This window comes from Apodemus sylvaticus, chromosome 7 (genome assembly GCF_947179515.1).
Source record: "Apodemus sylvaticus chromosome 7, mApoSyl1.1, whole genome shotgun sequence".
Taxonomy (NCBI): Eukaryota; Metazoa; Chordata; class Mammalia; order Rodentia; family Muridae; genus Apodemus; species Apodemus sylvaticus.
In genome coordinates, this window is record NC_067478.1 from 125,197,566 (window position 1) to 125,269,654 (window position 72,089).

General features: G+C 36.3%; 1 pseudogene; it reads right to left on the reverse strand.

The window, feature by feature from the left end:
• Positions 1-3,975: 3,975 nt before the first annotated feature.
• On the reverse strand, positions 3,976-18,168 carry LOC127690191 (CD2-associated protein-like; annotated as a pseudogene).
• Positions 18,169-72,089: the final 53,921 nt, after the last annotated feature.

Genomic DNA, 72,089 nt, shown 5'->3' on the forward strand with positions numbered 1-72,089 from the left:
GTATTTTAGAAACAATTCCTAGAATCTCTTGTGTCTTCCATCCAGGTCAGTTCAATGAGGTTCATGGCTGTAACTTCTCTACCTTGCCAAGATCTTCCCACTGACTTACAGAACTGTATCCAAATAACTAATTTTCTATCCAAACTTGAATATGTTTGAGTATGTAAGTGCTTGCCTTACACTAACAATAAGGCAAGCAGTCATGACCACACCTATATATATGACTGGTAATTTGACCTTAGGCACTTAGCATTTGGGACAAATTGTTTCCATTCTTCTTCAATAATCGATTCCTGGATTTTTACTCAGAAGAGTCTCTAGAATAAGAATACATTTCCAAACTGCTTTTATAGTTGTAAGTGGCAAATGAATAGCATTTGCACTGTACTATATAGGATGAATTGGTGTGTATAACTTTTATGATGCAGTTTCTTAAATATAGTATATATGCATTTCTTTTATTATTTTCTATTTCCTTCACAGATTATAAAATTTAAGTCATGCAAAATCCATCAGTGGAACTTTCATTTTTTTTAAGACATAGTCCACAGGTTAGAAGGCTAGGCGTATTTAAATAATCACCAAAGAAGTTTCCAAAATACTTGTGTTTGTATGAAACGTATCATGCAATTTTACTATCCCTTGTTAATAGAACAAACATCACTTCTGACCCCAGAATTCTCAGTTCAAGGACATTGTAATTCATTTATATTTTAAATAATATTTGTTGACTTCTTGGCATTGATAAGAATGTAATGGTAAACAAAATAAAGGAGTCTTGAATATAACATGCTGGCAGATATAGGCATATTGATATTTTCTAATAAACTATTCTATGAAACTATACAGTACTATATTAATAACCTATCTATAATAACAAATGATATAATATAATCAAATAATAAACCAAGTGAAGAAGTAGACAAAGCCCCAAAGTTTTGAAATTTTTACCTTTTTTAGTTTTAAATATACTGAGTCAGTTTTTAATGATTTCCTTATTATGTTTAGTGTGTGTGTGTGTGTGTGTGTGTGTGTGTGTGTGTGTTTATGGGGGATGTAGGTACATGGATGCATGTACCAGTGAATACCTGATGAGGGAATGTCAGATTCATAGGAGTGGGAATTACAGGTGGTTGTGAGTCTCCAAAAATGGGAGCTGTAGACTGAAGTCAGGTCCTCTAAAAGAGCAGCATGAGCTCGAATTGTCTAATCCATCCTCCAGCCTCCATGCGTTAGATTTTAAAGGGATGTCACTACACATAAGTGTGAAGAATGTTGCATGACAGAGGTGGGGCTGCAAATTAGTACAACCACTCTGGAAATCAGTCTGGCAGTCCCTCAGAAAACTGGGCATGTCACTTCCGAAAGATCCTGCTATACCACTCGTGGGCATATACCCAGAGGATTCCCCAGCATGTAATAAGGATATATGTTCCACTATATTCATAGCAGCCCTATTTATAATAGCCAGAAGCTGGAAAGAACACAGGTATCCCTCAACAGAGGAATGGATGCAAAAAATGTGGTATATCTACACAATGGAGTACTATTCAGCCAGTAGAAACAATGAATTCATGAAATTCTTAGGCAAATGGATGGAGCTGGAGAACATAAGTGAGGTAACCCAGTCTCAAAAGATCAATCATGGTATGCATGCACTAATAAGTGGATATTAGCTTGGAAAACTGGAATATGCAAAACATAATCCACACTTCAAATGAAGTACAAGAAGAACAGAGGAGTGGCCCCTAGTTCTGGAAAGACCCAGTGTAGCAGTATAAGACAAAACCAGAACAGGGAAGTGGGAAGGGATGGGTGGGAGAACAGAGGGAGGGAAGGGGCCTTATGTGACTTTCGGGGAGTGGGGAACCAGAAAGGGGAAATCATTTGAAATGTAAATAAAAAATATATCGACTAAAATTAAAAAAAAATAACACAGGGCAGAGGTAGGAGAACACCTGAACAATTGCTACCAACATTTGGAGGAAGAGGACAGTAGAATCCCAATTTGATACAAATAGACTAACTCACACTGTAACTTGCCACCACCTTCCATTGTCACTGCCTTCCCTGCTAGTACAGCTCAGTGAATCTCAACTTGCCTCTAAGCTCATATATAATTTTTCAGAGGAAAAACAATTCTTTATTTTGCAATGTGCGGATTTTTCTCACTCTTGCTTCTGAGAATCAGTCAGTCTTACCCTTTAAGGATTTATTTACTTGAACATCATAATTGTGTAGAATAAGGAAACATACCAAGAAGAAAAAATTTCTTCCTCATTAAAACAAGTTATGATAAGTTCCCATTGCTTCCATGTTTTCCTTACTAAATATATTTCCATATCATCGCAGGGTGCTACTTGTTAACTAGAGATAAAATATAGTGTATATTGACAAGTCATTTGTAGCACCAATTACATACCATGGCTAGGCAAATGGAAAACATTTGTACCATTAACCCATAAATTAAGAGCAAAACAACCATCTCAATGTTTCCTGTTTACCAGTAAAAATAACCAAACAAAACAAATTCACCAGTATGTTTGATAATTTGAGAACAGAAATAATTTCAACACAAGAAACATGATCAGCGTTTTGAATTCCAAATTTCTACTCTGTCTTATCTGCATTCAACATCTTTGCCTTTGGAGAAAACTGTAATGTGTAATGAAAGATAAATAACTGCATGTTTTAATCCTTTTCCATAAAAAGACATGAAACTTCCCAGCCTGTGCCCAGAACTCCATTAACTGGTGGAGAAAGATTGTTAGAGTGCAGCCAGCACTATACAACAAGTTCATGGGCCATGTGATAAGATTCTTACAACAAAAGGGGGAGTCTGCGAAGTAACATGATGAGTTTATAATCAGGGAACTGAGATTTATAATTTTCTTTACATACAAATAACTGTTAACTGAGAGTTGTTACTAGACTTTATGCCACTGTAATTCCAGAGTTCAGAGAATTTGTCAAACTTTGCTCATAATTTCCCCATCCATAGAGCACTTTACATTTCTGAGTAATTTTAATGTAGCCTTCAAGGGAGATCTTTCTTATCTAAAAAATGGAGAATTAATCTGAGTTAATAATTAAATTTTCTTGTGTTCTTTCGAAGACACAGACAACAGACAATAAAATTAAGTTTTTTTTCCTGAAATTCAGAGGAAAGTCTTATTAAGGAAGGACTTTGGTTGCTGTGTAAAAGCTAGGAAAGACAATTTGTTTACAAATTTACACATACTAGAACTGTTACCTGCATCTGATTTGATGTCTTAAAGGTTACATAAATGTCACACACATTCCAAAAAGAGATGAATATATTAGGTACTCATAAAAATGGGATCTTTGCAAGTTGTGATCTAATGCCTCATCTTTATAATTTTATAATGATTAATGAATTAGGAAGAAGTTGGAAGGCCTGAGAGAGGGGTGAATATATAAACTTAGTGCTAATATATTCAATTGTATTGGCGATGCTATTATTTTCTATTTCATTTCTATTTTACTTGAAGCAATATGAGAAATATGAATAAAAAACATTTTTCTATTTTAAGATTAAAATGTAAAGAAAAGGTATTGTATAAGAAGCATAACTTAAGATCTGACATTTATTTTCTAAAGTAAAGCTTAAAGCCTAACTTTTCTAAAAACAAATAAAAACATTTCACTTTTTAAAATAAACCTTTGTGTTTCCAGACATGTTGCCTTATAGATATGACGTTTTTACGCTCACCCGAACTGTAGCCATATGCCCTGAAATTGGTTGAGACAACCTAAGACTTTCAACTGTTGATTGTGATGCTAAAGAAATGGGTAGGCATCCATTATGGAATGATCTTCAATGCCTCATCTTTATAATTTTATAATGATTAATGAATTAGGAAGAAGTTGGAAGGCCTGAGAGAGGGGTGAATATATATATATGCAAATTATATTTGATTTGCATAATGTATGTTACTACCTGTGAAGGGTTTTTTATGGGCTTTGGGTTGGAGAATGTCGACCATTGAAGCAGCCAGGCAATCTTCTTCCAGGCATCTTGGGTCTATCTGCAGTGAGATTTAACAAGTTCTCTGAGGAAGCTATGTCTTCAAAATTTACATTATTTGTTTCTTTTGAGTTCCTGGCTACGAAGGCATCAAGGTCTACTGATTTTGGCCTAACTGGAAATTGTACAGGATCTAGATTTTGTTTTTGATATTGGCACAGTATCAGTCTTTGAAGAAATTGTAGAAACTTCTCTATTAATTTTGGTTGTTGGAGGTGGAGGAGGAACTGGATTTTCTGGTGGCTTTCATACACTGCTCCAGGAGACCTTAGTAAATTAATGCTTTCCTTGGTAGGTGGAGTGGTCTTTTTGGGTGGGATTTGAGGTGTAGCTGGTTTAGGTTTCTGTTCTAGCGGTGATTTTTTTATCTTTTTCATCAGCCTTTAGAGGAAAAGCTTTCATCTCTACAGATAACAGGTCAGGCTTTGGAGCTGAACCTTTTGCAGGAGGAGCTGGTTTCTTTGGTTTTGGAAAGTCTTTATCTAGTTCACTTGTCTGAATAGCAAAGTTATCTAGAAACTCTCCTTTACCATTCAGTTCACACTTCCACCAGTCCACTTCTCCTTGCTTATCAAATGGATTATCTGCCCTTCTCTAAATGTAAGTTCATCTTCATTGGTTCCTACATAGTGAAATAATGTTCTACAGTATTCCTTAGCTTTAATCTTGGCATCAATGTCTAATTTTTTTTACCTCCAGACTCTGGATTCTAGATCCCAGTGATCGTAGGATTAAAGGCTTTTCTGGTTTTCTCTCCTGGTTCACTCCTAGAAGTTCTTGTCATAAGTTTCACAGAGCCTTATTTTTTTAAAGCTTTTATCAAATTTTATTTGTAAATACTGTGTTTGAACATTCATTTTATTTATTTATTTATTTATTTATTTTTGATACATTCTTTTTTATTGATATATTTTTTATTTACATTTCAAATGATTTCCCATTTTCTGGGTCCCCCCTCCCCGCAAGTCCCATAAGCCCTCTTCCCTCCCCCTGTTCCTCCATCTACCCCTTCCCACTTCCCTGTTCTGGAATTCCCATATACTCTTTCACTGAGTCTTTCCAGAACCAGGGGCCACTCCTCCATTTTTTTTGGACATCATTTAATTTGTGGATTATGTTTTGGGTATTCAAAGTTTCTAGGCTAATATCCACTTATCAGTGAGTGCATACCATGATTGATCTTTTGAGACTGTGTTACCTCACTTAGTATGATGTTCTCCAGCTCCATCCATTTGTCTAAGAATTTCATGAATTCATTGTTTCTAATGGCTTAATAGTTCTCCATTGTGTAAATATACCACATTTTTTGTATCCATTCCTCTGTTGAAGGACAAATGGGTTCTTTCCAGCTTCTGGCTACTACAAATAGGGCTGCTATGAACATAGTGGAGCATGTGTCCTTGCTGCATGCTGAAGAATCCTCTGGATATATGCCCAGGAGTGGTATAACAGGGTCCTCAGGATGTGTCATGCCCAGTTTTCTGAGGAACTGCCAGACTGATTTCCAAAGTGGTTGCACCATCTTGCAATCCCACCAGCAGTGGAGGCGTGTTCCTCTTTCTCCACATCCTCGCCAACACCTGCTGTCTCCTGAGTTTTTAACCTTAGCCATTCTGACTGGTGTGAGGTGAAATCTCAGGGTTGTTTTGATTTGCATTTCCCTAATGACTAATGATGTTGAGCACTTCTTAAGGTGTTTCTCAATTCTCAAAAGTTCTTCATGTGAAAATTCTTTGTTTAGCTCTGTACCCCTCTTTTTAATGGGGTTATTTGGTTCTCTGGGTTCTACCTTCTTGAGTTCTTTGTATATATTAGATATTAGCCCTCTGTCGGATTTAGGGTTGGTGAAGATCCTTTCCCAATCTGTTGGTTGACGTTTTGTCCTTTTGACAGTGTCCTTTGCCTTACAGAAACTGTAGTTTTATGAGGTCCCATTTGTCAATTCTTGATCTTAGAGTATAAGCTATTGGTGTTCTATTCAGGAACTTTCCCCCTGTGCCCATGTCCTCCAGGGTCTTCCCCAGTTTCTTTTTGATTAGTTTCAGTGTGTCAGGTTTTATGTGGAGGTCCTTGATCCATTTGGAGTTGATCTTAGTACAAGGAGATAAGAATGGATCGATTCACATTCTTCTGCATGCTGACCTCCAATTGAACCAACACCATTTGTTGAAAAGATTATCTTTTTTTCCACTGGATGCTTTCAGCTCCTTTGTCAAAGATCAAGTGACCATAGGTGTGTTGGTTCATTTCTGGGTCTTCAATCCTATTCCATTGATCCGCATGCCTGATATTATACCAATAACATGCAGTTTTTAATCACTTGCATTGTGATTAAAATGCATTTAATCACATGCATTTAATCACATGCATTGCTCTGTAGTAAAGTTTAAAGTCTGGGATACTGAATATCCCTGAAGTTCTTTTACTGTTGAGAATAGTTTTAGCTATCCTGGGTTTTTTGTTATTCCAGATGAATTTAAGAATTGCTCTTTCTAGCTCTATGAAGAACTGGGTTGGGATTTTTATGGGGATAGCATTGAATTTGTAGATTGCCTTTGGCAAGATGGCCATTTTAACTGTATTAATCCTGCCAATCCACAAGCATGGAAGATTTTTCCATTTTCTGAGATGTTCTTTCAATTTCCTTCTTCAGAGATCTGAAGTTCTTGTCATATAGGTCTTTCACTTGTGTGGTTAGAGTCACACCAAGATACTTTATGCTGTTGGTAGCTATTGTGAAGGGAGTCATTTCCCTCATTTCTTTCTCAGTCTGCTTATCCTTTGAATATATAAAGGCTACTGATTTGCTTGCATTGATTTTGTAGCCAGCCACTTTGCTGAAGTTGTTTATCAGCTGTCGGAGTTCTCTAGTGGAGTTTTTAGGGTCACTTAAGTATACTATCATATCATCTGCAAATAGTGATAGTTTGACTTCTTCCTTTCCAATTTGTATTCCTTTGACTTCCTTATGTTGTCGAATTGCTCTAGCTAGGACTTCAAGAACTATATTGAAAAGATATGGAGAGAGGGGGCAGCCTTGTCTAGTCCCTGATTTTAGTGGGATTGCTTCAAGTTTCTCTCCATTTAGTTTGATGTTGGCTACTGGTTAGCTGTATATTGCTTTTACTATGTTTAGATATGGGCCTTGAATTCCTGTCCTTTCCAAGACTTTTAGCATGAAAGGATGCTGAATTTTGTCAAATGTTTTTCAGCATCTAATGAAATGGTCGTGTGATTTTTTTCTTTGAGTTTGTTTATGTAGTGGATAGCATTTATGGATTTTCTTATATTAAACCATCCCTGCATCCCTGGGATGAAGCCTACTTGATCATGGTGGATGATCGTTTTGATGTGTTCTTGGATACAGTGGGCAAGAATTTTATTTAGTATTTTTGCATCGATATTCATAAGGGAAATTGGCCTGAAATTCTCTTTCTTAGTTGGATCTTTGTGTGGTTTTGGTATCAGCATAATCATCCTTCTGTTTCTATTTGGTGGAAAAGTTTGAAGAGTATTGGTGTTAAGTCTTCTTTGAAGGTCTGATAGAATTCTGCGCTGAAACCACCTGGTCCTGTGCTTTTTTCGGTTGGAAGCCTATCTATGACTCCCTCTATTTCTTTAGGGGTTATGGGTTTGTTTAGATGGTCTATTTGATCCTGGTTTAATTTTGGTAATTGGTATTTGTCTAAGAAAATGTCCATTTCCTCCAGATTCTCCAGTTGTGTTGTGTACAGGTTTTTGTAGTACGATCTGATTTTTTGAATTTCCTCGGTTTCTGTTGTAATATCTCCATTTTCATTTCTAATTTTGTTAATTTGGATACTTTCTCTGTGCCCTTTGTTTAGTCTGGCTAAGGGTTTATCTATCTTGTTGATTTTTTTTCAAAGAACCAGCTTCTGATTTTGTTGATTCTTTGTATGGTTCTCTTGGTTTCTACTTAATTGATTTCAGTGCTGATTTTGATGATTTCCTGTTTTCTTCTCCTCCTGGGTGAATTAGCTTCTTCTTGTTTCAGGGCTTTCAGTTGTTCCATTAATCTTCTAGTGTATGCTCACTCGAATTTCTTTTTGGAGGCACTCAAAGCTATGAGTTTTCCTCTTAGCACTGCTTTCATTGTGTCCCATAGATTTGTGTATGTTGTGCCTTCATTTTCATTAAATGCTAAGAAGTCTTTGATTTCTTTCTTTATTTCTTCCCTGACCAAGGTATCATTGAGTAGAGAGAGTATTGTTTAGTTTACATGTTTATGTGGACTTTCTGTTGTTTTTACTCTTATTAAAGACCACTTTTACTCCAGAGTGATCTGATAGGAGGCATGGGATTATTTCAATCTTCTTATATTTGTTGAGGTCTGTCTTGTGACCAACTATATGATCTATTTTGGAGAAGGTACCATGAGGTGCTGAGATAAAGGTATATTCTTTTGCTTTGGGATGAAAAGTTCTATATATATCTGTTAACTCCAATTGGTTCAAAGCTTCAATTAGTTTCATTGTCTCCCTGTTTAGTTTCTGTTTTCCTGATCGGTCCATTGGTAAGAGTGGAGTGTTAAAGTCACCCACAATTATTGTATTAGGTGCAATGTGTACTTTGAGCTTTAGTAAAGTTTCTTTTATTAATGAGGGTGCCCTTGTATTTGGGGCATAGATGTTCAGGATTGAGAGTTCTTCTTGTTGGATTTTTCCTTTGACCAGCAAGTAGTGACTTTCCATGTCTCTTTTGATGACATTAGGTTGAAAGTCAATTTTATCTGAAATTAGAATGGCAACTCCTGCTTGCTTCCTGGGACCATTTGCTTGTAGAATTGTCTTCCAGCCTTTTGTTCTAAGGTAGTTTTTGTCTTTGACACTGAGGTGTGTTTCCTGTATGCAGCAAAATGTAGGGTCCTGTTTACGTAACCTGTCTGTTAGTCTATGTCTTTTTATTGGAGAATTGAGTCCATTGATGTTAAGAGATATTAAGGAGTAGTGGTTATTGCTTCCTATCATTTTTGATTTTAAATTTATACGTGTATGGTTATCTTCTTTGGGTTTGATGAAAGAAGCTTAATATCCTGCTCTTGCCAGGGTATAGTTTCCCTCATTGTAGTGGTGGTTTCCCCCTATTATCCTTTGTAGGGCTGGGTTTGTAGAAAGATACTGTGTAAATTTGGTTCGTCATGGAATATCTTGGTTTCTCCATCTACAGTAATTGGGAGTTTTGCTGGGTATAGTAGTCTCGGCTGGCATTTGTGTTCTCTTAGAGTCTGCATGAGCTCCGCCCAGGATCTTCTAGCTTTCATCATCTCTGGTGAGAAGTCTGGTGTAATTCTGATAGGTCTTCCTTTATATGTTACTTGCCCTTTTTCTCTTACTGACCTAAGTATTCTTTCTTTGTTTAGTACATTTGGGGTTTTGATTATTATGTGACTGAAGGTATTTCTGTTCTGGTCCAGCCTGTTTGGAGTTCTGTAGGCTTCTTGTATATTCATGGGCATCTCTCTCTTTAGGTTAGAGAACTTTTCTTCCTTAATTTTGTTGAAGATGTTTGCTGACCCTTTAAGTTGTAAATCTTCACTCTCATCAATGCCTATAATCCTAGATTTTGCTTTCTAATTGTGTCCTGGATTTCCTGGTTGTTTTGGGTTACAAGCTTTTTGCATTTTGCATTTTCTTTAACTGTTGAGTCCATGGTTTCTATGGTATCTTCGACATCTGAGATTCTTTCTTCTATCTCTTGTATTCTGTTGTTGATATTTGCATCTATGGTCCATGATTTCTTCCCAAGGTTTTCTATCTCCAAAGTTGTCTCCCTTTGTGCTTTCTTAGTTGTTTCTTCTTCTGTTTTTAGATCCTGGAAGTTTTTGCTCAGTCCCATCCTTTGCTTGTTTGTGTTTTCCTCTAATTCTTTAAGAGATTTTTGTGTTTCCTTTTTCATGACTTCTGCCTGTTGATCAAAGTTCTCCTGTATTTCTTTAAGTGATTTTTGCATTTCCTCCTTATTGGTTTTTGCAGTCTCCTAAATTTCTTTCAATGATTTTTGTGTTTACCTTGTAAGGGCTTCTAATTTTTGATCCATTTTCTCCTGAATTTCTTTAAGTATGTCCTTCATGTGTTCCTGTACCAGCATCATGACCAGTGATTTTAAATCCAACTCTTGTTTTTCTGGTGTGTTGGGGTATCCAGGACTTGCTATTGTTGGAGTATTGGGTTCAGATGCTGCCATAATGCCTTGGTTTCTCTTAGTAACGTTCCTACGTTTGCCTTTAGCCATCTAGTTCTCCCAGGTGTTAGATGGTCTTATTGTCACTGGTTGGTGCTTCAACCTACTGTGGATCTTTAAGGTTATCTCTGCAACACTGGATGACTGGGTTTCCTCTGGCACAGATTACTGATATGCTGCCTTCCTCTTTTGTGCCTTTGGAGCCCTTCTCAGTCTTGCCTCAAGCAATGTTATACTTAGTTGTCAATGTCAATCAGGTGTTCTCTGTCTGCTCTATTATGGAGCGAAGATGGTGTGATGGGGGTCACTCCCTCTGTTGATTCTCACATAGGACACAGGTTCAGCGATGGACTGGCTTGCAGATGAACCGCCTATGTGCTCAGTTCCTGAGTGCAGGCAAACCCCTGGTGGTTTGTACCACCAGAGTTCTAAAGCTCAGGGTGATCTAGTACCTAGTGATCCTTTTCTGTCCCTGCAGGCAGCAAATATGGCCGCGGGGCTTCTCTCCTTCCACAGCTCCCTGGGCAGGACACGGCCCCGAGCCCAGTGGGCTGGCAGACAAACTGCCTATGTGCTCAGTTCCTGAGTGCAGGCAGACCCCTGGCGGTTTGCACCACCAGAGATTTAAAGCTCAGGGTAATACAGTACCTAGTGATCCTTTTCTGTTCCTGCAGGCAGCAAATATGGCTGTGGGACTTCTCTCCTTCTGCAGCTCTCTATTTGATACATTCTTTATTTACATTTCAAATGTCCCCTTTCCTGGTTCCCCCCCTCCAAAACTCTCTAACCATCTCCCCCTCACCCTGCTCACCAATCTGCCGACTCCCACTTCCCTGTCCTGGCATTCTCCTATACTAGTATATCTAGCCTTCTCAGGACCAATGGCATCTCCTCCCATTGATGTCCAACAAAGACATCCTCTGCTGCTTACACATCTCGAGCCATGGGTCACTCCTTGTGAACTCTTGTGTTGGTGGTTTAATCCCTGAGAACTCTGGGAGTTCTGGGTAGTTCATATTGTTGTTCCTCCTATGACACTGCAAACCTCTTCAGTTCCCTGGATCCTTTCTCTAGCTCCTCCATTGGGGACTCTGGACTCAGTTCAATGGTTGGCTGAGAGCATCCCAGCTTTTGTTAGGCATTGGCAGAGCCTCCCAGGTGACAACTATATCAGGCTCCTGTCAGCAAGCACTTGTTGGGATCCACAATAGTGTTTGGGTTTGGTGAATGTATATGGGATGGATACCTAGGTGAGGAAATATGTGGATGGTCTTTCCTCAGTCTCTGCTTCACATGTTGTCTCTATATCTCTTCCTGTGGGTATTTTGCACCCCCTTCTTAGAAGGACCAGAGTATCCATACTGTGTTCTTCCTTCTTCTTGAGCTTCATTTGATCTGTAAATTTTGTCATTGGTATTCCATGTTTCTGGGCTAATATCCACTTATCAGTGAGTGTATACCATGTGTGTTCTTTTGTGATTGGGTTACCTCACTCAGCATGATATTTTCTAGCTCCATCCATTTGCCTAAGAATTTCATAAATTCATTGTTTTTAATAGCTGAGTAGTAGTCCATTGTGTATATATACCGCAGTTTCTGTATCCATTCCTGTGTTGAAGGACATCTGAGTTCTTTTCAGCTTCTGGCTATTATAAATAAGGCTGCTATAAACATAGTGGAACATGTGTCCTTATTACATGTTGGAGCATCTTCTGGGTATAAGCCCAGGAGTGGTATAGCTGGATCCTCAGGAAGTACTATGTCCAATTTTCTGAGGAACTGCCAAACTGATTTCCCGAAAGGTTTTACAGGCTTGAAATCCTACCAGCAATGAAGGAGTGTTCCTCTTTCCCCAAATCCTCTCCACCATTTGCTGTCCCCTGAGTTTTTGATCTTGGCCATTCTGACTGGTATAAGGTAGAATCTCAGGGTTGTTTTTATTTGCATTTCCCTGATGATTAAGGGTGTTAAACATTTCTTTAGGTGTTTCTCAGCCACCTGGAATACTTCAGATGAGAATTCTTTGTTTAGCTCTTTACCCCATTTTTAATATGTTTACTTGGTTCTCTAGAGTCTAACTTCTTGATATCTGTATATTTTCCATATTTTTTGCATATTAGCCCTCTATCACATGAAGGATTAGTAAAGATCTTTTTCCAATATGTTGGTTGTCATTTTATCCTATTGACAGATTCCCCAAAAGGGTCCTTTGCCTTACCAAAGCTTTGCCATTTTATGAAGTCACATTTGTCAATTCTTGATCTTAGAGCATAAGCTATTGATGTTCTATTCAGGAAATTTTCCCCTCTGCCCATATGCTCCAGGTTCTTCCCCATTTTCTCTTCTATTAGATTCAGTGTATCTGGTTTTATGTGGAGGTCCTTGATCCACATGGACTTGATCTTTATACAAGGAGATGAGAATGGATCAACTTGTATCCTTCTACATGTTGACTGCCAGTTGACCCAGCATTATTTGTTGAAAATGATGTCTTTTTTCCACTGGATAGTTTTAGCTCCTTTGACAAAGATCAAGTGACCATAGGTGTGAGGGTTCATTTATGAGTCTTCAATTCTATTCCATTGATTTGCCTGCCTGACACTGTACCAATACCATGAAGTTTTTATCACTATTGCTCTGTAGTAAAGATCAGGGATGGTGATTTCCCCAGAAGTTCTTTTATTGTTGAGAATACTTTTGGCTCTCCTGAGTTTTTTGTTATTCCAGATATTTTTGAAAATTGCTCTTTCTAACTCTATGAAGAACTGAGTTGGAATTTTGATGGGGATTTCATTGAATCTGCAGATTGATTTAGGCAAAATGGCCGTTTTTACTCTATTAATCCTGCCTATCCATGAGCATGGGTGATCTTTCCATTTTCCGAGATCTTCTTCAATTTCTTATTTGAGAGACTTGAAGTTCTTGTCATATAGATCTTTCACTTGCTGGGTTAGAGTCAGACCAAGGTATTTTATATTATTTGTGACTATTGTGAAGTGTTTCATTTCCCTAATTTCTTTCTCAGACTCTTTATCCTTTGAGTAGAGGAAGGCTATTGATTTGTTCGTGTTATTTTTATATCCAGCCACTTTGCTGAGGTTGTTTTTCAGATTTAGTAGTTCTCTTGTGGAATTTTTGGGGTCACTTAAGTATACTATCATATCATCTGCAAATAGTGATACTTTGACTATTGATTTCAATCTATATCCCTTTGACGTCCTTTTGTTGTCTAATTACTCTGGCTAGGACTTCGAGTACTATATTAAACAAGCATGGAGAGAGAGGATAGCCTTGTCTAGTCTCTGATTTCATTGGGATTGCTTCAAGTTTCACTACATTTAGTTTGATGTTGGCTACTAGTTTGCTGTTTATTGCTTTTGCTCTATTTAGGTATGAACCTTGAGTCTTTCCAAGTCTTTTATCATGAAGAGGTGTTGGATTTTGTCCAATGTTTTCATAGCATCTAATAAAATAATCATGTGATTTTTTTTTCTTTGAGTTTGTTTATGTAATGGATTATGTTGATGGATTTCCATATATTGAACCATCCCTGCATACCTGGGATGAAGCCTACTTGATCATGATGGATGATCGTTTTGATATATTCTTATATTACTTTGGCAAGAATTTTATTGTGTAATTTTGCATCAATATTCATAAGGGAAATTTGTCAAAAGTACTCTTTCTTTGTAAGGTCTTTGTGTGGTTTAGGTATCAGAGTAATTGTGGCTTCACATAAATAATTGGGTAGTGTTCCTTCTATTTCTATTTTGTGGAATAGTTTGAAGAGTGTTGGTATTAGGTCTTCTTTGAAAGTCTGATAGAAGAACCCATCTGGGCCTAGGCTGTTTTTGGATGGGAGACTATTAATGACTGTTTCTATTTCTTTAGGGATTATGGGATTGTTTAGATCATTTATCTAATCCTGATTTAACTTTGGTACCTTGTATCTGTCTAGAAAATTGTCCATTTCATCTAGATTTTCTACTTTTGTTGAGTATAAGCTTTTGTAGTAGGATCTGATGATTTTTTGGATTTCCTCCATTACCTCTTTTTATATCTCCCTTTTCATTTCTGATTTTGCTGATTTGGATACTGTCCCTGTGACCTCTGGCTAGTTTGGCTAAGGGTTTATCTATCATGTTGGTTTTTTTTTTCTCAAAGAATCAGCTCCTTGTTTGGGTGATTCTTTGTATAGTTCTTTTTGTTTCTACTTGGTTGATTTAAGCCCTTGAGTTTGATTATTTCCTGCCATAACTTCCTCTTGGGTATATTTGCTTCTTTTGTTCTAGAGATTTCAGCTGGGCTGTTAAATCATTAGTGTATGCTCTTTCCTGTTTCTTTTTGGAGGCATTCAGAGCTATGAGTTTTCCTCTTCTCAGTGCTTTCATTGTGTCCCATTAGTTTGTGTATGTTGTGCCTTCATTTTCATTAAATTCTAAAAAGTCTTTCAATTTTTTCTTTCTTTCTTCCTTGACCAAGTTACCATTGAATAGAATGTTGTTCAGCTTCCATTTTCATGTGGGCTTCCTGATGTTTTTGTTGTTATTGATGACCAGCCTTAATCTGTAGTGATGTGATAGGGTGCATGGAAATATTTCAGTCTTCTAATATCTGCTTAGATCTGTTTTGTGACCAAGTATATGGTCAGTTTTGGAAAAGGTACTGTGAGGTTCTGAGAAGGTATATTCTATCATTTTAGGATAAAATGTTAGATATCCTATAAATACTTTTGGTACATAGCTTCTGTTAGTTTCACAGTTTCTCTGTTTAGTTTGTATTTCCGTGATCTGTCCATTGATGAGAGTGGGGTGATAAAGTCTCCTATTATTATTTTGTGGGGGGCAATGTGAGCTTTGAGCTTTAGTAAAGTTTCTTTTATGAATGTGGGTGCCCTCTTAATTGAGAGTTCATCTTGGTAGATTTTTCCTTTGATGAGTATGAAGTGTCCTTCCTTATCTTTTTTGATTACTTGAGGTAGAAAGTTGATTTTAACCGATATTGGAATGGCTACACCAGCTTGTTTCTTGGGACCATTTGCTTGGAAAATTGTTTCCTAGCCTTTTACTCTGAGGTAGTGTCTGTCTTTGTGCCTGAGGTGAGTTTCCTGTATGCAGCAAAGTGTTCGGTCCTGCTTATACATCCAGTCTGGAAGGACCCTGTCCCAGTGCTCTGTCCCTCCTGTGTTCCCTGCACTCCTGGCTGTACCTGCCTGCTCAGAAGGCTGAGAGAAAAATGTACTCCATTTATGTATAGAGTTATTTGGTTCTCTGCAGTTTAACTTCTTGAATTCTTTGTATATATTGGATATTAGCCCTCTGTCGGATGTAGGGATAGCAAAGATCTTTTCCCAATTTGTTGGTGGCAGTTTTGTACTATTGACAGTGTCCTTTGCCTCACAGAAACTTTGTAATTTTATGAGGTCTTATTTGTCAATTCTTGATCTTAAAGCATAAGCTATTCGTGTTCTGTTCAGAACATTTTCCTCTATGCCATGTGCTCGAGTCTCTTCTGCACTTTCTTTTCTATTAATTTCAGTGTGTCTGGTTTTATGTGGAGGTGCATAATCCATTTGAACTTGAGCTTTGTACAAGGAAATAAGAATGGATTGATTTACATTCTTCTGCATGCTGATTTCCAGTTGAACTGGAACGATTGTTTATAAGACTATCTTTTTTCCAGTGGATGGTTTTAGCTCCTTTGTCAAAGGTCAAATGACCATAGGTGTATGGGTTCATTTCTGGGTCTTCATTTCTACTCCATTGATCTACCTACCTGTCACTGTACAAATACCAAGCAGTTTTTGTCACTCTTGCTCTGTATTACTGCTTGAGGTCGAGGATGCTGATTCCCCAAGAAGTTCTTTTATCATTGAAAACAGGTTTAGCTATACTGGGTTTTTTGTTGTTTCAGAAGAATTTGAGAAATGCTCATTCTAACTCTTCATCCCAGGGATGCAGAAATAGTTCAATATACAGAAATTCATTAGTGTAATCAACTACATAAACAAACTCAAACTAAAAAACACATAGCCATTTCATTAGATGCTGAGAAATCATTTGACAAAATTCAGTACCCTTTCATATTAAAAGATCAGGAATTCAAGGCCCATACCTAAACATAGTAAAAACAATATACAGCAAACAAATAGCCAACATCAAACTAAATGTTGAAAAATTGAGGCAATCCCACTAAAATCAGGTACTAGATGAGACTGCCCTCTCTCTCCATATCTATTCAATATAGTACTTGAAGTTCTAGCTAGAGTAATTAGACAAAAAAAGGAGGTCAAGAGGATATAAATTGGAAAGGAAAAAGTCAAACTATCACTATTTACAGATGGTATGACAGTATACTTAAACCACCTCCCCCAAAACTCCACCAGAGAACTCCTACAGCTGATAAACAACTTCAGCAAAGTGGCTGGATATAAAATTAACTCAAACAAATCAGTAGAGCTATACTAAAAGGATAAACAGGCTGAGAAAGAAATTAGAGAAATGTTACCCTTCACAATAGTCACAAACAATATAAAGTATCTTGGTCTGACTCTAATCAAACAAGTGAAAGATCTGTATGACAAGAATATCAAGTCTCTGAAGAAAGAAATCAAAGAATTCTTCAAAAGATGGAAAGATCTTCCATGCTCATGGATTGGCAGGATTAATATTATAAAAATGGCCATCTTTCAAAAAGCAATCTACATATTCAATGCAATCCCCATCAAAATTCCAACTCAATTCCTAACAGAGTTAGAGCAATTATCACTGAGCTTTCCTTTTTTTTTAAATTAGGTATATTCTTTTTTTACATTTCAAATGTTGTTCCCTTTCCTGATTCCCAGCTCTCCAGAAAAATCCCATAAGCCATCTCATCTTCCCCAGTCAACCCTCCCCTGCTTCCCTGTCCTGGTATTCCTCTACACTACAGCATCAGGCCTTTCCAGGATCAAGGGCCTCTCCTCCCTTTGGTGTCTGACAAGATTGTCCTCTGCTGCTGATGCATCTGGATCCATGGGTAACTCCATGTGTACTCTTTGGTTGATGTTTTTTTCCCTTGGAGCTCTGGGACTACTGGGTGACTCATATTTTTGTTCCTCCTGTGGTGCTGCAAACCCCTTCAGCTCCTTGGGTCTTTTCTCTAGCTCCCCCATTAGGGACCCTGCGCTCAGTTCAATGGCTGGCTGAGTGTGTCCCCTCTGTATTTGTCATGCACTAGGAGAGCCTCCCAGGTGATAGATATATCTGGCTCTGGTCAGCTGGCACTTGTGGGTATCCACAATAATGTCTGGGTTTTGTAACTCTATATGGGATGGATCCCTGAGTGGGATAGTCTCTAGATGGTCTTTCCCTCAGACTCTGCTCAACTTTTTGTCTTTGTATCTTGTTCTGTGGGTATGTTTTCCCCCTTTCTACAAATCTAATTCCTTGGATTTTCTTTCACTATGCAACTGATCTGAGAGCAGGTTCACTTCCATTCTCCAGAGATGGCAATGGTGAGGCAAAGCCAGTCTAAGAAACTTCTGAATCCTCCTCATTGTCATGAGTTTCACCGTCATCTGTGAACTCTAATTCTTTCACAAAGTTTGAGGGAAACAGTCTCAACTTATCATTCAGGGTTCCACTCCACCAGCCTCTTCTACCTCTTTGATGACATCAATGATATCCCCCACAGTCAATTCCAGTTCATCCTTATTTTGTGGATAATAGTCAAAAAGAACTTTACACTGATGCTCTTTTGTCTTCTTTGTCAATAGCTTTCGTTTATGTTTGTGGCTGAATTGCTCCAACTGGAAGTCTCTAAGTGCTGATTTGCTGTATAAGACTAGGTACATTTTCATGCCTTTGCCATTTGATTGGCAAATTGTCATCCTTGGGTTCTGTCTCCCGCTTGATTTCCTCAAAATTTTCAGGGAACATCCCTAGTTTCCATCTATCAGTGGTCAAGGGCACTACTCATTGTGACTGTACATTGGGTTTATATAACCCAAGCAATCAATGGTCAACAAAGGGATTCTGAAAATATCATGAACTATCAGATCACTTTTCATGGCATAATTTTACTATGGATTTCTGAAAATGTTTTACTGAATTCAAAGTAATTGTTGTCCTCTTTCTTTATGGGATTTTTATTTCATATTTCCCAAACTTAAGATAATTTTAAGGATGTGCAATGAGTGCTGCTTTGATTCTTGCACCACTGTGCACATTTTATATTTATATTGCTTCACAGAGAAACTTTATAGCACTGGTTATATCTATAGACTCAAAACCCCAGATTCTTGATAAATATGATATCATAAATCCAGTCAAGTGACACTTGATAGATAATCTAGTGTCTGCATCAGAGACAGTGAGGTGTGAAACAGATCCTACCTATGATCAGAGGTCTTTGTACCTGTTAATGACTGACCAAGTAAGTGATAACTGACCAGGTATGCTGGATGCTGTGGAGAATCACAAGAAATCAGGCTCTAACCCTCAAAGCTGGGCATATAACACAGTTCCAGAGGGCTTTCCTAGCATCTAGTAGTTCTGGTTTTGGATCTCTATCACTGTCTAATCCACATGAGGTAAAGTTGGCAGGGCATTTATTCCAAGAACTAAGCAGGTAGGTTAGGAACTTCAGAAGTTCAAGGCCATTCTTGGATGCTGGTGATCATATTGCCAACCTTAAAAACACTGTATTCTTCAAAATAAAAATAAAATTCTAAATGCTTTCTCCTAACCTTTATGTATATTTTGCCTCAAATATTGCTCTCATAAGTTAATATACCACACATATTTCTACTGTTATTATTAAAATTAAATTTTATTAGAACTCATTTATGATTTTAAAATAATATATTTGTAAAAAAATACATGCAAATATTTAATTTTGAAAATTATTTTATTGTGTGTGAATAGAAGTTTTGCCAGCAGAGATTTCAGTTTGTCAGAAGCCTATAATACCTGCTGATTCCATGGAGGTCACGAGTCCCCATGGAGCTGAAATTAGTGACAATGGTTAACTGGCATGTGGGTGCTGAATTTCTGTATGAACAGTCAGTGTATTTAACTGCTGAGATTTATCCAACCTGATATATACTTTTTTAAATAATAGTATTGAGGTTTATATAGAAGTCTGAATTTATTTATTGTAGTTGTGGATTCCATTTGCTTCTAATTGCTTATATTTTACAGAATACTTACATGTTATTTTATATATCTTCCAAAATGTGTCATAATTCCAATTGGACCTCCATATCATTATAAATGTATGTTCTACAGATCACATATAAATTCATATGATTACTATTTTATAAATAGTATTTGGGTTCCGACTACATGGCTCAGGGGGAGCAGGCCACAAATCTAAGAGATGAATCACCCCAATACCAGTAATACACAAAGAAATAGAAGAAAACACACTAGAAAATATTTTCCTCTGGTCTTCGTTTTTATATTGAGGCCACAAATGCATACAAACACAATGATAACACACTAATTATTTTTAATTTTCTTCAATTATATGGTAGTCTTTTTGTCATGTCATTAAATGCCTAAGCAAGTCATTATTATTCAGGGTATATTGAATAAATAAATGCATAAAAGATTTTCATATTTTAATACTGCTTATTTTAGCCAAAAGCTTTACTGAATACTGAGTTTTAAATAACACATTGAGAATATTACTGTTTATTAAGTTTAACAAATGCTTCCAGGATAAAAGCTAGACCAATGAAATATGACACTTGCCAATTTGTAAGTGATACTACATTTTTAATATAAATGACTGTCATTTATCATCCTATAGTTTTTAATCTTTTCAATATTTAATTTATAGGGTTTTTTTTACATTGAAAAAAGACTCAAATTATTTTTACCACTTGAAAATTAAACCTAAGTTACAAAGTATAAAGAAATCAGGAGACAGCATGAGGCCAATAAACAGGGAGGAAGAGTGAAGCATATGTTATTTCTTGGAAAGAAGTTGTTAGTCAGAATTCATAAGCAAGACACAAATTTAAACATCTAGATGAAATAATAAAAACTTAATGGGCTTTCCCCTAGGACATCTTGGAAGAGCTCATGTTTCCAAACATAGGAATCAGTCTTCAGTGACTTGAGTACAGCACCGGTTTCAGGCCAGAGTGTCAGCACAAATTCAGCCATCTCACCCTCAAGGCAATGCGATCTCCCTGTCAATGTGTTTCGCTTTAATAGAAAGTACAATTTGAAATTACATACTCCAATTTTGTTGAATAGAAGAGAAAATCACAGTAGTGATTTACAGAGACTGTAACAACCAGAGGGAGGGGTGGGATAGATGGTCATTACAAAAGTTATAATTGAACAGCAAGAATTGTGTTGTGCCACTGATAACTGTATTATGTGTACAGGGATGATTAAAGAAGAGGATGTAAAAATGCATAAGCACACAAAATTTCAGTGTCTTGAATCTTAAAAAGAGTTCTTTCAGTGAACCTGTGTCAGCATTCACAAACACATAAACAAGAGGTTTGCTTAATTATATTGAAACAGGAAAACAAATTATTAATATTATTTATATTTCACTTGTAAATAAATGTAAACAAAAACATTATAGAGTAGACTTAGAATAAATTATAATTATTACATTTGATATATTTAAATTAATATTATTAATTTAAAATTTAAACATACTTAATTTACTTCTGTTTGAATAAAATGATATATTACAATGATGAAGATTTGCCGTGGTGTGGTGGATTAGATTAGAGACCCAGAGTGCTACAAACTCTGCTTTGTGTGTGGTTCTGATGGAAAAGATCAGAAAATCAGCAAGAATGCTGGCTATGAACACTAAACCCAAAACTTTTCAGATTGAGTAAGGACTTTGAAATGAGGATCCTTGAGAATCCATAAGACAACATTCATACAAAATCCTTGCAAGAATTTATCTGTGATTTCGCACATCTATCACCTTGATGATCAATCATATTTATAGCCTGGGATAAAGTTTTTGGAGGACTTCTCAAAACATCATTGTTTGAGGCTATGGACATTGGTGGATAATTTTTTTTTCAAGTTTAGTTTGGGAACCGTGATCAAAGAATGATCAAAGAGAAAAAAGAACTTAAAAATATGAAGTTGAGCCAGAGAAGTAGCACATTTAAAAAATGATAGAAGACTTGGTGCCAATGAGGTTATCATCCCTGTGAAGTGACTTGGAGCATTGTTCTGAGACAGTGGGGGAAATGCTATAATATCCAGATTGTCCTGTCCCTACCTATTTCAAGGTTACCTTAAGAGGATGTTAGCTCATTTGAAATCTTGGCTTTGAGATGAGAACTCACTCCAGTTTGCCCTGGGTTTGCACACTTGCAAAGACACTTTCCGCTTTCATATGCTTTGAGACTCAGAAGCCATTTAAACCTGAATCAAGGAAAGCTGACCAGACTTTTATTTTGTCCCCTGTGACAGGATCAGTGCCTTCTGCACAAGGGCGGAACCACATAGAGTAAGAGTTAAATAAGCAAAAGGAATTCTACTTGGTCTCCAGAGATAATGTGTTAGTAGTCTATACAACAAAATAATATAAATAGAAAAAGTATGCACTGGGGTCAAAATATATTCTCAACCAAAACATTGAACGCAGTGTTTTGCCATATATGTCCTGATATAATAAGTGCAGGCGTGCCTCAAGTCTCCAAAGCAAACCGAATTAATTTGCCAGTTTAAATATTGAAAGTCTGTCTCTTCTTCTTCCTCTTCCCCTCTCCCATTTCCTCATCTTGTTCATTCTCTCTTGTTCTTTGATATCGTTTCACTTTTCTTCTCATTTGTCTCTTTATTTAATAGCTACTTTATTCTTTATTTTGACTGTGAATATATAGTTTATATTCAGATCATCTTGTTTGATAATGTTGTCTCCTTTGAGATATAAGGGGCATACTTCCCAGTTCTTTATATCTGGAAGCAATGTACTAATATGTTTAAAAGATATACATGTTTGTCTAAGATGAAAACTAAAATATATCTGTGGATGCAAACGAGCATTGTTTTATTTAAAAATAACATTTTGACATTTCATAAAGACACAGGAACATGCATGAAAACACACCTGGACTGGATGGTTCAGCTATTCATTATATGGCTCTTTTAAAAAAATTATTTATTTATTTATTTATTTATTTATTTATTTATTTATTTTCTATATTCTTTGTTTACATTCCAAATGATTTCCTGTTTCCCAGTTCCCCCCTCCCCATATGTCCCATAAACCTTCTTCTCTCCACCCATTATCCAATCACCTCCCTCTTTTTTCTCTGTCTTGGTACTCCCCTACAATGCTAGATCAAGCCTTTCCAGGATCAGGGGCCACCCTCTCCTTACTTCTTCATGGGAGTCATTTGTTATACTAATTGTGCCTTGGGTATTCAGAGCTCTTCTAAAGGGTTTAATGCAGGCTCTAGTGCCTCCTTGATGAAGCAAAAGTGATAACAGTATTACTCCCTTTGAGTTTTTTGAGACAGCTAATTAGTATATCCAAAAAATGCCTAGTTTTATATGTCATATTGTATGACTTTAGCATCATCAATCATAAGACTAATGTCATTATTGATACCAAAGTCAAGTAATCCATGCTTATGCCCTAGGTAGGCTTTAGTCCAAAGCAAGAGAACCTGTTGAAATACTCAGAAATATAGTGGGGACAGTGTTCCCCTTCAGTACACTATTTCTACACTCTTAATTTTTGCTCCATAATTATTTTGCTCCACAATTATTTTGACGACTTTAATTTAGCCATTATGGTGAATACTGACACAGATCATTAACATGAATTGTTAATGTGCTGTTTAATGGTATAATAATTTTCCATTATATTGGTCCTTAATGACATTCATTTTTCTAAATGATCTGTGCCAAACAATGCTGCCATAATCACATAATGCTTCAAATGGATGGAGATTTTCAAATATCTTGATAAGTTCTATTGATAGAATTGAGACTGGTCAGCTAAAAGTTATGCATACTTTTAAAATACATTTTCAACTAATATTTAATTTTTAATATTTAATGAGAAATATGTGTATGTGTTGGGTATAGATTTTCTGCTGAATCCATGGCTTTCAACGTGGTATTAAATATATAATCTTTGGAATGGTATAGGGTATTTCTGTTCCAAAATCCTGTACACACAAGCTTGATTGCATTAATATGTTGGACTATCTGATATTTCCTTCTGGCTCTGATTTATTCTAAGTGACACAATCAGCAATGGTACCTTTACGAAGTGATATTGATAGTTTTCAACTTATGTGTACCTTGTGTAAACATACCTATACTTGCTTCTAGTTTTAGCTATTATGTTTAATCTCTGCTTAATATGGACATAACTGAGAAGATCTGTTTTTTCACATTTATATTCAAATTAAAGTAAAACGATTGCTCACCTCATCTAAACAACCACAAGTGTCCTAACTCATTATTTCTGTGAATTAAGTTAGAAATGTAAAATATGTGCTTTTGATTTTAGATGTTATCTGCTATCATTGTACAGGAAACCCCTTCTAAATGCATATCTTAAATATAGACAATGCTGGAGAGTGAGAATCTGTGCATGAACAGCATGCTAGCACTGCTTAATACCACTTGCAACCGTTGAGCTCATCGGCCTAGTGTAACTGATTAGTGTAGGTCCTGGTGACTTCACCGGAGACAGACCATTAGCTGAAACACTCAGAGCCAGCAGAGTAGTGATTTTTTTCCCACATAGGTTCTGCACAGTTAACTTCAGATACACTCACCTTGTAGTTTCTGTGTAGTAAGAGAAACCTGTGAGGGAAATTCTCCATTTACTGTCATATGTGTGAGTATTTTGGCTCTAACACAAGTTAGAAAGGTATTTCAAGAGTTAAGGAATAGGAATGTAAGCTCCACGTACTAAGAGAGAGTGACAGATGATGTATTGGAGCAACTGCACAGGTTGTGGAGGGATTACTGCTTTCACATGTGCCCTGTATATCAAGCATATTCTTTAAAAATACTTTCTGATTCTATATTTTACTTCTGTAATTGAAACTTAGTTATTATCAAGCATATCTTGATTTTCACTGCACCTGATGTCCAGTTTGCCCTGCTATTTTGCTCAGTTATCTTTCGTCAATATCATCTTATATTTGGAAAGCAAATTATATTTTTCTATATAACTTCTACTCTTCTTTAAAATTTGCTCATACAATTTCTGTTTTATAGGGCTCTTTGCTCTCTGTTTCATACCTCCTATTAACTAAGAAAAAAATCACTGCATATGCTTTTATATTTAAGTCACAATAATTTCTAATGGATTCAATATCAACTTTACTTCAGCTACCAGTATCAAGTGCTAATATTGAAAAAGTGTTTCTTCTACTCAAGTAATTTTAAAGTATTTTTATTCATGCGCTTTTATGTATGTCATAGATCTTATTAAACATGCGTACTTTTTATGGAATTCCCTCCAAGTGTTCAACACTTTAAAAGATGGATATTCATTATCTTATTGGAAAAACAGGCTTTTCTTCCTTCATTGAGGTATTTTATCCATTGACTAAGTCACTGGGTTTCTTAATATTTCCTAAAAGCCATGCACATTCCGTGTAGTTCTCTGTAATTTAGAATATAAATGTGTAATAGTTAGAGACATGGCTCAGTGGTTAAGAAAACATACTACTTTTCCAGAGGACCCACACTCCAGTCTTTAGCTCCAGGATATAAAATATCTTCTGGCCTCTATCCCTATGCATAAATGGCATTCAAACACACAGACACATAAACACATACTACATAAAACAGAGATTAAGCAAGGATTATTTTGTTTTAAAATTCTTTGTTCTAATTATAACTCCAATTTTGTAACTTCAATCATAACTTAACTCCAACAGTTAAGCAATCATAACTGTTAATTTCATTTCAAATTTATGTTATATTTCATCAATTGTTACTATCCATAGAATAAAGACCAGAAAAGAATCAGTTAAGCTATCACTCATCATTATTTCTGATACATTTTTCCTGAGATTGAATATTATGATAATAACTTACTGGTAGAATAATTATATCAAACTTCTAAATTCAGATTTATAAAACTTGTAACTTTGCTGTCATAGAAGTTTGTAATGTTTTCTAAAGCAATTTATGAATGAAAAAAAGTTGCAAAATTAAATAACCAGGAAAGAAAGCCAAGCATCATATCACACATTCATCACAATGGGTTTCTGTGTTAGTTGAGACTAATGGGATAGGAACTTTCTGAGGTGTTTGGAATGGTGTGAGGGTTGTCTTAATGCCTGTGATAGAACCAGTAATACCCTTTTGGGGGAAAAGTGAGTTCTAAGGAAATCAAAGAACTTTGACCTTTACTTGTTAAAGCATGGAGAATTTGTTTTTAAGTATTGCTTAATATGTAATAATTGAATATAGTACAAAAGTACAGCATGATGTCTTTCTCTGACTTCTCCACTAAGCCTCTGCACAGTCTTCGTGGACTATGCATAAGTTAATGTCTGGCAGTGCCCTCTCTTCTGTGCTGTGCCTGCGTGCTGCTGTTGCCTTCTGTGTCATGAGACTTCATCACCTACTGTGTGATTTTTCTCAATTCACTTTTCTCCTTCACCCTCATAGCCTCTAGGAATCACAAAAGAGAAAGAATTAGCAGACTATGGATAAAACAGAAATCAAGCCTACATTGTTTCAACTGCCAGATACACTGAAATCATGTTCCAGAATCATCTACCATTTCTTGCTTTGAAAATCTCATACACAGTTGCAGCCAAAGAAAACTATTTTGAAGCAACACTATTTGAGAAATTCATTTTGTCTTTTTAAGTGAAATTTTTTAATTCCATCATAGAATGTGGAAGCCTTGTGGGTTTTTGGAATGTTGCCTAACTTGGCAAGAAAACAGTTTGTGACTAAAGAGTCTAATTATCTTGTTACTATGTTAAAATATAGTTTGTAATTTTTCACTGCTTTCACAAATAAGAATAGCATATTTCTCAGAAAGGTTATAATTGATAATAAATATATTCTAACAGGATATATGAGTAACATGGTCTTCAAATGAACTTGATGACGGCATCCAAAAAGACCTTTGTATTTACAAAACTGATTTAAAAAATATAAGGAAAATCAAATTCGTAAACAGAACTGTATTGAAAAGAATATAATTTACCATTTATTGGTATTAATTATTTGATTTACTTACATCCCACATGTTGCCCCTGTACCTCCTTGCAGCATTCTTTGGCCAATCCCTACTCCCATCTCTTCTGAGGGAATTCCCTTGGGCATTAAGTATCAACAAGATCAGGCTTATCCTCTCTTACTGAAGATAGACAGCACAGCCCTCTGCTATGCATGTATGGGGCCAACTTAGACCAACCCCTGCATGTTCTTTGGCTGGTGGCTTAGTCTCTGGGAGCTCCCAAGGGTCCAGGGTAGTTGACACTCTGGGTTTTCCCATGGGGTTACGATCCCCTTGAGTGCCTTCACTCCTTTCAATAACTCTTCCATAGGTGTCCCAGACCTTAGTCCAGTGGTTGGCTGTGAGTATCTGCATCTGTCTCAGTCAGTTGCTGATTAGAGTTTCTCTCTCAAAGGATAACTGTGGTAGACTCCTGTCTCCAAGCATAGCAAAGCCTCAATAATATGTCAGAATTTGTTGCCTGCCAATGGATGGATTCCAAGTGAGTTATTAGTTCAGTCTCTGCTCCATTTTTGCCCCTGCATTTCTTTTAGATAGGAACAATTTGGGGTTGAAAGAATTAAAGGTGGGCTGGTGTCTCCATACCTCTACTAGAGACCCTGTCTAACTACTGTGGGTGTCTCTTCAGGTTCCATATCCCCACTATTGGGCATTTCAGGAAAGGTTAACAACAATGAGTCCTGGGAACCTCCTCCCTCCTAGGACTCTGGGACATCTTGAAGGTTGCCCCTAACCACCAACATCCCACCCCCAGTAGCTGTATTTTTCCATTCATTTCTCTGGCCCTCTGGCCTTCTCTCCTGCCTCCCTGCCAATACTTGATCTTTTCATGCTTTTCCCTCCCTCTCTTCTATCCCACACAGGTACCTCTCTTCCTCTGCCTTTCATAATTATTTTGCTCTCCCTTCTAGGTGGGATAGAAGCAACCTCACTTGGGCCTTCCTTCTTGTTTAACTTCTTAAGAAAGAGAAGCAGAAACTATGGATCCTGAGTAGGGCCATATTCCAAAGTAGAAAGGACACAGAGATGCTTTGAGTAAAAACTGAAAATGTTAGCCAAGTCATGTGCTGTAAGATAACAGTATGATGGTGGAGATAGATAGCTTAGTATGCTGCTCAGCTTTCCATCATTGACCAAATTCCAGAGAAAAAATATTTACTCTAGTTCACAGTCCCAGAGGTTTTAATCTGTTGCCTAGTTCTGTTGTTTTTATGCCTGTCATGAAGCAGAACATGAGGTCACACAGTAGGTGACAGAGCAAAGCTGTTCATTATCATTGCATCCAGGGAATAATGCCTTAGAGGTTTGTCCTTCAAGATTGGTGTCATTAAATAAATTTTTATGTTCATGAAGAAGCAAAGAGAGAGATAAAGAGGAACCAGGGTCAAGGCATACGTTCTAAAGAATGACCACAATGAACTGTTCGTCTAACTAGGCCCTGCAACTTACAGGCCATTGAGTTATGAATGCATGAGTGGGTTAATCCAGTTATGAGACAAACCCCTCATGAGCTAATGGCTTCATATAGGCTCCACTTCTGAACATCAATGCACTGGGGTGTAAGTCTTCAATAAATAAGTCTGAGGGAAATATTAAGGTTCAAACCATGGCATGTAATAATGAAATAACACAAATATAGAGTTCTAATCAGATTTCAAAATCTTTAGTGTGTTGTGGGGAGAAACTATTTGATCCTACACCAATCTCTGAGATATGCAACACTGGTTAGTTTTCTCATTATTGGAGGAAATTTTGCCTAAAGAAGACCAATGGCACATACCTAGAAATGGTAGATTAACACAAGAGCCTGGCCACTTAGTTGCATGGAGTTTTCCAGCCCTGATGTTTATGATGACTCTAGGAGATACATACAGGAGCATAAAGCCTTTTAAGGGTTCTTGTATGAAAAGTCAGGGATTGAATAAAATGGAAAAAAAAAGGTCTGTGGGGTGTATAAAGGTATTCTGTACTTCTGGCTAATATCTGCTTACCAATGAGTATATACCATGCCTGTCTTTTTGGGTTGTGGTTTCCTCATTTAGGATATTTTCTGGTTACATCCATTTACCTGCAAAATTTATCGTGTCCTTATTTTAAATAGCTGTATAGTATTACACACAATGGAATCCTATTCAACTACTACTTTACTAAACTTCACCTCTTAGGAATAGAGAAAACTTGATAAAATAAAAAACATACAGATAAATCAAAGGTAACATGGTTTACCTTTAAAAGGTAAACTTTAAAACCCCATTTTCTAACAAAAGGTTTTTAAGTAATACATTTCTCCATTATTTTTCTCCTTGAGCTTATTTATAATCTTTAATAAATTATTTGTAAATTTTAATAGATATATCTTCTCATCCTGCAGATTTAACTTATAATTTTAAGATAGTTTTCTCTCACAAGGTAGGAAATGTTACATTACTTACTAAGCAAACATGAAAGCCAGAGATCTGTCCTCAATCTCCACTGTGTATGTAAGACAATGCAGTTTCTAATTCTAACCACAGCTATGAACAGGGATTAGGGGACGATCCCTAATATTTATCTTGCTGCGTAGCCTGTCTAGCCAATCTGTCAACTCCGAGTTCAGTGAGTGATGCTGCCTCAAAAAGTACAGGAGAGTAATTGAAGAAAGAACTGATAAGAAATCAGTGCCCTGCATCCATACATCTGAAAACAAGTATGCAAACTTGCCTGCACTCATTCAGAGTGTGAGACTTCATAAACACTTGGCCAGCTGTGGCTGACATAGAACAGAGAGTGGTTTCTAGTAATGATATCTGGAAACTAAGTTACAGTTTAGTCAGGATTAATTATCTGAAATCACTTTTTACTTTTCGTAGGGTTTCAAACAATCATGAACTTATTAAAGCATGAGTTCACTATGGATCTGTGATCTTACAATGATTTAGTCTGTAATCGAGAAAAGGATTGTAACCTTAGAGTCATACTATTCTGCACATTCTAGGTGGCAACCTCTACTTTTACATATAATTGCTTTTAAATTTTTGATGGATGAAAACATCCTTGAGAAAAGTAATTTTATAGACCAACCATGGCTTTCTAAATAGTAAGTTATGTGAATAATAGCTAGTACTATCAGTATTTAAAGCTTATATCAGATTAATCAAATGATGCTAGTCAATATGGAATCAGTGAAAAGATTGTTAAAACATATTAAATGAATCTTAATTTACTCCACTACTTTTAAGACCTATTACTACAAATTCTGCGTGATGTTAGCCACATGTTGGTGGTCTCCTCCCACCGTAGTATAAGCCTTATCAGGGTAATCTATGCTTTCTATATTTCACTCATAAGTGTAACCTTAATAACACACTCTCCTTGTAGACACATGTTAAACTACTAAGTGAACAAGCCTTTGTATAATACCTAAGCCTTTGGCTTTTCCCTTTTGAATCATTCATGGATTTAAGTATTACACCAAGGGAGCTCTAACGCTAAGCCAGTATTTCTGAAACTATTGTTGGAAATCAGGACATTACAACAAGTTTTGTTTAAAAATGTGTACTTCAGAGTCCCATTCACTTCTCCTAAACTAAATTCTCTGGTGCCCATCACTTTGTAAGATGTAACATTCAAGTGATTCACAGGCTCGTAAACATTTGAGAATGGTTGCCCTGTGTCATTCTGACAGGGCTTAAGTGGTTCTTACTAGAGTGTCACTAGCAGATCTTTCTCAGTGATCTGAGAGCCCTCATTTTCAAAAAAGCCATTTAGGGAAGGAAGAGGCTGGTGTTGAGCCCTTAAGCCATACTCTGCAAACATTGATTGAATGATTAACTGTGAATAAAAAATTAGACTCCTAGATAAATTTCATTAAAACTTCATCATTATAGAATATTTACCATCAATTATAAAACCTTTATATTTTATTATGCAAATATTAATTTTATTATCTACATTCAAGTTATTAATTTTGTCACAGATGTGTGGAAGTTAAAAGTACATAGTTTTAGTTTTAATGTTGGTTTTTAAATATTTGCAATAGTTCCTACCCTTGACAGAAACTTGGATAAAACTAATCTCCTAAGGTGCATATGCAATTATGCTCCATTCTGTTTGTGTGTGATTTTGTTTGTAATTGCATGGATATTTATGAAAAGTTTGGATAAAGGTAATGAGACAACCCTTTTGAACAACAGATAGCAGAAAAAACTGACTATATTCCTTTCAGTTCATTGGCTGAAGTTTAAATTTCATTGCAGGCATAATCATGACAAGGAATGTTATAAGCCACAATGCTTATGTAAATAACAAAGGACAGTTGGAGTATTCTATTCTTTGCTTAAAGCATGTGTGTCCTAAGCAAGTGCTGTTACTCATTGAGCTATCTAACCAAACAAAGTTCAATTTTATTTGCTCATACAAACTTCAGTCATACCACCTATATTATTATTAAAATTTGGAGACAGATAAGTCTTTGTTGGAGGTTATATAGTAAACTGTTGTTTTGAAAGATATGGATGAGAATTGCCTACCTCTGTTCATTGGGTTCTCAGCAGAATCCCACAATTTATATCAGTGAGAAATGTTCTCTAGAGAATGAAATGGACCATGTTAAGAACCATCTGATCTGAAGATTGGGACTGTTATTTCCTCGTCTTTAACACAGTCAGATGGAAAAAGTAATGTGACTTTAGGTCATCTTTGTATGCAATAATTTGATAAACTGATCCAACACTATCTGTCTTTTGCTCAGAAAGTATGCTGACTGTAATTGTACGTGACTCTAAGCCATCTCTTCACATGGCAGACTTGTCTTGGAAGGTAGCAGTGTCCAGAGACCACATTTTACATTTCGTTCAAAGAAGTTGATTTTACCAGAACGAGTTATTTTTCAAAATCATAGGTATCACAACAATATTGATTACCCTTTCTACACATAACTGACTCTCATTATAAAATATCCAGCAAAGAAAAGTCTATTAGTTACCAGACCCTTCTGGAATTGGCAGGTTGACTGTGTGACCAAGTTGACTCTAATGCGAGAGGTTTACAGATTAATGGCAGAAGTCAGTGTAACAGTAAAATTGGGTATAGACTGCTATAGGACAGTTAACTATCATTAAGTAGAATACCAGTGCCCAAAGACCAGATAGAAGTTCCTAGGAAGCAGCCATAATATCAAAATAGAAGTTTTGTTTGTTCAGAAACTATCTCCAAAGGCATTGTGCACAGTAAGGATGGCCAAGAACCCTGACAGGTACCAGATTATAAGTTAGTATGTATATCCTTGTATCTCAAAGGTCTGTATGGAAAAAGACTAAGCACAAAAACACAACTGAAGAGATACTAACCCCCCAACCCAATGTTAGCAAACTGACTGGATCTTTACACTAAATTTAAACACAATTCAAAGTGTGCAATTAAGTATTTCATTGGCAAAGGTTGATACTCGACAAAAGGAAGTCTTTGCCAATCAGAAACTAAATTATCCATGAACAGATCTTGAAAAATAAAAGTAGCAACAGTTTAGAATTCATTGAATAGTATTTTGAGTTTTGGATACTTTTTAGTAATCTCTTTACAGAATTAGACTATTTTTGTGTTAGAGTATAAACATAGTAACAACACACATGAAGTTGATTTCTGTTAAATTTGAGGTTTCAAGGTATTTTATTTCTTAGCAATTTATTATATTTTGAATTATTTGTATGCCAATGTATCTATGTGCATGTTGCATTTGGGTGAGCATGGAGGCCAAAAGACAATGCCAGACCCTTCTCGAGTTGTGGGCACTCATGGCCTACTTTCCTATGGGAGTTCCAGAAATGTCAATGCAATACTTACTTTGCACATTATTTTATTTATTAACTTTATATCTCCATCATAGCCTCTACTTCTTCTCCTGGTCAACCCTACAAAGTCCCTTCTCATCTTTGTCCTCTGAGAAGAGAGAGGCCCTCCTAGTGGCAACTAGCACATCAAGTCATTACAGGACTAGTTTTATCCTCTCCCTCTGAGGCCAGAGAAGACTGCCCAGTCAGGGAACAAGATCCACAAGCAAACAACATCAGTGATCACTGCTCTGCCCATGCTCCAGTGGTTGTGAGACCCACATGAAGACCAACCTACATATCTGTCAGGTCCATGTTTGCTCTTTGGTTGGTGATTTAGTCTTGAATCCGCTAAGGGTCCACATTATTTGATTCTGTTGGTCTTCTTGTGAAAACCACATCCCCTTCAGGTTCTTTAAACCTTTCCCCCGATTCTTCCAGAAGAGTCCCAGAACTCCATCAAAAAAGGACATCATGATATTTGCAGGCAAATGTCTGGAACTAGAAAGTATCATCATGAGTGAGGTAACCCATACCCAAAAGACAGGCATGGTATGTGCTATCTTATAAGTGTATATTAGCCACAAAGTACAAAATAACATGTATAGAAACAAAGAAGCCAAATAAAAGGGAGTTTCAAGAGAGGATGCTTGAATCTCAATCAATTGTCATGAAAGAATGCTGCAAGCATGGGCTGTATGACTTTAATCTCTATGAATTAGAAACCCAGCAACCTATTAAGGCGCAGTTACGCATTATGCATTTCAACAAACTGTGATAATGTATGTATGCTACCCCCAAAATGGTGCCTCATGTAGTTGGGCAGCATGCTAATTTAGCTGTCTGCCTTCTTGAATGTGGAGACAAAAACTCTGGAGGTCTGAGTAGTTTCTCAATGCTGGACCACAATGTGGTCTTACATCATTGTGATGGCTTCATTGAGAAGGAATATTGACATTATCTTGACATGAATATAGTAGATGGAACTGCAAACAGTGATGGCTCTTCTGTTCCCATAATCAATCACTCAGCCTCATTGCCTCAATGGCAGACCAGCACACTCTACAGAGAACACTTTGGAATAGCCCTTCAGAGCTGAGCTCACTTAGTCATTACTCCATATTATAAATTCATTGGATGTTGATTAATGTCCAATGTCGGTGCATACCAGGAAATATATAAGGATATTAAGCCCTAAAAATGCTTAGATGTGATGAATTCTTAATCTATTGATGTAATTTAAATAGGTGTGTGAACATCACTTGTTATAGCTTTGACAGCAGTGTCCATTCTAATAAAACTACATGGAACTTTATTTTAAAAAATCTAAGAAAATGAAAAAGTTCACTATTTCATTGTCATGGTATTTTTACTTTTAATTCTGATATGTTGTTGCTAAATTTAATCTAAGTATGTAAGTTTATTTTTTTCATATAGTTTTTACATTTTGTCTGTGTGTGATAGAGTTTACTGTTCCAACAGAACTCCTATATTTACCTCTCAGACAGCTCTCCATAGAAGGCCTGATGTTATGATAGCAGAAATGTAATTAGTATGCTTTACTTTGGACAGATACTTATCTCTGATACCAAATTGTTAGTGATATCACTTATTGCAAACTACTTGTCCTTCCTAGAATCTAAATTACTTATTTTCTATTTTAATACTGATTTCATTTTTTTCCAGTTTAGTTGAAAGAAATGACATGTTCTACCAGGGATCTAAATTTCTTATTTTCTACTAAACCAAAGATCACATTACACATCTAATATTCTTATATTTGCAGTTTAGTTGGAAGAATTAGTAAGCAAAATATTGGAATGGTTCATGTGATATAATTTACAATAATTTATACTTCCCTAGAATATTTTTATGTTTTGATTCATAAAAAATGATTAAACAATACTCTAAATTTACATTTTACTGAAATCAGATATAGTAATAATTTTGTTGATGATTTAGTATAAAAGGGAGGCATATAAACTTTCCTATTTCTTATTTAGTTAATCATTTTATTTATTTACATGCCAAATGTGCTCCATCCTACCCTACCCCAGGCAGAGTTCTTCTGTCCATTCCCGTCTCCTTTAGCTCTGAGAGTTTATCTCCCCCAACCCCAGGGACATCAAATCTCAAGATGATTAGGTGCACGCTCTCTCACTGAGGCCAGACAAGGCAGTCCTTGGGTACATATGTGCTCAGGCCCTGGACAAACCCCTGTATGCTTTTTTGGTTGGTAGCTTAGTCTCTGTGAGTTACCAGGAGTCCAAGTTGTTTAACATTGTTAGTCTTCCTGTGGGGGTGCCACACTCTTCCGCTCCTTCAGTCCTTACCATAAGTCTTCCATAGGGGTCCCTGAACACAGTCTAAGGGTTGGCTGTAAGTATTTGCATCTGTCTGAGTCAGCCACTGGTAGAGTCTCTCAGAGGACAGCCATGCTAGGTTCCTGTTCACAAGTACAACATAGCATTAGTAATAGCAGTTGGTGCCCGCCCATGGGATGGATACCACATTGGGTCCTGTCTGATTACTGGAGGTGGTCTCTTCAGGTTCAGGCCCCACTGTTGAGATTTTTGGATAAGATCACCCACAATGAGTCTGTGAAGTCTCCCCCACCCCAAGTCCCTCAGACTTCTTAGAGGTTTCCCCTGACCCCCATCCCTGGCAGCTTCATATTTCCATTCATTCTCCTGGGCCTCTGGGTCTCTCTCCCATATCTGATCCTTCCCCCTTTCCCCTCCATTCTCCTCTCCTCTGCATTCCATGACTACTTTATTCCCTCTTTTAAGTGGAGTTAAAGCGTTCTTATTTTGGCCTTCCAATTTGTTCACCTTTTTTGGGTCTGTGAGGTGCAACATGGATATGCTGTACTTGTTGGCTAATATTCATTTGTGAGGGATAACATACCGTGCATGTCTTTTGGGGTCTGAGTTACCTCACTCAGGATGATATTCTCTACTTTCATCCATTTACCTGCAAAATTCATGATGTCCTTTTTAAAAAAATAACTGAATAGTATTCTATTGTGTAAATGAAGTACATTTTCTATATTCATTATTCATCTGAAGGACATCTGGGTTGCTTCCAGATTCTATTACAAGTACAAAGTACATAGTGGAGGACAGGTCCTTGGGGTATGGTAGAGCATCTTTTGGGTATTTGCCCAGGAGAAATATCCAAATAACTGGGTCTTCAGGTAGATCTATTTCCATTTTTCTGCCAGATTGATTTCCAGAGTGCCCGTACAAGTTTTCACTCCCACCAGCAATGGAGCAGTGTTCCTCTTTTTCCACATTCTTGCCAGCATACTGTCAATTGAGATTTGGTCTTAGCAATTCTGATTGGTGAAGTCTTAGGATCATTTTGATTTGCATTTCCTTGGTGAGTTAGGATGTTGGATATTTCTTTAAGTGCTCCTCAGCCACTGGAGATTCCTTTGTTGAGAATGCTCTGTTTATATATGTGCCCCACTTTTTAATTGGGTGTTTTGATTTTTGGAAGTCTAACTTTTTAAGTTCTTCATTTATTTTGGATATTAGCCCCCTGTCAGATGAAAAGTTAGTGAAGATCATTTACCAATCGGTGTGCTGCCATTTTCTCATATTTAAAGTATCCCTTTCCTTATAGAAGATTTTTGGTTTCATAAGAACTCATTTATTAGTTGTTGCTATTAGAACCCAACTCATTGTTTACCTGTTCAGGAAAACTTCTCCTATCCCAATACATTCAAGTCTATTCTCTTCATTTGATTCAGTGTATCTGGTTTCATGTTGAGGTCCTTGATCTACTTGAACTTGAGCTTTGTACAGGGTGATGCATATGGATCTATTTGCATCCTTCTACTTTCAGGCCACCAGTTAGATCACAACCATTTGTTAAAGATTCTTTATTTTCCCCATGGTGCTAGTTTTGGCTTCCTTGTCAAAAATCAAATGTTCATAGGTCTGTGGGTTTACTTTGGGACTTTGACTTTATCCCATTTATCAATGTGTCTGTTTCTGTATCAATACCATGAGGTTTTTATCCCCTGTTAATCTGTTGTACTGCTTGAGGTCAGAGATGGGGAATCCTCCAGAAGTTTTTTATTGTTCAGGATTGTTTGAGCTATCCTGGGTTTTTCATTTTTCCATATAAAGTTGAGATTTGAACTTTCAAGGTCTGCAAAATATTGTATTGGAATTTTGGTGGCAATTGCATTGAATCTGTAGATTGTGTTTGGTAAGATTGTCATGCTCATTATGTTAATCCTGCCTATTGATGAGTATGTGAAATCTTTACATCGTTTGATGTTTTCTTTGATTTCCTTCTTCAGGAACTTGAAATCCTTGTCATAACGGTCTTTCACTTGCTTGATTAGAGTTACACTAAGATATTTGTGGCTGTTGTCAAGGTGGTTGTTTCACTAATTTCTTTCTCAGCCTGTTTATCAAGGAGAACTGTGATGACTACTTAAATCTGTGTGTTCTAATTTTCCCTATCAAGTAATAATCATCTAGATAATTTCAAGAAAATAGGATATTTGCACATTATCTTTTTATGTCAATCATGTCTATGTTAGTCTTTAAAAATGCTTCAATCAGAGGAAGGGTCTGGCTAATTAAGAACATGGTTTAATATGAGATGTGCTTTGAAGTGTTCATATCTTGGAGGCTATATGAGTTGGAGAAAAGGAATATTAGCATATGTCATTGTACTGATGCTGAAAAAGAGAGAATGGTAAAATACAAATTAAATGAATCAGTTAAAGTTGTAGTCACATCCTTATCATCTTCAAATGCAGAGCCCTGATATTCTGCCATGAGAAAAGCAGTTTTCTATTTGAATTCCTTCAATTTACTGACAAAAATCAGAAGAAATTAATAATTTTTAGTAGTAAATCATTTTTTAGAAGTTAGAATATTGCTTTGAACTTTCTCATTTGTAAATTATATACAAGAAGTAATAATTTGGTTATAATTGTACTATTTCATTCACTACCACAAATAGATAGCTTTCTTATTCAACCAATTTTAATTTAATAAAATAATATATATTCCAGCCAAAATATAATCCATATATATGATACAATTCAATGGGTAAAAGGTGCTTGCCACCAATGCTGGCAATCTGAGTTACATGCTCAAGATGCTCATCGAAGAAGATGAGCATTGAGTCCTGCATGTTATCCTCTGAATTCCACACCTGTTCTGTGACACGTAACACCCTACCACCACACACATGCATAGGGACACACACACATACAAACATGTACTAAATACACATGAACAAATAGGGACACACAGACAGGGAAACACACGTGCATGTATAGATATACACATAAATACGTATACAAACACAAGTAAATGTTTTTAAAAACTACTTGTTTAAAAAGATACCTATTAAAAATTCCCAAATTTCTTTACAGCAAAATATATTTCACAAAATGTAAATGTGAAAGAGGTATAATACTTGTATTTTGCTAAGTACAAATATATTATTCTAATGAGTCAGACATTCTATGTTGTAAGAACACTATAATATTTTATGTGAAAAATTAGTTTCTTAATGTAGTCTACCAGTGTTTAAAATTGTGTGAGAGAAAGACAGAAGTTTGAAGCAAGAAGAAAATTGCCACTTAAGTTAAGGTAGAATATTTAGCAGGAACTCTTTTTCTATAGTGAACATTACACTGGGCAATATCTATGGGATCAGTCATCTGTGTGTAGTCAGTGAACATGAATGGATGATGTAGGTCATTCAGCAAATATAGTAAATAGTATTTTGGATGATAAAGAACTACCAGGAATTGAATATAAAAATCTGAATAAAATATAAATGTGAAAGATGTATAATGTATATGGTTATATAATGTACAAATCATAGAAATATCACAGAAAAATGCATATCACTTTATTAGTCAAGAAAAAATGAATTGCTGATAGTAATATAATATGTATAATCATAACTTGAAATACAATGTATTGGGACACAATAATATCTAGAGCAATTATTTTTATTTTTATATATCTTACTTGGGTTTTATTGAATTTTTCTAGTGCTTCTTTCCAAACAAAAGAAATGGCATTTTGATGCTGAGATATTTTAATGCATATATTTCTATATGCTTTTGAACAAATAAATAAATATTTATACTTTATGATTATATATCTCCATATGGACACGTGGTTTTTTCTTCTTTAACAAATTTTGTGAAAAACACAAGTTACATATGACTTATATAATACAATATAAATATACTTCTGTTATAAAAATACAATGCAGAATGGGTTGAGCAATGTCCCCACCTTGCCTAATGTTGAATACACTGTATCAGTGTGTATTATGATCATCAGTAAGTACCTAAATAGATGACTTGTATACAGTTATCAGAATATCAAGGATTTGGATTTTATATAATTGTCTAAATTTGCTCTAATAAAATCACTTAACTAAATGGTTCCTATTCTTTACAATACTTTTATCATGAAGTTATGTTGAATTTTGTCAAATGCTTTCTCAGCATCTAATGAAATGTCAACAAAACCAGGGGTTGGTTCTTTGAGAAAATAAATGAGATAGAACTACCCTCAGCCAGACTAACCAAAGGGCACAGAGACAGTATCCAAATCCACACAATAAGAAATGAAAGAGTTATAACAATGGAAACTGAGGAAATTCAAAAAAATTATCAGATCCTACTACAAAAGCCTATATTCAACAAAACTGGAAAATCTGGGTGAAATGGACAACTTTCTAGACAGATAGCAGGTACCAAAGTTAAATCAGGATCAGACAAATGATCTGAACAGTCCCATAACCTCTAAAGTAATAGAAGCAGTCAGTAAAAGTCTCTGAACCAAAACAAAGCCCAGGACCAGTTAGATTTAGTTTGGAATTCTATCAGACCTTCAAAGACATCCTAATACCAATACTCTTCAAACTGTTTTACAAAATAGAAACAGATGGAACAAACTACCCACTTCATGTTATGAAGTCACAATTACACTTATACGTATAGCACACAAACACCCAACAAAGAAAGAGAACTTTAGGCCAATTTCCCTTATGAATATTGATGCAAAAATACTCAATAGAATTCTTTCAAACTGAATCCAAGAACACATCAAAAATGGTCATCTATCATAATCATGTAGGCTTCATCCCAGGGATGCAGGGATGGTTCAATATATGGAAATCCATCAACCTAATCCACTATATAAACACCAGCTGGCTTTTTATATGGCCATTTGATTGCTTAAGGTACATTGTGATGATCAAAGCTCACTTCAATTCTACTGAGCTCTTCCCCAGCCCTAAGATTGATGCATGTTTTCCCCCCATATTGTTTTAAACCTGAGATTATCTGGTGAGTTTCCACATAGCACCAACATTATGGTGATTATTTTGGTCACCAATTTAATGGATAAAGTATTCTACATACACCCCAGTGTCTTTTCCAAAGGTCAATAACATTTTTCCTTATAAGAAGTTAAGTACAGTTTAATATTTTATTCCAAGGAATTTACTACTACAACCACAAAATGATCAAGGTAAAAAAAACAGTACACTATGTAGCAGCTTATGTTCTCATGCTAATTATGTTGCACAGAAACGTGTTTGCAGTATCCCACTTCTAGACTCAAAAAATCCTGACCCCAATTGGTTCTGATTGGGATCATTGGGGCAGGTGGAATCACCACATCCAGCTGGAAAGTAAGGGCAGACTAACAATTGCCACCTCAATAGTAAGCATTTTTTTCTTCTATACTTGGATGATTGTCTCTAGTGTCTTATGAGACTAGACTACCTTTATGGCACTTACCGATATAGTCTTAGACTTGCTGTTCTTCCAGGATATTTGGCCACACTATGAACGCAGAGATTGTGTTATCTACTGAAAAGAAAAATAATTTCTAGTCATGATATTGTTCAACCCTTAGGAAACACCTTTGATCCCTCTGGCTGAAATACAAGCCCCTAAGTACAGACTGTTAATTCCAAACTATGAGCATAAACTTAGCTTTTAGAGGAAGCACTCATGTTTGAAAGTGATGTTCCATTGAATGGCAGAAAAAGTGACAAATCAGAGAAAGATTTGACAGGAAAGGATATGTCCAACTCTCCTCCAGTGAAGAGGAAGGAAAGAGAAGCTACGTAAAACAGCAGTGCAGCAGTGCAGAGGGAGAGAGTGGAAGGAGGCAATTTTATTATGAGAACTTTACAGAGACAGTTTTGAGAGAGAGAGAGAGAGAGAGAGAGAGAGAGAGAGAGAGAGAGAGAGAGAGAGAGAGAGAGAGAGAATAAACTGAAGACAGAATGAACCTGAGAATAAGGATCCAGAAGATGAGAACAGATTACCAGAGTTAGCCTGAGGCCAAGTGGAGCAATTCAGGAAAAGCTGTTTATGGAGGAGCTTGAACCAGAAGAGCTGAGTTGACTCGTCAGTCAGAGTTCAGGAATAACTAAGAAGGAGTGAGTTTATTCAGCAGTAAAAATCAGAGGCTGAATACATTCTAGGGCTAGATTAGATTGTACAAAGGCTAGAAGATTCCAGGAATAGACCTAAGTTAGCACATAGAGGCAGTAAGACTCCAAGGCAACAATTATAACAGGCAAATAAAAGTAACTTTACATGTTGTAGATGAGGCAGAGCTTAAATACAGAACTTTCTGTCTCAGCCTCCTGAGCATTGATAAATACATGTTCAGCACCACCAGGCCCAGCACCCTATAAACAGCACTGCTTTGTTTTCATCATTAAAGCATGTCTATTCATGCATAATCCATTTTCAAACTTTTCAGAGGCCATAGCTTCTATTTTATCTTGAACTATGTCATGCCATTGCATTTAAATAAAAGATGCCATCACCAGATAATGTCAGGGTAAAAGATATGTAGTGAAAATGATACCTAGTAAGACAAAGAAATAGATGTGTTCAAAATTAATTTCATGTGCCCAATACATTAAGGGCAAATGCATTAAAAATAAGAAAAATCCCATATTAGACTTAATATAAGATATTCGATTGAGATTTTAATTAAATTATATCATCTGTAATAGACATTCTATTTATAATGTGAACAAAATCAAACATTTCAGAAGTTCATATTTATAGACTTTAATGTATGAAACAACAGATATTTGACCTGTTTATAATTATATTTGAGATGTTCAGGCTTTAAATAGTTTAAATTTTTTATTTTATTTATTTTATTTATTTTATTTATTTTATTTTATATGTATGGGTACTTTACTTGCGCGCATGCATGTGTGTGTGTGTGTGTGTGTGTGTGTGTGTGTGTGTGTGCGTGTGCATGTGTGTGTGTGTGTGTGTGTGTGTGTGTGTGCGTGTGCATGTGTGTGTGTGTGTGTGTGAGTGTGTGTGTATGTAGAAGTCAGAAGAAAATCTGCTGGATCCCCTGTATGTGAGCCACCATGTGAGTGCTGAGAATTGAACTTGAGTCTTCTGTAAGAGCAATATGTTCTCTTAACTGCTGAGACCTCATCCACCTCAGATTTATAATTTGCCCAATTTAAATAATATGCACATAAAATGTATTAGAGGTGATATAACACAATACATATTTTTTAGCACGTCAAGAAATAAAACAATGTAATATGTAATTGCAGTGGTATATGTAATAGACCACTGAAACCTTGGGGAAAATATAATATTATTATGCTGTTTTGGAAAATTCCTATTAATCTGTTGTTTGAAAGCAGAATAATTGTTTTCATACTTGAAATCTTCTTGCATGAAGATTGATTATATTGAATGTACATTTTTTCATAATGTTCACAAAACATATCAACACAACACACTGTTTTGTGGAAAGGTGAAGTTTAAGAAACTTTTTTTGATATTCTATGATACAACTGAGGTTGAATATGAATCACAAAATTATTCTAATATAGTGTCTCCATAGGTCAAACCACAGGAAAGCTGGTGTTTAGCACACGTTGATAGTTACTATAACAGTTACACCCATCTAGTTGGCCCTGGGCAGCCTTCTTCTATATTCTTTTTGCTCTGAAGTCTCCTGAACAATCTAAAATTAAGGTTTATTTTCTATATAAATCAGGTACTTAAACAACACTGCTGATCCTATGAGCTCTGTGAAGCCTTGTGACCTTTCAGTATAGCATTTGACAATTCTTAAAGCAGTAGTCTTAGGAAAGGTATCTAAACTTCTAACCACCTTTCCTTTCTTTCGTTGTTTTTTCTCGTTTTTTGTCCTTTCTTGTGTGTGTGTGTGTGTGTGTGTGTGTGTGTGTGTGTGTGCATACACACCACAGTGAATGTGCAGCAAATGAGAGTTTTCAGGGATAGCCTTTCTCCAATAAACTGAGTCTCTTGGATTAACCACAGGTAATTAGACATGACAGCAGGTGCCTTTACATGCTGATCCTGATCCTAGGGCTTTCATAATCAGAATGAGAACAATAATCTATATCCAACTCTTAATATGCAATTTAGAAAAGTTCAAAAAGATTAAATTTTAAGAAAAATATCAGTATTTTTCTCAATAACATATTAGTGCTGAATGTCTTCTTCCATCAGTCCTACTCTAATGTTCTCATGCTAATAAATGTGCAGTTTAAACTTATGTTCCTATTAAGACTCTACCAAAAATTTGGCAAAATTGACAAGCCTGTCTACTGTTTTAAAAGACATCTAATTCTTAGAATAATTTTGGGCTTTACAGCATTTTTTTCATTTATATTCTCTCTCCCTCTCCCCCTCACTCTCCCTCTCTGTCTCCCTCTCTCCCTCTCGCTCTCCCTCCCTTTCCCTGTGTCCCCCTGTCCCTCTGTCCCTCTCTCTCTCTTTCTCTCTCTCTCTGACTGTCTGTCTCTCTGTGTGTGTCTCTGCTCTGTGTGTGCATGTGAGAAAGAGTTTATATCATGTTTTTTTTTATTCGATATAATTTATTTACATTTCAAATGATTTCCCCTTTTCTAGCCCCCCCACTCCCCGAAAGTCCCGCAAACCCCCTTCTCTTCCACTGTCCTCCCACCCACCCCTTCCCACTTCCCCGTTCTGGTTTTGCTGAATACTGTTTCACTGAGTCTTTCCAGAACCAGGGGCCACTCCTCCTTTCTTCTTGTACCTCATTTGATGTGTGGATTATGTTTTGGGTATTCCAGTTTTCTAGGTTAATATCCACTTATTAGTGAGTGCATACCATGATTCACCTTTTGAGTCTGGGTTACCTCACTTAGTATGATATTCTCTAGCTCCATCCATTTGCCTAAGAATTTCATGAATTCATTGTTTCTAATGGCTGAATAGTACTCCATTGTGTAGATATACCACATTTTTTGCATCCACTCTTCTGTTGAGGGATATATCATGTTTTTTTAATCATATTCAGTGGTAGCCATTATTTATTGTTTTTATATTAATTTTCACATTTCTTGACAAACTATCTGAAAAGGCAACAAAAGAAAGAACTTGTGTAGTTTGGCTGCATTCAAAATGGAGTCCATTGTGGCAGAAAAGTTGTGTTGGCAAGTTAATAAACCATGGTTACAGGACTAGATCTGGTGTGTCAGCTGAAGCATAAGGTAGCAAGTCACATGGTATCTGTAGTAAAGATAGAGAGAGTGGCGAATGCAGGGGCTTGGCTTCACTCACTCTTTTCCTTTTTATCCTCAGCCTCAGATGCCAGGCTGTGGGTGGTGCCGCACACTCAGGGTAATTCTTCCCACCTCAGTCAAGCCTTTCTGGAACAGCCACACAGCCATGTCCAGGAGTATGTCCACTAGGTGATTGCAACTTGAGCGTGAACATTTCTCAAATATAGTGCTTTGGGAAATGTCTGCTTTGTTCATCTTTACAGTGCTGGTTCCTTCAGTGAATGAAACCCAAGACAGAATCCACTTCACAGGGGTAGATAAACTGTAAAATATGGAATGTTTCATTTTACTTCCTCTTAATCTTTAATCTCCATTCCCTTATTTTTATGCATGTGTATGTGTACATATATGGAACATGTATACATGCATGTATTGAGGCCTGAGGGAAACTTCTACCATTATTTGTAGGAAGGCAGGCTAGCTCCTTACTTAACTGTATTAAACTTAATAGCACTTGTATGTTATGCAAGCTCTCTACCAATAAACTATAACTCAAACCCTAAGATACTCCTCCTTATTAAAAGTATTAGACTAACACGTATCATTACAGTTGTTAAATAATTATTTTATGTATTTGTTAAAAAAATAAGTGGAAGTAACAGCTGTAGCTTTGATTCTTCCCTGGTTTCCAAAGAACATAACAGAACTGTTAACGTTAAACATGTAATGTGAAAGGCGAAGGAAGGTAGGGAGGAGGGGTTGTGCTGCTCTCAGAAGGACTGGCCTGGTAAACTCGTTCCAGATTTTCTTTATCATCTGGTGTGTTTACAATCCCAAGGCTGATAAGGGACAGAGACTTTCTTGGTTTATTGTCCAGTCCATCTGGCCTATCTGATAAGCTTCTGGCCATTGAGAGAACTAGTCTCATAGTCACTAGCAACTATTCCATATTACGACTTTTATCTACCCATGTAAAATGTATTCTCTCTTGGCTTTCATTGCACAGAATGAACCAGCCACAGGACCATTCTCTGAAATCATTTTATAGTAAGAATTCCTGTGGCATGCAGCATTGTTTCACACACACACAGTGTGTGCAAATTGTTGTGTGGGCAAATATGTCTAGTGACTTTGTGTATTCAATCTTTGTTTTCCAATGTGCTTTTTCTGTGGCTTCTCACCAGGAACAAGCATAGTGACTTACTACTTCCCTTTACAAAAAGGTACAAAGAAGTTGCTTATATTTAAAAGTAGGTCTGTTAAAAACTTTTCTCATAACTAATTTATCCTGAACAAAAAATTTGTGATTTAGGAACAAAATAATCATTCATGATAGTTGAGGATAATTTCTTTAGTTGGATGAAATTGTTTTTCTTATTTCTTTTTGTGTACAATGAATGTTATTGCATACTATTTTTCATAATAAATTTAACATAACTGAGTAGGTAATATCAATAAGTTCTACATGTCTCTAGGAACAAAAATGTGGCAAAAATCACTAGATTAATAACTGCAATGGTTATTTTGTTCATGCCTGCACATTCACACACATATATCCATGAATATATACATTTTATATACATATATATCTAGATCGAAACCAATCATCAACCTTCCTATTCTTCTACCAGTCTATTGTATTCAAACTACAATTTATCTGTTTATCTATGTATGGTGTGTGTGGAATTGAATTTACTTCCTTGCAAATTTAGTGCTCAGTGCTCTACTGAATTCTACATGACTCTACTAATTTTTTGACAAAGATCAAACTATGCATTGATAGGATAAACTTAAAGCTTGAAAATGTAGGATTTCAAAATTAATGGAAATTAAAAGCTAGCTCTGCCATTTCCAAGCAAATTTGGAATGAAATTCTGAATTTTAAAAAGACATGAAAAATTAAATAGGGATCAGATGTAGCAAAAAGAATGCTGGAGAAGAATAAGTTTGCTTCTTACAGGTTTATAATGAAGGGAATGATGGTGCATGTTTTAGGAATGATCTTGGAAACTATTCTAATGAAATCACTCATTTTATAGTTGGCTACTAAGGAGACATTGAGATTTATCATTATTACCCTTACTTTTGCCACTGGCAACAGAACAATATTGCATTTTAATTTGTAACTGTGGCATTATTATTTGGTACTAATTACTTGGCTTAGTGTCTGAAATGGCTTAGGGACAGAAAAATCTAGAAAGAAAAAAATGAAAGCTTCCAGGAAAATCATTTAATATATTGTAGCCTACAACAGTAAGAGTAACATATTTCAAATCTTCTGGAAGGAATTCCCTCCCCAAATGTCTGAAATTAATAGATGTTTCACTTTGTCTTGTTATTGTAAGCAATTTAGGAACAACTTGGTTATTTTGATTAAAGTCCACTTATGTTTGAAATTCAAATACTTATATTTTTCAAAATGAATCATTAGTTAGTAAGACAGTAATGTTTCCTGGTTTTCTCATACCATATTGAATAAGGTAAGCATTAAAATAGAATCATTGGGGGATGAGTAAATGGCATAATGTATATAATGTTAGAACAAACACACACAGAGAGAAGAGAGAATAAGAAAGTATTATGTGACTACTATATCTTACGCTAAAATCTAAATTTGATACACATTGTAGAAAGATGAATAAGGTTATTGATAAATTGTTGGATTTGAATTTTTTCTTGGATATTTTATTTATTTATATTTTAAATGGATTCCTCTTTCCATGTCTCCCATTCGGAAAACAATCCAATAACCCCCTCCCTGCCTCTATAAGAGTGCTCCCTCACCCACCCACTCCTGTCATCCCGCCCTGGCATTTTCCTACACTGAGGCATTGGACAGTCTCAGGCCCGAGGGCCTCTCACCCCACTGATGATCAACAAGGCCATCCTCTGCCACATATGTGGCCAGCTCCATGGGTCGCTCCATGTGTAGTCTTTGGTTGGAGGTTCAGTCCCCATGAGCTTCGGGGAGTCTGGCCTGTTGACACTCTTGCTCCATGGGTCTGCAGGCTCCCTTAGCTCCTCCAGTTCCTTCTCCATCTCCTCCATCAGGAACCCCACGCTCTGTCCAATGGTTGGCTTCTAGCTTCCTCCTCTGTATTTTCAGGCTCTGGCAGAGCCTCTCAGGAGAAAGCCATATCAGGCTTCCATCAGCAAGCACTTCCCAGCATTCATTTGGTGAGTGTATATGGGATGGATCACCTGGTAGGGCAGTCTCTGGATGGCCTTTTCTTCAGTCTCTGCTCCACCCTTTATCTCCATATTTTCTCCAGTGAGTATTCTGTTCACTGAAGCATCCATATTTTGGTCTTCCTTCTTCTTAGGCTTCGTATGGTCTGAGAATTGAATCTTTGGTATTCCGAACTTATGGGCTAATATCCATTTATCAGTGAGTGCATACTGTACTTGTTCTTTTGTGACTGAGTCATCTCACACAGGATGATAGTCTCAAGTTCCAAGTTCTACCTATTTGCCTGTAAATTGCATGAAGTCATTGTTTTTTTTTATTTTTTATTGAATATATTCTTCATTTACATTTCAAATGTTATACCCTTTCCCGGACCCCCCCCCCGGAAGAAAACCTCCAAACCATCCTCCTGCCCCCTGCCCCAAAGAAGATGCCTCCTGCACCCACCCAACCTGCTCCCACCTACACCCCTCATTTCCCCATGCTGGGTGGCCTATCCTTCAGTCTCTGCTCCATAATTGCTCCTGTGAGTATTTTTGTTTGCATTCTCAGAAAAACCAAAGCACTTCCACTTTGGTCTTCCTTCCTCTTGAGCTTCGTGTGGTCTGTGGATTGTAACTTGTTTATTTTGAGCTTTCAGTCTAATATCCACTTATCAGTGAGTACATACCATATGTGTTCTTTTGTGATTGTGTTACCTCACTCAGTATGACACTTTCTAGTTCCATCCATTTGTCTCAGAATTTCATGAATTCCTTGTTTTTAATAGCTGAATAGTACCCCATTGTGTAGATATAGTACTTTTTAGGTGTCCATTCCTCTTTTGAAGGATATCTGGGTTCTTTCCAGCTTCTGGCTATTATAAATAAGGCTGCTATGAACATAGTGGAGCATGTGTTCTTATTATATGTTGGATGATCCTCTGGGTATATGCCTAGGAGTGTTATAGCTCGATCCTCAGGTAGCATTATGCCTAATTTTCTGAGAAACCACAAAACTGATTTCCAGAGTGGTTGTACCAACTTGCAATACTACCAGCAATGGAGAAGTGTTCTTCTTTCTCCAAATCCTCACCAGGAACTGCTGTCCCCTGAGTTTTTCATTTTAGCCATTCTGACTGGTGTGAGGAAGAATCTCAGGACTGTTTTCATTTACATTTCCTTGATAACTAAGGATGCTAAACATTTCTTTAGGTGCTTCACAGTCATTTGAGTTTCCTCAGTTGAGAATTCTGTTTAGCTCTGTACACCATTTTGTAATAGGGTTATTGTTTTTAATGGCTGTGCAGTACTCCATTGCGTAAACGCACCACATTTTTTGTTTCCATTTCTCTGTTGAGGGACAACTGGGTTCTTTCCAGCTTCTGGCTATTGTAAATGAGGCTGCTATGAACATAGTAGAGCATGTGTACTTATTAAATGTTGGAACATCTTCTGGGTATATGCCAGGAGTGGTATAGCTGGATCCTCAGGTAATACTATGCCCAATTTTCTGAGGAATCGTCAGATTGATTTCCAGAGTGGTTGGACCAGCTTGCAATTCCACCAGCAATGGAGGAGTTTTCCTCTTTCTCCACATCCTCACCAGCATCTGCTGTTATCTGAGTTTTTCATTTTAGCTATTCTGACTGGTATGAAGTGGAATCCCAGGGTCATTTTGATTTGCATTGCCCTGATGACTAGGGATGTTGAATATTTCTTAAGTGTTTCTCAGTCCTTTGAGTTTCCTCAGTTGAGAATTCTCTGTTTAGCTCTGTACCCCACTTTTTTTTACGGTTATTTGGTTCTCTGGAGTCCAGCTTCTTGAGTACTTTGGATATTAGCCCTCTATTGGATATAGAATTGGTAAAAACCTTTTCCAAATCTGTTAGTTGTCATTTTGTCCTATTGACAGTGTCCTTTCCTTACAGAAGCTTTGCAGTTTTATGAGGTCCCATTTGTCAATTCTCGGTCTGAGAGCATAAGCCATTGATGTTCTATTGAGAAAATTTTCTCCTATGCCCATGTATTCAGGACTTTCCCCCACTTTATCTTCTAGTAGTAACAATACATCTGGTTTTATGTGGAGGTCCTTGATCCACTTGGACTTGAGCTTAGTACAGGGAAATATAATGGATATATTTGCATTCTTCTACATGCTGACTGCCAGTTGAACCAGCACCATTTGTTGAAAATGCTGTCTTTTTTCCACTGAATAATTTTAGTTTGTCAAAGATCAAGTGACCATAGGTGTATGGGTTCATTTCTGGGTCTTCAATTCTATTCCATTTATCTACCTGTCTGTCACTGTACCAATAAGCTAATATATAAATGCTTCAAAAATATGATGTGTAATGTGCTTTGTGATAGAAACTTACAACTACAGGGAGAGTATGAAGACATCTCTGTATAGTGGAGAGCAAATGTGAGTTCAGGAGCAGGTTAGGGGTGAACTCTTTCTATCTGGATGAACAATCCTTCGGTAGACAAGATAATGGGACAAAGCTAACTCAGAGGCACATGGCACAGTGGGATATATAATAAAGCCAAACTAAATGCCACAAGATATTTACAGGGCATCTGCAGTTAGCTTGAGCTGGGAAGAACAAGGATAGATTTTCAAGTATTCTATTAAATGCTCTAAGCTGCAGTCTGTGATTCACGAGAGGAAAAGAAGGTGGAAAATGTACATTCTAGAGTAGTATTTGTCAGCCTATGGGTTGCAACCGCTTTGCCAAGTCTCTTCCTCCAAAAATATTTACATTATGATTTTTAATAGTATCAAAAATACAGTTATGAAACAGCAACAAAGTAATTTTACAGTTGGGGGTCCCCATACTGGATTAAAGGGTCGCAGCACTAGGAAGGTTGAGAAGAACTGTCCTAAAATATCATAGAGGAGAATGAAGAGGAATGAACAGCAATAAGAAATTGTTTAACCAGTGGTGAATATCCTTGGGGGCCTAATTATTGAAGTGGAGTAGGGTATTTCTAGCAAACAAATAGAAGAGACATAACCCTCTTTACCGTCTTCCCCTTTATTGTAAATGCCAGTTGGTCTGAAGACTCGGATTTTCAGTCCTAAGTTACAGCCTGTGTGCAGTTAGTTCAAAAATGCAGCAAACACTGATTCTCTCCGCCATGATGAAAGCCAGGGAACGGGATTTAATTAAAGCCCTTCCTTCATTCAATAGCAGCAGCCTCCTCTGCTTAATTGATACTTGGTCAAAGCAGTATTGATCAGATAAAAGCAAATCAGTTCCTAACCCCAACAATTAAACCTTTAAAAAGGCTGCATCTTCTTTTTGATGAAAGGGCACCAAACCCACCATTGCTGCCCATTAAGTCAGTAGGAAACATTAAGAAATTGATTAGCATCTCTGTCCATGGATTCATTTATTTAACTTTCTAATGAGTTCTGAATTTTCAGGAAGAGCTTTGTGTTCCTCTTTCAAGTGTCTTAGGTTGAGAGTATGTAGATGAGTCCAGTGCTTCATGGATGGAAATTTAACCAATAGCACCAGAGATGACAAATTACTTTTATTATGTATTTCCAATTAAAATATTCTGTTATGTTTTGTTTGTTTGTTTTCTTCTAGCTGTTTGTGCTATGTAACATTCTTAATGTATCTGAACTGCAGTTTCCTCAAGAGTTGTTTCAGGATGAAAGGACCTAATTCATATCACATGCTTAGTACAGTAACTCACAGAATCTCTCAGACCAAATAACTAAGAAGCAACTTAATGGGAGTAGGATTAATTTTGCTCAGTTTTCTGATGAGAAGACCTAGAGTTCTGGACAATTCTCTTTATAGTTAAAGAAGCTTAATGTCTGATCTCTGTCATCTCCTCAGACCACAAATGGGAAGACTGATCAGCCTACATGGCATTGAGTTTTCAGATATCTTTGGCTACAAAGTGAAAACCTATCCCCAAATCCAAAATAATAAAAAGAAAGACATTAATAAGGATGCCTATGTGTAGACAGGAAGTGGTATTTATTTATACTGATGGTTTATATGGCTACAAAGTACAAGAAAATATGATTGTGAAAAGACAGTAATCCCTGTTTGCCCTGGGAATGGAGTAGACTTCTGAACATATAATCAATCACCTGATGTAAGCAGTTGGCTAACTTCATACTGAAGAATTGCTGAATCACAGCAATTACAGGCTTGTGTTTCCTGGCAGAAAGAATTGCAAAGATAGATTTCCCCTGTTTTATGTTCGTGTTAATTTAACCTGTCAGAGTTAATCATCCATCCAAGTGCCGACCCCCCAGATGCTGGCTGCCAGAGAGGGCCTGGGCTCTTTCTCCCGCTTCGTTAGGAACACACTAAAGGGCCTTACTTAAGCCCATTTCTATTTTCTTTTTTTCTATCTGAATAATTAATGATTACATCCTGTCTTATATTTATTCTGTTCTATCAATTAGGCTAATATTTTAAGAGATATAATCCTAGAATATTGATGCACTTCCATTCATTAACTTCTTTTACTAAAGGTAAGAGTATTGACAGATTTGTTTGAAAAATAGAAGATAGAGTAGACCTGATTAATTTGTTTATGCTTAATATTTGACCCTGAACTTCCTAAAGGACAGTTGTAAATATGTACATATTTAAAACTTAAAGGACAATCTTGCATTGTTTGTATAATAAAGTAGGTCTTTTATAAGCCATCATTAAAATTTGAGCATTCTCTACTATTTATACATATTGTCTCCTTGGCTGATTGCATTGACATTGGATCTAATACTTTTGATCCCCCTGGAGGATGATGTGATATGAAAAGTATGCATACACGAGATAATTATAAGCTTACTCTTACAAGAGAACTGTTTCACGATCATTATGCTTCATAAGCAAAAATAATCCCATGAAAATCAGAGTGTCCAATTTGCTTTACTTAAATAACTGTATTTTATAAATTTGAAGTCTTTCTGAAATATGACATTTGTCCACCTATACCCAGAAAGACTCCATAGTCATATTCTAAAACTACTGTGAAACATCTTTGTTTCCAAGCAATGATAAGTTCATCTTTAACACTCATAGCTCCTTTGTGAGGAAGTTTTTACAGCTAGTCCATTGCTTCATAGTGAAAACAGGATTTCTCACTAAGAGTCTACCCCAATGTCACAAGGCGGTTGTGGGTTTGCACATTGGCCTCAGCCAAGCTGACTCCAGAACATATTTTAAACTGTCCTGCAAAGCTTCTGTAACTTGGTACTTCGTAAATCAACATAGAACTAGTAAAATAAAGATTCGTTTCTCTTTACTCTCTGATTTGTTTATTTATTTGAGATTTTGCCACCAGAGGCTTTTAAGAAGGGAAATGAATGCAAACATTTTTATCTGATTTCTACTGAATTATAGCTCCCCTAAACTATATATAATTTCAATTATTTCTTTTCTTTCATATTTATTCCACTGGCCAGCTGTTTACAATCTCAGAAATAATTTGTACCATGTACCTTATATTAAAGTTCCTTTTAATGTTTTTATTTTTTTAGAAAAAATAAGCAAAAACACATCTAGGCCAATTCAAATGTGACTTTAGGAAATAGCTAATTTTTTGGTTGTTAAATATCCCTATTTATTTTGTATCATAAATCAGTTAAAATTACATTACAATCTACAGAAATGTGAATCCCTGCATCATTGTCAGGAACAATGCCCACATGATTGGCTTATCAAAGGAAGATGTTACCAGACAACATTTAAAGAATCGACTCCATATGCAATTTTTAAATTCAGACATTTACATTGCATAAGTGATATGTATATTAGATTCCACAGTAACACTGAAAAAAGTGTCCAAATTGTTTTAATTTGACCTTCACAGTGACAGGGACTGCACTTGCTGTTGTAGCTGTGCTCATATACTAAAGTCAATGCGTAGGGAATCCACTGGTAATATTTGTTAGTCCTGGAGGTGGGAGGGAGGAGGTAGCATTGCGGAACCCCATGTTTAAAACCTGAGGTAGCATCCTGGTGATCGCTTCTCTAATTTCAGTCACATCCATTCACAGTCATGGGATAGAGGAGGCAAAATTAATTTTCTTCCCCATTGTGCACTTACCTCTCAACAAGAAATGTCAGTTCACTTAAACTTATTGTCAAATGTCATCAAACCCCATGTCTCCTTCTCTAGTGTGTCCCAAAAGGAGGAGTCAGCATCATGTGAGTGGAACCATTTTTCTTGAAGGATGAAAAGTATTGATTTCGCCTTCCTCCTGGTGTTTGTGTCTTCCTGCCTACACTAAACTGAAAGAAGACCAGATTGAAAATACAAACTCTCCTTCCAGGTTATGACACTACGTGTCACACAGGAAAAATAAGTCCTCCCTAAAGCCCACCATCTCTACCAGTTGAAACTATAACTAATATTCTTGTTCTGGAGGAAATTTTAGATATATGAGTCATTTAGCATTTATTTATGTTTTCTTCACTTTCATTTATGGATATTAACAACAAATCATCAAAAATCAGTTTAAGGGTTAGGAGTTTGTAAATAGTCACTCTATCTTCAAGACATAAAAGATTTGTGATTATTTAATTTTTATGAATTATTTTATCTTTGAATGAGTGTAAAAACTCATATTTCCTCATGATTGTTTATAACTGATCCTAGCAGGACACAGTGGTCTTAAAAAATGCTCAACTTCATTAGTCATTAGGGAAATGCAAATCAAAACAACCCTAAGATTTCATCTTACACCAGTCAGAATGGCTTAGATTAAAAATTCAGGAGACAGCAGGTGTTGGCGAGGATGTGGAGAAAGAGGAACAATCCTCCACTGCTGGTGGGGTTGCAAATTGGTACAACCACTCTGGAAATCAGTCTGGCGGTTCCTCCGAAAACTGGGCACCTCACTTCCAGAAGATCCTGCTATACCACTCCTGGGCATATACCCAGAGGATTCCCCACCATGTAATAAGGATACATGCTCTACTATGTTCATAGCAGCCCTATTTATAATTGCCAGATGCTGGAAAGAACCCAGGTATCCCTCAACAGAAGAGTGGATGCAAAAAATGTGGTATATCTACACAATGGAGTACTATTCAGCCATTAGAAACAATGAATTCATGAAATTCTTAGGCAAATGGATGGAGCTAGAGAACATCATACTAAGTGAGGTAACCGAGACTCAAAAGGTGAATCATGGTATGCACTCACTAATAAGTGGTTATTAACCTAGAAAACTGGAATACCCAAAAACATAATCCACACATCAAATGAGGTACAAGAAGAAAGGAGGAGTGGCCCCTGGTTCTGGAAAGACTCAGTGAAACAGTATTCGGGAAAACCAGAACGGGGAAGTGGGAAGGGGTGGGTGGGAGAACAGGGGAAGAGAAGGGGGCTTACGGGACTTTCGGGGAGTGGGGGGGCTAGAAAAGGGGAAATCATTTGAAATGTAAATAAATTATATCGAATAAAAAAATTAAAAAAAAATAATCCTCAACATACCATGATTTGCAAGTATTTTCTGATATGGTAAGCAATGCAGAGACACAGATTTTAATGTAATTTTTACTTGTCTAGGACCTAAATAAATTTTTATATTTGTATGTATATATATAATAATTAAAATATTTAATATACATGAGTGGAAAAGTCAATGCTCATGGCATACTGTGAAGTCACATACTTTATACCAATGTCTAAAGCTGCACTTAACAAACATTTATTTCATTTAAATGCATTTATCATTTTGTGTTCTGGCTTTTTTTAGTGTTTCTATCACAGTGAAGCAATGCCATGGCCATAGCAACTCTTATAAAAGAACTCATTGAATTGGAGCGGGCTTACTTTCAGAGGTTTATTCTGTCATCCTCACGGTAGGAAGCATGGCAGCATACAGGCAGACATGGTTCTGAGGGGGCTCAGTGTTCTGCATCGTGATCAGGTAACATCTGGAATTGAGAAAGAGAGGGAGAACAGGCCTGGCTTGAGAATTTGAAACCTCAAGCCAGTTTCCAGTACCACACTTCCTCCAAAATTCACACCTGCTCCAACAAGGCCTTGCCTCCTAACAGAGCCACACCAAGCATTCAAATCTAGCAGACTATGAGGACATTCTGATCCAAAGCACTTTTAGCTTTTTCACTTACCCTTCTAGTCCCAATGTAATATTTCCTTTTCCATATGGCCCAAACACTATATAGTTTACTAACATTTTTTACTATTTATTAAATAGCTATACCTTCAGATTTTATTTATTCTGTTTATGTAGTTGTTAGTATTTTTCCCTGATAATGACCATCTAAGTACAAGGTTTTGAATGTGTTAAAGTATTGCAAATATGCAATATTTGCTAGCTATCTTTTCTAAAAGTAATTAGGTTAAAATGTTAACAACTTATTATTGTTCATGGCACAACTGTTTCTTTCTGCATACATGAAAACTCTGACTTGAGTGGGCATTTCATCTGATCTTGGCCGTGTTCTCACACTACTTCGCTGTGTTTGACTGTTCTTATGGCTCTTGGCCTCTATGGCTCTAAACAGCAAGTGGGTTAGAAGGTGTGTGCACTCTTGGTAGTTTAACAAGGATCCCTTAAGACAAGAATGGCTCAAGAATCAGAATGTTTGAGATCAGAAATGGCACATTAGAACTTTGTATTATGTTTGACAAAATTAAAAAGAGTTGAAAAGTTTATTTTGATAGGACATCCTGCACAGTCACAAAGAAAATCTGTGAAATAAGCAAAGCTTCTTTGTAAGAATATCTACTGAAGACTGGTCCATACTCCTGCTCCTTCATTCCCTGGTGAGCTGAGACGGTGAGGTCTTTGAGGGAAGGCTTCCCCAACTATGGGAAAATGCATTGCCTTATTCTCTACTGCAAACTGACTTAGCTGTCTTTCTTTATCTCTCCTGAAATGTGCCCTTAATTTATACCAAAAAGTAGAATTCCCTTGACAGAGCCTTACTTCTAGCTAAAAAAGTATCACAAATTTTATGTAATTACTTTTATTTCTCGTGCCTTCAATTCATTAAGGTATATAACACAACATGGTTATCTATATAAAGAATTTTGCATGTGTTATTATGATGTGATGTTTACAAGTACAGCTCCATATTGGACCAGCAGCTTCATTTTTCAAATAATTCATAAATTTAAACTCTTTAGAAACAAGAATTCTTGTCATTTTCTTGCTTGTTTCTGTATTAATAATGGTCTTCTCTCTCTCTCTCTCTCTCTCTCTCTCTCTCTCTCTCTCTCTCTCTCTCTCTCTGTGTGCGTGTGTGTGTGTGTGTGTGTGTGTGTGTGCATGTGTGTATGTATGTGTGCGTGTGTGTGTGTGCGTCCGCGTGTGTGTGCACATTTGTGTGTGTGTGTGTGTGTGTGTGTGTGTGTGCGTGTGTGTGTGTGTGTGAAAGCAGGGTGCAAATGACAAAAGAGAATGTCAGGTGTCCTTTTCAATCCCTCTTCACCTCTCCATTTGAAGCAGAGCCTCTCTCTGAACCTACACTTCTGTTTTCTTGGCCAGGATGAATGCAGAAGGTCTTAGTGGTCTCCCTGTCGATATCCCCTCCATCTGGCTTGGTGTGTGGGATATCTAGCTGGCTAGGGTGTAGTTTATTGTGCACTGAGTGCTCTGGACCACTGAGCCACTGTCCCTCTAGGCTCCTCTTTTGCTTTTTAGTCTGTTTGTTTAGCTGGTTAGCTTATATTTTGGGAAAAGGTTTCACTGTTATCCCAGCATGGAGTTCTATCTGTAGCCTAGAATGGCTTCAAACTGGCAGCAGTCCTCCTGTTTCAGCCTTTCGTGTGCTGGAATTGAGTGTGAGCTAGCAGATCTCTTTACCTAGTGGCCAAAGAAAACAGCACTTTCTATCTGATAATTGAGAACAATAATATTAACTGACTTTCAGAATGAAAATGAGAATATGTGAAACATGAATATAAATATTAAATATATTGTCTTTAAGGACTGCCTGAGAAACTTTAACTTACCTTAGTGAATACAAGTATACCAACAGTATTAGGATGTGCTGTATGAAATTCTGAGTAAGAAGATTTCATGAGTATTTATTTATTCTTGCAATATGTAAATATATATAACTAGTATATATATGTGTGTGTGTAAATATAGGGTGTATGCTATATAAATATCACTGAATATTGATAAGAAATAATGAGCATCATTTTCACTAATATATATACTATAGTTTACTCTATTATCTATCACCATTTGTTTTTTAAATGTTATTCTCATATCCGTATCATTTTGTTTGCCTGTTTAACTTATGACTAGTAACTGAAGGATCTTATTTTCTAAAATATCATACACACTACTATTTTGCAAGCTTTTGCTAGCTATGTTCATGGAAGATCCCAATCTACCTAGGTGCTCCAACACACCATTTTGACTGGTGCGCCTACCAAGAATCCTGGAGACATCTTTCTAAAAGGTTTGAGGAACTAGTCTTTTCCATCTACTAAATGTGTACTCTATTGTGAATTAACTCCTCATAGCCTGCTCTTCTTTCTCTGTTCCCTCCAGCATGTAAAGAAACATAAGCATCCTAGCTTTGTCTGGTTTTCACCTTTGTTCTCTGAATAGTCATTAGTCAGAGATGACCCCACCCAGCCCCATACCTTTGGGGCTCTTCCAATGAACCTGAAAGAGTCTGAGTGCCCAGCTAGCTTGCTCTTCACCAGACTGCCATGTAAGGACATGGGAAAGCCTATTGTTTTATTTTTCAAAATAGGCAGAATCTATTGTTTTCTTCCTGGAACATTGTATATGAAGCTGATGACTAGATATTTTGTTTGTTTATTTTTGTTTTTTATTTAACTCTCTGATTTCAAAACTGTAAAATGTTTGCTAATCTTAGCTTCAACCTGTGAAGTACATTATTTCTTAAAATTTCTTCACTTTTCTAAAATTAAATTAAATCATGCTGTTGGTTTCTAGGGTCTATATTTATGAAAAGAATTAATGGAACCAGACTTCCTTCTGGTTTCAATGTGGGCTATTTTTCACAGCTTGGTGCTACAATTAGCAAAAATCATACAGAATGAAATGAGTGGGAATGAAGGATCCAGAGAGGAAACCTCATGTTAAAAACATGCATCTCAAAGTATGGTGTCTTGGCCATCCTGTTAGGCCACATTTTTGATTTTGATATCTTATATTTTCTTTAACTGCCATTCCTTCTCTGAAACATTTCATTTGTCCATGGAATCTATCAGACTGCCTCCTTCCCATTTTGGTTAACAGTTTTGTTGTTGTGACTAAAATCAGAAGCCAAGGCTATAACAAAACGCATGTGTCTCTGCTAGTGAGCTCCAGTGTACAGATTGGCTGAGGCATTCCCTGGTGCTTGTAAAAGCCTACATGGTTGGAAATGTCTCAGTCTTACTACCAGAGAAAAAGCAGTTGGAACAAGTGTTGTATTGTGCTGTGCTATAGGTTGTGCTAAATTTTAAGGTAGACTAATCAATCTAATTCTGTCTAAACCTATTTACCTTGTCCAAGAGATCTGCTAATGAGCAATGCCAGCAGCTCCTGGTTCTTGACACAGCTTTCCAAAAGTGAGTTAATGAACCAATTTAAAGGGACATACTTGACATTTGCAAATTGGCTTGACTGGCTTGTTGGGCAGCTTCGGATTGTGTTGAGTTGATGGGAATGCTGTTAAATCATCTGGTATGTGAAAATTTTAGCTTCAGCAAACTTTAGAAGATTTCTTAATAATTAAGTAAGTTCATGTTATCAACTACTTTTTCAAAATCGCTCCCTGGCTTATGAGGATGCAGTTGCAAATTTTAAATGTTATTCCTTTGATCTTCAACATCAACATTATGCTGCTTTGTTGGGTGCCTTCCCTCAATTACATGTAACTCCTGCCCCATGTGTATTTTCAGTAATTACAGGTGGTTCGGAGCTTCCACCACATTCCACAGGGGTTTGAAGGCTTAAATATCTGTCCCACAGGTTTCTAGGCAACAAAGCATAATATGTCTGTATTTTAACAATCTCCTTAGAAAGGGAAAAAAACAGCAAAATGGGTTATTTTTCAACCTAATATCTTTCTTTAATTATTAAATATCTGTTGATTTCAAAATAGACTGAGTTTATGCGTCATTTCATGTATCTATTTCCATAGTGTACTTTTATACTCTATTTTATGCTTCCCATTTAAGAAATGGCTATATTAGCCTGAACAAAAAAGGTAAGGGGTTTGCTTCTTCATAGAATTTATATAAAAATGAAAACGAAAATGAACCACGAAAACCAAAAGTAAGTAAACAAAATTCACAGCTAGGAAATGACTATTATCAATGAGAAATTTCAGGAGAAATATAAAAGACATAGCCTAAATCAAACAGTTTTAATAGCAAAACAGTGAATCAGGGGATCACATACAAAACACTTGGTACAAGTCACAGCTATAGAGCTTGTATTAGTTACTAATCTTTTTCCTGAGACAAAACAGAGACAGAGAAATGTGAAGCTGGTTCTGGCTCAGAGAAGGAAGGGACAGAAGGAAGGGACAGAAGGGAGGGACAGAAGAAAGGGACAGAAGAAAGGGACAGAAGGGAGGGACAGAAGGGAGGGAAAGAAGGGAGGGACAGAAGGGAGAGACAGAAGAAAGGAACAACAGGGAGCGACAGAAGGAAGGTACTGCTGACTCTAGTAAAGTTATAGAGGCAGGAGCTAGAAGAAGCTGTTCATATATGTCCCAAGTTGGGAGACAGAATGGGAAGAATACTGGTGCTCAGCTCTATTTTCTAGACCCAGATGTGATAATATATGAATAATTAAAGCATAAATAATATCTGAATAAATTAAATTCTGAATGAAAATTAGTTAAAACTATATAAAATATTATAGATTTAAAATATGTATAATTGAAGAAATGAAAAGAGGAAGAAAAAGGGACATTTAAAAACAAAATCAAATGAACTTTTTCATTTATTATTAAAGTAATCAGATGTACTGACTACTAGATTAGCAATCAAGGAATATAAACTATAAGGCTGAAGATTAATGATGGAGGAAACATACATGAATGTATGTTTACTTCACTTATCTGCTGGTTCATAGGTAGCTATTGAGAATGTTGTTAGAAATATATATTTTTCCAATATGTATTTTTTCACTATATTTTTCCTGTGATTCATATATCAATTAGTGTTACTTGTGTGAATGAGAAGGCAGAACGGACCAATTCATACTGGGGATTCAGTTTTAGTCTCACCTCTGGGGGGAAAAAACTTCATTCTGCTGATCTCAGCATTTATTAGTTACCTGTCATTCTTCTTTTATGGGTGAAGGAGACCTGTGAGATTTCTGCTTTCCATGTTAGCATATCTATTGATGTTGGATTTTTTCCACTCTGTTTTGACAGGATATTGTTAATGTGTTATGATTATATATGAGAGACATGTTCTCACAGCACATTTCTTTGTCTTCTGAATCTAAAATTTTTCTTTTCCTCTTCTGCAATGTTCTCTGAACCTTAATTACAGGAATTGTATTATAGATGTATGCATGAGTTGTTTTCAGAATTTGACCAGTTTGGCATTCTGATTGGTCTCCTTCTGCCACATGAAGTGTTTCCTTTGATGAGGAGTGAAAGCTTCACTAATCTGATGGTTTATGGGTAGCTATTTAGAATGTGGTTAGACATTACTAAAGTCATGTTAGATGGTTCTCCTCTAAGATCCATTACCCCACAAGACTTAAGAAATTGGGTAAGTTTCCAATGTCAGGCCTGAATTATCATAAATTTAATTTACACTAAATGGACTAAGCCAGTGTGTATATACTTTTGCATTTATACATATATTTGTAACCACAAGAATTAAAGAAAATGAAGGCATGCATTGTGAATATAAGAAAAGCCATGGAAGGGGTTGAAGCAAGAGAAAGGACCAGGGAAAATAATGTTATATTTTAATTAAAAATCTTTGATCTATATTGATTCTACCGATCCATGAGCATGGGAGGTTTTCCCATTTTTTGAGGTCTTCTTCCATTTCCTTCTTCAGAGTCTTGAAGTTCTTGTCATACAGATCTTTCACATGTTTGGTAAGAGTCACCCCAAGATACTTTATACTGTTTGTGGCTATTGTGAAGGGGGTCATTTCCCTAATTTCTTTCTCAGCCTGCTTATCCTTTGAGTATAGGAAGGCCACTGATTTGCTTGAGTTGACTTTATAACCTGCCACTTTGCTGAAGTTGTTTATCAGCTGTAGGAGCTCTCTAGTGGAGTTCTTTGGGTCACTTAGGTAGACGATCATGTCGTCTGCAAATAATGATAGTTTGACTTCTTCCTTTCCAATTTGTATCCCTTTGACCTCCTTATGTTGTCGAATTGCCCGAGCTAGTACCTCAAGTACAATATTGAAAAGATAAGGAGAAAGGGGGCAGCCTTGTCTGGTGCCTGATTTCAGTGGGATTGCTTCAAGTTTCTCTCCATTTAGTTTGATGCTGGCTACCGGTTTGCTGTATATTGCTTTTATTATGTTTAGGTATGGGCCTTGAATTCCTGTTCTCTCCAAGACTTTAAGCATGAAGGGATGCTGAATTTTGTCAAATGCTTTTTCAGCATCCAATGAAATGACCATGTGGTTTTGTTCTTTGAGTTTGTTTATGTAGTGGATTGTATTGATGGATTTCCGTATATTGAACCAACCCTGCATTCCCGGGATAAAGCCTACTTGATCATGGTGGATGATCGTTTTGATGTGTTCTTGGATTCGGTTGGCAAGAATTTTATTGAGTATTTTTGCATCGATGTTCATAAGGGAAATTGGTCTGAAGTTCTCTTTCTTTGTTGGATCTTTGTGTGGCTTTGGTATCAGCGTAATTGCCTAAAGCACTATACAGATTCAATGCAATACCCATCAAAATCCCAACTCAATTCTTCACAGAGTTAGAAAGAGCAATTATCAAATTCATCTGGAACAACAAAAAACCCAGGATAGCTAAAACTATTCTCAACAACAAAAGGAAATCTGGGGGAATCAGTATCCCTGACCTCAAGCAATACTACAGAGCAATAGTGTTAAAAACTGCATGGTATTGGTACAGTGACAGGCAGGAGGATCAATGGAACAGGATTGAAGATCCAGAAATGAACCCACACACCTATGGCCACTTGATCCTCGACAAAGAGGCTGAAAACATCCAATGGAAAAAAGATAGCCTTTTCAACAAATGGTGCTGGTTCAACTGGAGGTCAGCATGCAGAAGAATGCGAATTGATCCATCCCTGTCTCCTTGTACTAAGCTCAAATCCAAATGGATCAAGGACCTCCACATAAAGCCAGACACTCTGAAGCTAATAGAAAAAAAACTGGGGAAGACCCTTGAGGACATTGGTACAGGGAGAAAGTTTCTGAACAGAACACCAATAGCGTATGCTCTAAGAGCAAGAATTGACAAATGGGACCTCATAAAATTACAAAGTTTCTGTAAGGCAAAGGACACCATCAAGAGGACAAATCGGCAACCAACAAATTGGGAAAAGATCTTCACCAATCCTACATCAGATAGAGGGCTAATATCCAATATATATAAAGAACTCAAGAAGTTAGACTCCAGAAAACCAAACAACCCTATTAAAAATGGGGTACAGAGTTAAACAAAGAATTCTCACCTGAAGAACTTCGGATGGCGGAGAAGCATCTTAAAAAATGCTCAACTTCATTAGTCATTAGGGAAATGCAAATCAAAACAACCCTAAGATTTCATCTTACACCAGTCAGGATGGCTAAGATTAAAAATTCAGGAGACAGCAGGTGTTGGAGAGGGTGTGGAGAAAGAGGAACACTCCTCCACTGCTGGTGGGGTTGCAAATTGGTACAACCACTCTGGAAATCAGTCTGGCGGTTCCTCCGAAAACTGGGCACCTTACTTCCAGAAGATCCTGCTATACCACTCCTGGGCATATACCCAGAAAACTCCCCACCATGTAATAAGGATACATGTTCTACTATGTTCATAGCAGCCCTATTTGTAATTGCCAGATGCTGGAAAGAACCCAGGTATCCCTCAACAGAAGAGTGGATGCAAAAAATGTGGTATATCTACACAATGGAGTACTATTCAGCCATTAGAAACAATGAATTCATGAAATTCTTAGGCAAATGGATGGAGCTAGAGAATATCATACTAAGTGAGGTAACCCAGACTCAAAAGGTGAATCATGGTATGCACTCACTAATAAGTGGATATTAACCTAGAAAACTGGAATACCCAAAACATAATCCACACATCAAATGAGGTACAAGAAGAAAGGAGGAGTGGCCCCTGGTTCTGGAAAGACTCAGTGAAACAGTATTCAGCAAAACCAGAACGGGGAAGTGGGAAGGGGTGGGTGGGAGGACAGGGGAAGAGAAGGGGGCTTGCGGGACTTTCGGGGAGTGGGGGGGCTAGAAAAGGGGAAATCATTTGAAATGTAAATAAATTATATCGAATAATAAAAAAAAGGGGAAAAAAATCTTTGATCATTTTAATAAACATAAATTGCATTTGTCACACATAGGTAAAATCAATGCTAAAAGCATGATGACATTCCCTTTGAAGTCTGTTTGTACTTTATGTTTATGAGTGTTTTGTCTGGTTGTATGGATGTGCAACATGTATGCTTTAAATGCAAAGGCCAGAAGAGACCATTGGATCCACTAGACTAGAGTTACAGATATTTGTGAACTAGGTGTTGGGAATTAAATCCAAATCCTCTGAAAGAGCATCAAGTGATCCTATATGTTGAGCCAGTTCCTTCCTCAATGATACCTTGTGAATGAAGTCGAGGACTTAGATGAATCAAATAAGGCGGGACTCGAAACTAAATTGGATGTTATCCTCTCTTACTTATACAAAAACAGCTGAGAATAAGTAGCACACAAATTACTGTGCCAAATATACATTATTTTTAAGGATATACACTCAGTTTTCTGTATAACCATACATATACATAAACACACACATACACACACACACACACACACACAGAGAGAGAGAGAGAGAGAGAGAGAGAGAGAGAGAGAGAGAGAGAGAGAGAGAGAGAGAGAGAATCTAGTTTCTCCATGGAATTAGAGTCAAAGGGAGGCAATTGCATAGAACTCTTCATGGAGTTCATGAGCTCCACTGAGGCTAACTGGAACATTTACTACAATGGTAGCTCTGGACAGAAAGAGAAATTCACATTTATCCATTAGTTCCATATGTTTTCATTTGCCACTCTGAATACACTGGGTAAGTAAATACTAGAGATGGCTACACATCACATCATGTCAAACAGCATGTATTATGAAGCTGAAACCATGGAATGCATCATGTCCCTGTGTGTGTCTGAAACCATGGAATGCATCGTGTCCCTGTGTGTGTCTGAAACCATGGAATGCATCGTGTCCCTGTGTGTGTCTGAAACCATGGAATGCATCATGTCCCTGTGTGTGTCTGAAACCATGGAATGCATCGTGTCCCTGTGTGTGTCTGAAACCATGGAATGCATCATGTCCCTGTGTGTGTCTGAAACCATGGAATGCATCATGTCTCTGTGTGTGTCTGAAACCATGGAATGCATCGTGTCCCTGTGTGTGTCTGAAACCATGGAATGCATCGTGTCCCTGTGTGTGTCTGCATTCCCAGCTTCATGCTCCTTCTTCGCTCCCCCTCCGTTCATAACCATTTCCTCCTGAACTGCTTCACTTCTAATTTCTTGTCATACATAAACACATTACTGTAGGTATCTATATAAATTCTGGGAACCACAAATGAGAGCGAACATGCTATTTGTGTTTCTGACACTGCCTTAATTGTCTTAATGATAGGATCTCCAGTTTTACTTGTTTAAAACAACAACAACAACAACAACATAATTTTACTCTTTTTGGCTTTAAAAATTGCTATTGTATATAAACCAGGCATTGTCCTAAACATCATATATTTTCCCAATCTTCTTGAGATATATACTTGAGAAATCAAACTTTTTAAATGGAAAAAAATGTCCATTTGTGTTTCAGCTGAATTTTCATCTCAATTTTTTGAGATGATTTTTTTTCTAATATGAGTGTGTATGTGTGTGTGTGTGGGGGGGGGTGTAAGTATCTTGCCTTATTTCCTGGCATAGGAACAAGCCAATATTTTGGTCAGGTTTTCTTCTCTGACAAAAATAAAAATAATAGTGACAATAAGAGATTTATTTTCATTGGAAAATAATTGTCAGATGAAAAACCTTTAGTTTAAGATAATTATTTTTAGTCATTTGTTCTGTGACTAAAAATTGTCAGATGAGTAATAGTTAAAGTAAAGGTGGTAAATATTCAGGTATAATCTGCTGAATGTTGTTGGAATATTAATACTTAATTTTGACGTTGTCTTTCTCTAGTTAAAATCCTAACCTTGCTTATAATAAAATTAAAACTCTACATTTTGGTCTTCTAATAAAATCAAAAATCTACACTTTGGATTTTTTGAAAGGGTCTTATAGGAAATATGAATAGGACACCTTATAGATATCAACATGTACAAAGCAAAGTACTGCAAGTAAAGCTGGATTTAAAAACACAATGGAAAGTTATGATGAAGTGTCTACTCATTTATATCATATTTTCATCCAAATACTCCTATAGTTATATTTATTATATTTTTAATTTTTCAGTAAAATAGCTCTACTTACAACTTAGCATATGTAAGGGGTTCTGTTACATTTTTAATGAATAAACACAGCCTTGTTTCTCATATCAAAATGGTGCTCCAATATTCTCAGTACCTGTAACATATATAAAATTTAGGTAAAACTAATGCAATGTAATTGAATTTAAAGTAATAGAGGAAGTAACTTCAGATATATCCCAAACAGTAATATTAGCTTTAGAAATAGAATATGAAAAAAACTATTTTTATATTCATACATACCTTGGAAACAATGTGGAATTGTTTCTACAACTTTATGGTGTCCTATTAAAATTTCTAAGTGATTATTAATTCAAACTTGTACTAAAGTATCATCTCACCCATGTGCAGAAACATATCTAAAATGTATGCAATGGAAGATGATGCTTCACTATTAGAAGACCCTAGTGTTATCTAATTTCTCAAAAATGAAATAATACTATCTTCAATGAAGTAATTTATATCTATAACAACAGCAGTTTATTTTCACAAGTTCTTTTACTGTTGAGAACAGTGAGAAATATCCTGTGTTTTATGTATTCCAGATGAATTTGAAAATTGCTCTTTCTAACTCTAGGAAGAAGTATGTTGAAATTTTGACGGGGATTGCATTGAATCTGTACATTGCTTTTGACAAGATTGCCATTTTTGCTATATTAATCCTGTCAATCCATGAGCATGGGAGATCTTTCCATCTTCTGATGTCTTCTTCGATTTCTTTCTTCATAGACTTGACGTTCTTGTCATACAGATCTTTCACTTGTTTGGTTAGAGTCACACCAAGGTACTTTATATTGTTTGTGACTATTGGGAAGCGTGTCGTTTCCCTAATTTCTTTCTTGGTCTGTTTATCTTTTGAGTATAGGAAGGCTACTGATTTGTTTGAGTTAATTTTATATCTGTACACTTTGCTAAAGTTGTTTATCAGATGAAGGAGTTCACTGGTGAAGGTTTTTGGGTTGCTTAACTACACTATCATATCATCTGCAAATAGGTATAATTTGAATTCTTTCTTTCAAATTTATATCCCTTTGACCTCCTTTTGTTGTCTAATTATTCTAGCTAGAACTTCAAGTACTATATTGAATCAATATGGAGAGAGAGGGCAGCCTGGTCTATTCCTGATTTCAGTGGGATTGCTTCAAGTTTCTCTCCATTTAGTTTCATGTTGGCTACTGGTTATCTGCATATTGCTTTTACTATGTTTAGGTATGGGTGTTGAATTCCTGATCTTTCCAAGGCTATTAACATGAAAGGATGCTGAATTTAGTCAAATGATTTTTTCAGCATCTAATGAAAGGACCCTATAGAAGCCAAGTCTTAACACATCTCTGCAAGAATACCCAAGGCACTTGGATGTACATCTCAGTTCACCTGTTCAGGCAAATGTAACATAAACACTTTTAAGAGAAAATACCTCACAACATGTTTCATGATATGTCAGATAATTTAAGCTAAATGAAAGTAAAAATGTGAATTTTTCTTGGTCTATTCAAAAAATACATCTTATTATAAAAATTGCAAAGCCCCCTGCCTAAGATTTGCTGTTTTGACAGTTCTGTAGAGCCTATAATAGTGGTGCTTCTGGTGTTCTCTAGATTTGAAATATGTCAAAGACATGTTTTTCAATGACAATTTTAAACTTTTGAGAGAATTATATATGTGTGTGTTGCCTCGAAAGAAGGGCTTTGTGGAAACATGATAACTATCTTTAAATATTTAAAAGGCTGTCATGTGGAGAGACAGTGAGGTAATAATTTCTTTTCATTGGGGCATTTAAAGAACATTTGTAGAAATCTGGGATATTGTCATCAGAACACTTAGATCCAGGGTGGAACTTGTTGACATTTTTGATGCTTTGTGTTTTATGCTTCTCATTAGATAAAGAATTTTATTTCACAAAGATAAAATACTGTTGTTGTGTGAGTTTAAGGACAGCAAGCACAAAACATAAAAATATGGTTGAGAAGATTATAAAAGATTTTAGGAGAGATTGCTCAGCTATGTTCCCATCTGCATTAGTTATCAAACATAGACTCTACACAAATGGCTACAGATAAATATCTAAACCATTGTCTATACATAGTGAGATGTCATAGTGCATTTGAACAAATTCTCGTGTCATGACACTGTATGGATAAAGCTCTTGAATATTATACCAAGTGAGATGAGTTACTAAAACAAGCAAACAAACAAAAAATAATGTGATTTGTTAGGAAAAGTAAGAGGCCTTAGGTGAAATTTTGCTTCCCAAGATTTTTCACAGAATCTCCTTCCCAAGTCTTCTCAGAGTCAAATAAATATTGAAGATAAGAAAACAATAACCTTTCCAGGAGCAGGGCCCTCTCCTTCCTTCTTGCAAATAATTTGATATGTGAGTGTGTCTTGGGTATTCAGAGCTTCTAGGCTAATATCCATTTATCAGTGACTGCATTCCATGTGTATTCCTTTGTAAATGAGTTACCTCACTTAGTTTGATATTTTCCAGTTCCAATCATTTGCCTAAGGATTTCAGGAATTCATTGTTTTTAATTGCTGAGTAGTATTCCATTGTGTAAATATACCACATTTTCTGTATCCATTCCTCTATTGAGGGACATCTGGGTTCTTTACATCTTCTGGCTATTATAAATAAGGCTGCTATGAACATAGTGGAGCATGTGTCCTTATTGCATGCCAGATTGCCAGGACAGAAAAGTGGGAGGGGTTGATTGTGGAATGGGCAGAGGGAATAGGGCTTATGGGATTTATGGGGAGGGGGAACCTGGAAAGGGAAAATCATTTGGAATGTAAACAAAGAATATAGAAAATAATTTTTAAAAGAATTTACATATGTAGTAATATATATCTAATTATCTCAAAGAACTTATTTACATCTGGAATTATACTAAAATCATATGAAAAAAGAAAACAATAACTTTAAAGCTAATGTCTGTTCAAATTGTTGAATCCTTAGATCTTTCAGCAGGTGATGAGGCAGGGATTCATAAAAGAGCAGAGACACATTTATACAATTCACATTTTTTGAAAAATTACTTTATCTTCAATCATATGTGTGTATGTTTGTTTGTGTTTATGTATGTGATGGTGCCCATAGAGGCTAGAATCACTAAATGCCTTTTAACTGGAGTTCCATGTGATTATTATCTGCCCTTCAGGATTGCTAGGATGGTAATGTGGGGGCTCTGCAGGAGAAGAAACAGATGTTAACCCTGCGCCATCTCTCCAGATCCATGAGATGCTACTAAACTACTCCATATTTTCCATTTGTCCATATTTTGAATAGGTGTGCACAGTACCAATTAGTGAAAACACAGCTAGTGCATATGACTGCACACCCTTATTACTCTTTTTAAAATGCTTTTAATATGACAAACTCACACCAGGAAGTGAGGTGTGATAATAATTATAGTCACATGAAAAGAAGAGAGCTATTTCTCCAGTAGTTGCCATGTTCTGAGTCCCTTTATCCTCCTCTTCACTTTGGTCTGTTCAGTGTGTGCTGTCAGCATTGTGCAGCTTATGACAAAGCTTGCTTGGTACAACGATCAAGAAAATTCTATCTCTTTTCTATTTTCTTTGGTGCCATTTCATTGTGGGCAAAAATGAACCAAATGAGGATGGGCAGTTAACTAGTGGAACAAGTGACAGTAAATTGTTATAGAAAACTTTCCCTTATTTATTTTACAAAACTATATTATCATTGGAACATCACTGAACTTAGCCAATTAGTACAGCTCACTGATATTTACCAGATTAGACAATCAACTCTGTCAACATTTCTGCAAGAAATTTTCTTGAATGTGCAAATGATATTGTGGGTTTGAAAATAGTGTCATTTCCTCATGATGTGCATCTGTGGAAAGAATGCTGTGATTTAATCTCTTTCCAGCAAGTTCTTTAGATCAGGCCGATACCCCTGCATTTGATTCCACCTTGAGCTTTCCAATGAGGTGACATCTCTAGCTTCTGCATGTCAATTTCAAGATACATAATTTGTTTGGTAGACATTTGTCAAGCTGTATAATCACCAAGGGTGATGGCTAGAGCTATAATGTGACTCTAGTTTTGATTAGTGTGATGCTATTTCAAAGTTTAATTATCTGAAAATGATTATAAGAATACAAGTCCCTGTGCCTATCAAGGCTCACACTTAGCATGAAAACTAATTTTTCTTTAAAGCCTTTATTAAAACAAATTGTATTAAAACATCTTTGTTTAAAATAAGGTGGTAATATGAAGAAAGTCTTATATAATAAGGCATATTTACTTGATATCTGAAAGAGTCAATATATCTAGGTCAGAGGCTCACAAGCAGGAGGATTTCTATCTTAATTTATCATCTTTATAACATACTAGTATCCTCCCTGGGACATAGAATTCCTTAAGAATGCATTATAATAGTGCTCTATATAATAAAAGGTTTATGTTGTATATAGGATATTTTGCTGATTGATGTTTAAATAGCTGGATGTTTAGGTAGATTTGTGATTGATAGGTGAAGATATATGTACACACATGTCTGAAACATCACTAGTATATTTTTCTGCTCTGTTGCACTTCTGACTCTTATTTTTTTCTTAAAAAACTTGATCTTTCAATTCCTACACAACTGAGGTAATAACAACACCATCTGAGTCTGTGGTTCTCAACCTGTGGTTGAGTAGTTGCAAGCCCTTTGCTACTCATGTCAGATATCATGCATGTCAGATATTTACATTACAATTATAACTATCAAAATTACAGTTCTGGAGTAGCAATGAAATAATGTTATGGTTGGGGTCACCACAACATGAGGAACTGCATTAAAGGATTGGAGTGTCAGGAAAGTTGAGAATCACTGCTCTCAGTGATCTTGCAATATGACAACATACATGAGCATATTTAACACATTGGCTGAATGTTTGAAAGATTCCATATATCATTTTCTTTCCTATTCTGTAATTTCATCAGTTATTTTTTGCCAGACCTATAGCACGTCAATGTTTATTGTTATATTTATTGGAATATGTTAAATATTCATATACATTCTGCTCAGAAGAAACACTACCTTCTACGAAGCCACAATTACGCTGATACCAAAACCACACAAAGATCCAACAAAGAGAACTTCAGACCAATTTCCCTTATGAACATCGATGCAAAAATACTCAATAAAATTCTTGCCAACCGTGATTCAGTCTCTAAAATCACTCTCTACAAACTCTGAAGACATATATTAGATCCTGGGACACCCACTGTGGAAGGAAAAAACTAACTCCCAAAAGTTGTCCTTTGACCTACATCTATATGCCTTTAACATACACACTTATACACACACACACACACATTTACACACATACACACAAACACACACACACATACTAAATATATTTAAAATGTGATTTTAAAAATAGTGGAAATAAATCTTGGCAATGTAGTTCTTAAACCAAATATTAATGAATTCTGTAAGTTGTACATCGATTGATGATGTCATTTCTTCAGCAAATGTGTGAATTTCTGAGTCTTCAGATTCCAGATCCTCACCAATGTCTTCCTCGGCATGAAACTGTATATTTGGTACATATTCCTTCTTGTGCCTCGTCTCTTTACTCAGCTCCAGGAGGACAATTTCATTGTCATTCCACGAAACTCTGTAGTAACATTTCTCCTTTTCCTCCAGCGTTCTGTAGAGAACGCTGCTCTTTCTTTTTTTTCTCATTTTTCCTTTCTTTTCTTTTTCATTTCTCTTTTTTCTTTTCTCATTTCTTTTTCTGTTCTTTTATTTTTCCTCTCATTTCCCCTCTCATTATGAATAGATGCATTTGCTCTAATAATGTGATTGGTTGCTTCTTGAGTGTCTCCATGTTCTTAGTCCTCACTAGATTCTGGCAGAGTAACTTGTTCTTGGATTCCTTCTTGTTTCTAATTCACACTAGGATTTATTAGACCTGCAAAACACAGCGGATGCAGGAAAATACTGAGTTCTTTGAGAAAATGAAGTAGATCACTTGCAACTCATCTGCCTATGCAATTATGGGGTGACTTTTTCTTTGTGAATATTTCCTAACTGTTTAAAGACAGAACTTAACAAATGTCAATCATTTGATAAAGATCGTTTAATATTTCTCACCATTTCCAGCAAATGCATTAAAATATGACTTTCTTACCCATGCCTTCCACAAATCTCAACATAGCTTTGGATGGGACAGCTCTCTTCCTGTATTCATCTTAGCTGGACATGTAATGTTTGCTCACATGTGTGATTATAGACTTGCAAAGTTACACTACTGACAGATGCTCTTCCATCTGCTATTTGGGATTTTAACCAATACTTTGTTTTTAATATTATGATAGAATTTTGCTACATTTAAATATATAACAAGTAAACACTGAATTTCTTTTCAATGCTATCAAATTTATTGTTTTTCAAATTAAAGGTTAGAATTCCTTTTATATGCAGAACATA